Genomic DNA, 72089 nt, shown 5'->3' with positions numbered 1-72089 from the left:
GTCATATTTTAATTCACTAAAATTTATAAGAATTATGATATACAGAGAAAGTAAATCATATATAGTTAATTCTAGTTTTTGTAGGAATAATCTCAATTTTACAGTAAAGTGAGAAATGGTTTTTATGCCAAAATATTTATTGAATATCTCGTATGAAGAAACAGGAAGAGTTATCTCTCTTTGTGTATGTTATATGTGTGTGTGTTATTTCGTATGAAGTAATGTCTATGTTTATTTCAGACTGTTAAATATTGGTTATGTAAAGGATTGAAACATCAACTCTTGTTACTTTGTGAACCCAGTAACAATTAGATGGCAGCGAGAATGATATTTGTGGATTACAATGTTAGAAAATTGGCAAAAATTCCATAATGTGTCCGACCAAGAAGCCTTACCTGCAATAACATGCAATTTCGAGGGACAAGAAGCCACATTGCTCTGCTCCTATTTTGTATTGTATAATGGACTTTTGAGCTTGAATACTGTTCGTTATCTCCATATATTTCACATGAAAACAAACATTAACGGCAACTCAGAAAAACAACCTGAACCCTTCAAGAGTGTTTAGTAGACAGATTTTCAAACAAAGAAACAAACACTCTCCTTGGTTTAAGACAAAGCACCACGGAAACAACCAGTAAATATTTGGCAAGAGCCAAAGAAAAACATCTCTTGGTCATGATTTACCTGAACCTTATAAAGTTCAATTTGCTATGAACTTATTAAGAAACAATGTCAAGAAATGTGTTATTTCTAAAGAACCCAAATCTTTCCACGAGCTGAGACACTCAGTGGACCTAGCGAAACAAGAAATAGATTGTGATTCCAAACAAGATCTTAATATTCACGCTCTCACTTTACCGATTAGACAGACACTGAAAAATGAAATTAACGCTCTGTCTACGAATCCAAAGAGACAAGTTCAAAACTAGTTGCATAAATAAGTTGTATCTTGACATTAATAATTTGCATGTTAAGATAATTATCCTCCATGTTAACATAATTATCTTGCATGTTGACATGAATGAGTCGCATGTTAACATAAATATCTTGCATGTTACACGTTAGCATAAATAAGTCGCATGTCAACATGGTTATGTTGCATCTTACATGTATGATGTCAGATACCGGCGTTAGTAAGTAAATTTACCCATACTAAAATTTTTCTCTAATAAAATTGGTAACTTGCAGGTTTACATAATTATTTTGCACGTTTACATAAATATGTCGCATGTCTAAATAATTTCATTATACATCATATAGATAATGACTAGTAAAATAGAATCTGATTGGCCAAGACAGTCACGTGACCGTTGTGTTTTCCCTGCAACAAAACTTCGTGTTTCACGACTGTGACGTCACCATGATTATTACAGAGTTAGATCTATCGTTTATATCGTTGATTGATTGTGTCAATTTAATTAAACGTGTAAAATATAAATATTTAGAAAAGTGTTCTCATGGGTTGGGTTTGAATGTTACTAGTGTGTAAATCAAACTGACTTGTCACGAATGTTTTTTTTAATGAAGCGCGGCTAAGGGTGTACCTTACACCTATTTCATATTGTTCTTATCAAATGTTTATTTTATTCTTGGATCTTCAATATATTCTTACCGTTCACGGTAGCTCAGTCGGTAGAGCGCTCGCTTCGTGATCGGGAGGTCGTGAGTTCGAATCTCGGCCGCGACTGACCTAAGTCGATAAAAAATGGGTAGCAACTATTCCTTCGCCATGCGCTCGGCACTTTGAAGTGAAAGTTGCGGGTCCTTCGGATGAGACCTTAAAAACCGAGGCCCCATGTCACGGTAGGCGTTGGCACGATAAAGATCCCTCACTGCTCAATGGCCCTGAGTGCCGAGTAAAGGTCAAAATTTGAAGCCCTTCACCGGTATATGGTGACGTCTCTATATGAGTGAAAAATTCTCGAATGGGGCGTAAAACAACATACAATCAATCAATCATTATATTCTGCATTGTGCTTGATTCTGTATAATAAACAATTTATTGCATGTATGTTCGGGAGACGAAGATTTCTTCGCCCATGAAAAATCATATTCCCCTCGGGCGTTGCCCTCGAGGAATATGATTTTTCATGGGCGAAGAAATCTTCATGTCTCCCGAACATCCATGCAATAAATGTATAATGTTGCATGTTAACATAGTTTATCTTGCATGTAGTGGGCAAAAATATGCCACCATTAGACAATCGACAAAAGTCACAAAGATGTTCTAATCTTCTTGTTACTTATTTTTTGTTTTGCTTCTGTAAAGGAATACATTATGAATTTTTTAAAGTTTTGAATTCACATTACAGAACAAGACTCAGCTTAAAAAATTATTTTTATTTATTTGACAATCTTCTAACATATGCTGCTTATGTTTTAAGTTGTCTTATGATACTGTTACATTAAGTTATATCATAAGCATGCTACTTTACCGGAACACAACATGATCCAGAGTGTTTATGCACTAAGGGATAAGCTGAAAGAATGTCAATTTCACTTTTTGGAACCTGTGTAGAGAGCATTTCAAATTCATGCTGTCTCGAAGACCTTGCTCAGCTTGGAGCAATTGATGCTTTGGGTTTCAAACTTCACATGTGCATTCCTTATGACAAGATTTTCCTCAGAAAATCAACCTCTTTGACCTTGACCTAGGAGTTTGACCTACTTTTGAAAAACTTTAACGTTGGCCATAACTTTTGAACGGTTGGGGCTAGGGCTTTCATACTTCACATGTGTCATCCTTGTGTCAAGACCTTCCTTTGTGTACCAATCACTTTGACCTTGACCTAGGAGTTTGACCTTCTTTTGCAAAACTTAAACCTTGGCCATAACTTTTGAATGGTTGATGCTAGGACTTTTATACTTCACATATGTAATTCTTGTGACATCACCTTCCTTAGAACCACTTTGACCCTTTGACCTTGGAGTTTGACCTACTTTTGAAAAACGTTAACATTGGCCATAACTTTGGAGTGGTTGCTGCAATCTTTGTGACAAGACCTTCCTTTGGATACCTCAACCTTGACCTTGACGTTTTACTTACTTTTCAAAAACTTTAACCTTCACCATAACTTTTGATCAGTTGCAGCTAGGGCTTTCAAATTTCACAGGTATTTTCCTCGAGACAAGACCTTTCTTTAGGTACCATCATTTTTCATCTTTTGGCTTGGATTTTGACTTTTTGGATTTTGAGAAACTTTACTTTAACCTTCGCCATAAGCTGCCATACGGGGGCATCAGTGTTTCACAAACACATCTTGTTTCTTACTTTATTCGGTTTTAAGGTGTAAAATCATATCAAGAAAACCAGCTAAAATTTTAGCAAAGTATTCTAAAAGATATACTGCTTGTTAATATTTTTCCCACAAATTGACCTGTATATTGAACAAATTTATCAGTACGAGGAACGTAAATGGTATTTATTGGGAATGTCACTTTGAATTGAAATCAGTTTTGGAATTATCGCTCTTTCAGTTCAAACGTTACTCACTGAAAGAAACCAAAACACTAAATCCATGAATAAATGTGTTCGTTCAAGAAACTTTTCATCGGATTCATCCTCAAGAAAAACTTAATTTGGTGCCTTATTTAGAAGCAGAAAAGATACTCTTCAAGATCCAGTAGTCCAGAACCAACAAAGAAGAGTTCAGAAAACAGGTCCTGAGCAAAGCAATCTAAAAAACAGAAATGACAACGAACAATTCCAAGATATAGGAGCAGATCAGGGAATAGTTTCTCATAATGGTTTGCACGGGAAAGTTCTTCCAGATCTCCTAGCCCTAGTTCCATATCAAAAGAGAAGAGGAGAATAGAAAGGCCACCGTAAAGGACGAAGGAATCCACAAGATATAGAAGTAGATCAAAATCTCCCACTTAATCCAACTTCAACTTGAACTGTGCAAAATGGACAAATAACCCCCCCCCCCCCCCGGTTTTTCAGAAAAGGTGTTGTTACTTAACACGTAACCATCAACGACCATACGATAAGCACAGGTGAATCAACAAACAAAGAAGACAAGCAAAAGTTGCCAGGGCCTAGTCCTGAGAGAAAAACGGATAATGGAAAGATACCCTGGATGGGATAAAAGGATAGCGAGACTTGCTGAAGTATGCTGACATGCAATAGTACCCTTCATTCTGTTACTATGTACCGACGTTTCAACAAGCTCTCTCTCAAGAAAACTTCTACCAAATGTCAAATTGCGAATATATGGATATTTCGAAGGACCAGGTCCCCTCAAACCAGGAAGCCATCATAAATGATCTGGACATGTCTATTAATCTGCCTGAGTCCGACAAAGCATTGACTGCTACTAACTCTAAAATTTTGGACTCAATTAAAGGAATCTTATCCAGCCGCTTATTAAACGCCAAGCGTAAGGAAAGCATCTCCCATGGTTTAAAATCGGGCAAGTTTCCATCTTGGTTCGGAGCTAAACTCCATTGTGAACTGAACCTCCCTAAAGTGGAAAACACGAATTTTAACAAATTCTTTAAAGAACTGCAGCAGGAAACCACCAAAGCTTTCGGCAATTCTGTGATATCATTTCTTGAACGCTCCATCCAAGAAAAGGAGACAGAAAGCAACAAACTGAGAGCAGACTTTCTAAGACAGAAACAAGAAGAAACGGACAGCTACACCTTCACGTTTGAAAAAAAAAACAAGCTGGATGATGCTATCAAAGCCATCACCAAACAACACACCTCTGAACTACAAGACCATCGAGTCAAACTTCAGACTCTGCCAAGCTACCCGTCTAGACCTAGCCACTCAGCCAACAAATCGGCTAACAACAAAAACTATGAACGATCGAGGAATGAAGGTCACTACCATTACCGCGGTCACCGCTACATGCAGAGGAAAAGGCCTTATTAACTTACCTGTTGCTTTCTCTATATTACTTATATAGTGACGGAATCTAAAACGACATCATGCCTGTATATAACATTATTATTCAGCAGAAGTGCAACTATGTTTCTGTATTTGGTTTATTTGAATTACTAAATTGATTCATGTTAACATCATTACTATGTTTCGTATCTTATACACCAGTTCATGTTTGGTTTGCAATCTTTTATTATTTGTGTTCTCTTGACGAAAAATAATCTTTTAACAAATTAATCCTCTTATTATCATCATATGATATTACGACGGATGCTTATTATTGCCTCTAATATTATGTCACTACATATATCAGACGGATTTAACATTCTCAAGAAATAATTACCATAAAATCGTTATATATTGGCCATCCATTGGCTATGCTCTTAAACAAACACAGCCCCTCCTACGTGACCATAACCAATCACCAAAATCTGGCTATCAGTTTCCTACAGCCACACACTCTCGCTATCCTCTAATCTATCAACACACATTGATAATTAGACGGATTTGCTATTTCATCAAAATACTCATCGGTGATCTATAGCGCTTCGCTATACACAATATTTACCACCTGTTGCTCCTCTATCTAAATGGCTCGACGAATAAATAGACGGAGTAAACAATGCAAAAATGCTAAACGCACTTGTAATTATCTACGGGGAGTTAAAGCTCACTGCAAACAAACTACGGCCACAGAGGGAAAGTTTGTTCTAAATCTGTCAAGATACAACCTATCCAAACATGAACTCTCCTTACTGAGCAAAGGCTTAAAATTCATTCCAACGCCTAAAAGCGACAATGCTAAAAACCTGCTTCTGAAGAATTTGCCAGAAAACTCAGATGCAAATTCCACTTCGATACCGGAAACAACATTGCAGTTCACCCCTTTAAAACAAAATCTGGCGTCAACCCGCCATTTACATGCAGCGAACTCGAGGAATATATAGATAAAACGAAACTGGAACTTTCCTCAATGGAAATTGTAAAAAAAAAAAGAGATCCAACATCTCAAATTCTGAAAGAGCAGCTATTTTATCTCTTAAAAATAACAACGACATTGTTATCAAAAAGCAGATAAAAGCAACACAATTGACATTACGAACAAGGATCAGTATGTCTTAGAAGCACAACGCCAATTGCAATCTAAACACTATATGCAAGTATCTGAGCCCAACATGCTCAAACTGCATGAAAACATTCAAAATAAACTTGGCGAAATGCATTCAAATGGGTCATTGGACAAAGACACTTACAGGTTTCTTAATGACAAAAAACCTTCACTCAAATGTGGGCATTTATACCTTTTACCAAAAACCCACAAAATACCTGAAAGCATTTACAACGCTCTAATTAATGGTCAGTGCAGCCTTAGAAATTTACCACCTGGTAGACCAATTATCTCGCAATGCGATACGCCAACAAGGAAAATAGGACAATATTGTGATTACTTTCTTGTCCCTATTGTACAAAAACAATCAACTTATATCAAAGACACTACGGACTTTATCAACAAAATTGAAGGCCTTACACTACCAACAAACGCATTATTAATAACTTATGATGTGACGAGCATGTACACAAACATGGAATTCTACGAACTTCTCTCTTCGGTGAACAAGGCTTACACACAGGCTAATAAAACGGAATTACACATTCCATATCCTAACCCTAAGGATCTAACGTTCTTACTGAAATGCGTCTTGGAAAACAATTACTTTGACTTTGACGGAAAATATTACAAACAAATTATAGGAGCAAGCATGGGTGCGACCCCAAGTCCAGAGATCTGTGACATCAGAATATATCAAATCACAGGGCATATAATGGCACAATTCCATCATGCCAGCAAAATTATCTTCCACGGCAGATACCGTGATGATGGTTTTATGATATTCAACGGAACCCAACCAGAAATAGAAGAATTCTTCAACATTGGCAATCACTGTCACAAGCATCTAAGATTTACATTTGAAATTTCTCCATCTACTGTAAACTTCCTTGATACTACAGTTTACAAAGGACTCAAATTTCAACAAAATTTGAACAAACTTGATATCAAGTCGTTAATCAAACCAACAAATAACTTTCAGTACCTACACAGACAGAGCGCTCATAGCCCAGCTGTGTTTAAAGGATTCATTCAAGGAGAATGCATTAGGCATGCAAGAAATACTACTGACCCTACAATATTACATGCAACACTTAATGACTTCAAGACGCACCTATCAAAGCGAGGTTACTCTACTTCAGAAATTGATCCTACTATCAAAGAAACCATCAACACAAACCGATCAAAACTCATCCTCAAAAACACTAAATACAACCATTACGTAACCCTACAGTACTGGTTACTAAATTTAACCCTTGTATTAAAGGACTGAAAAAAACGAATTCTGAAATATTGGAATACCATTCTTAGAAATCCAGAATGCAAAACTTTATTTAATTTTCAACCAGTCATAGCTTATAGCAAACACAAGAACATAGGTGACGAGATAATCAGGTCTCACCTAAAATGAACATCATATTATGTGTCTGTGACCCCTGATGAGGCTACTTAATTGCCGAAACACTCTACAACTACTTGCATAATTCAAATTAATCTGCTCTATGCAAAAAACATATCTACTATAAGTGTGGTTTGGAGTGTCGGGTCCTAATAAGGCCATTCCAAGTTTTTTCTATGTTTAGCGTCCGCGTGCGCCTTGGTGTTTGACACCCCATATCATAAAAAACAAACAAAATCAGACAGTATTTGTCTACAATATGTCATATTTGGAATATTGTAAGCATTTAGTACCTTGATTTTGCTGAAGAATAGATATTTCAACGAGAAAAAAAGATTAATGGAATCGAAATCCTTTGAATGATACCACTTTTAAGACAATAAAGACTTGTGTTTTACTTTTTGGTTTTTGTGTTTTTTGCGAATAGGTAGGTAGGTATTTGAAAGATGGGTGGTCGCTAAACATAGAAAAAACTTGGAATGGCCTAAATCTCTTACAAGTCTGGTTGATTGATGTCCCTAATTTTCACAACAAGCAAAATAAATGAACTCTAACGGTCAACCATTTAATAGGAAGGTGAAAAACGTTATTGGTATTTTTTTTTTTTAAAGCCATATATCAATTCCACGCTCTGTAATTGTTAATTTTTATTAAAATACTTTACTTTTTTCTTTCTGTTTTTGGCAGGAACTTTCAATGTTAAAATTGACATTTTACAAGAAGCAGCCGAAGAATTCAGGTACTTTTTAAAGAAAATTGAGTTATATCATTTCTGAAATGGCAATCAAGGGATCTCTTAATTGTATGAAAATAAAACTTAGAGATAGTGAAGCGTTTGACTTACTTGTGTTTTATTCCAATATGAAAGAAAAAAATTAAAAAAAATTAATTCACACACATACCGGAGAAAAAGGAAATAAAATGGTAACTCGTGACAAGAGTAAAATTTGTAAAAGATCGGCAGACTGAGAAAGCTTATCATCATTTGGCTTTAGAAGATAACATTCATTATTTAAATCTTGCATGTTACTTTAAGCTGATTGCAGCAATTCAAGATTATGTTTTAAAATAGTCTTGTCCTCATAACACACTTGACGATCTATGTGTCCAGAGATTTGATGATGCCTCCATTGCTGGATGGGTCAATTTTAAAACAGCATAAACAGTCACACGTTTTCTCACAAACATCACAACTTTTGTGATTCTTTCCAAAAAATGTAACGATGTACATTGTATGCCTTACACAGAATGCTTCTGTACTGATTATATATGTCATGATCATTGAGGGTCAATTTTTAACTAACAGTATTATGAAAGTCCTTACCCGATTGGCTAGATTGTGAAGTTAAAATACAGAACATCTGCTAGGTTTCGCCACTAAGAGCCACGGTTTTAGTGGCGTAATCTGCCAAGGTCTTGTGGTGAGCGAAGTGGGCTTTCAAAGATAGATAATTTCCAAATAACTAAAATACATTGTCTTTTTTATACTAGTTTTATTTTATTTTTTCTAACAAGATACACCCTAGACCTGTATAATCTTCTAGTCTTTTTCACTGGAATTTTTCTGGTGTTTCTGCAAGCCGTCAACTACGCAGTAAAGCTGTTCATTTATTATTACTTTGTTTCTCATCCCTCATTTATATTGATTGTGTGCAATCCCGACAAATCCATGAGCTGCTTAGCGTTTTACTGTAAAACACCAACCGCTTAATTGTCAAGCATGTCTGATGAAACCATTAGCTACAAATGCAGCATTCAATCATTCACTCCTCCCTGTTGTCAGGCAATAGGCAAATGAGTAAAGTGTAACTGTTATTGACTGCTTTATATTGTTTGTTTCTGTGGATTGAAGATGAGCATAGGGAATGGTGATATTCCTTTTCTTCATTGCATCTATGTAGATGTTTTCTCATGTTCTTCTGGTCATATTGATGTTGCTGCTGCTTTTGCAAACAGTCCACAGTCCATTGCACCATTCTGTTTTTGAAATATTTTGTTCTCTGGCTTGTTTAAGGTACTTTTGACCAGCTTTACAAAAATAATTTTGCAAATGACCAATGACAAGGTAAGTATATTTACGAGTTCCATTTTTATTGAAAAAGCAGCTGTCAATGATATCAAAAAGCCTGGACTTTAATTAATCGTGGGGAATGGTTGTGTATAAAGTTGAAAAGTCGTAAGTTTTTAAGCTGTTGATTTTGGTAAAATCTTGTAATTTCAAATTTTCCAAAAGTTCCTTGGAATTTTTAAGTATCCACATCTGATTTACACCACTTCTCGAATATATTGTTGCACAGTACTCTTGAAGTTTCTCCTTCACCACTGTTAATATCTTAGTGAGGAGTAAAGATAGAGGCTTGGTTGAACATTTACTGGAACCCGCTATGTATCTTTGTAAGGATTTTTATGAAGTTTTGGAATCCAATATAAATATGGTAATTCGAATTCATTTTGGTTGTTTGGAATATTAAAAATATTCAAAACTGACATATGATTTTGAAGAATTTCTTCCTTAGAAAGGGAACTATGAGTATAAGTTGGATTACCACTTGTAGAATTAAATCCAAGTTCCTCTAAAATACATTTAATATAATGAGCCTTACAAACAAAGACAATGTTGTTACCTGCTTTGTCAGCAGGAACCAGTACGTACTGATCATGTAATCTATCTATTTCTATTTTCACTTCTAGATTATTGAATAGAGAAGGATAGATGGTTTTCATATTGCCTCTCAATCTTTTAATGCGTGATTTTAACATACATCTGATACATTTAATCCATTCTGACAAAGTGTCAAGGTCTTCTTTTTCATGTCTGGCCCATCGCCTGGCGTAGTCCTCTACAGAATCCATAATATTCATGAAATCTTACGCCAGTTGAAGGATCTGGGCTCCCTAAATTTAGGACCTTTTAAAATTAGTTATCTAAGATCCTCATTATTAACTATATTTACGTCACCAGTAATAACGTGCCCAGCAGGACTATAGTTATAGGGCGAAGAAGACCATGAACACGATGGAGGATTATGTTTCAGATATTCGATATCCAGGCCCTGTAAAGTTTTCTTGTAATTAAAAAGTTTGAAAGCAATAGTCGATGTATATTTGTAGGAAATACAAGGTGTAGTCTTTAACTTGAAATATGGTGGAATACAAGACTGGACCCTTTTGTGATTAAGGATATTACTTATATTAACCGCGTCAATTCCTTTGTTGGCATATTGAAGTTTAAGGAAAAACGGATTGTTTTAGCTGCATTTTCTTCAGTAAAACGCGGGGGTTTAAAAAGCCTATGATTGGCAATATCCATAACTACAGATCCGAGCCTATATTCTGGTGTCGAGGAATCAAAAAATGGACTTTCCTTGACCTTTTGAAGAAGACTTATTTAAAAGTTTCAAAGGGACAGAGTAAAGTTTGGTAAATTTTCTGGATGTTCACATGAGGATGCTGTAAAGGTTCTGGCGGAGTTCGACAATTACATGTCACTGCAGTGTACGGACATGCAACATGAGCTTCCTCTTGCTCGTTTTCGTTTGTTTGTGCGTTGTTTAACCTCCTTCCTGAGATTTTTTCACTCATATGGAGACGCCATCAGTTGCCGATGGAGAGCTGCAAATTTTTAATTATACTCGGCACCCAGGGCCTTTGAGCTACTGCAATAGACCTCGCTTTATCAATCTCATTACCGTTCACGGTAGCTCAGTCGGTAGAGCGCTCGCTTCGTGATCGGGAGGTCGTGAGTTCGAATCTCGGCCGCGACTGACCTAAGTCGATAAAAAATGGGTAGCAACTGTTCCTTCGCCATGCGCTCGGCACTTTAAAGTGAAAGTTGCGGGTCCTTCGGATGAGACCTTAAAAACGGAGGCCCTGTGTCACGGCAGGCGTTGGCACGATAAAGATCCCTCACTGTTCAATGGCCCTGAGTGCCGAGTAAAGGTCAAAATTTGAAGCCCTTCACCGGTATATGGTGACGTCTCTATATGAAGTGAAAAATTCTCGAATGGGACGTAAAACAACATACAATCGATCAATCACATCCGAAGGACCGGTCTCAACGTCCCACAATGGGATTGAAACCCGCGACCTAAGGATCAACTCCTTAATTCGCGACTCTAGAGCAAACGCTATAACCACTGCACCACGTCGGCTACACAGAATGACATAGACAGGTTTGTGCTAGTGATAACACTGATTGTGTAAATTCTAATCCTTCCTTATAATTCCAACTTTATGTATCTCTGTGTCTATTTTAAAGATATAGCAATAGCTGCATAGATAGATTCTGAGTGTGCAATTAATGTTTTGTCAGATTCATTGTACAATAGTCTGAAATTTAATTTTCATGCGCATTCATGTAGTTATGATCAGCTTGCTGATTCAAGACAAGTTTCTGTTGTTCACTCCTATTTAGTACATGGTTAATATGATCTATTTATACATGTTTTGCGGGATACTTCTCACCCAATTACTATTGGTAAGGTATTCATGTACAAACACAATGTTTTACTTATGTTTGTTAAACATTATGGTACTAGAACCCTGAAAGTAAGTTTTTTTTGTGTTTACTTGGGACCCTGACTTCCAAAAGCACATGAGAGACGGTGACAGTTCGAGGTAGACCCCATATTTTAGCTACATTTACAATAGGAAAAGTCATGTCCACCTTAGCATATCAAACAAAACCAAAGAAAAATGACAAACCTGTAGGAGTTAAATGCGATACATATCTGGCTTGGAAGTTGTTGATGTCAGGTATAAAATACTTATAAGGTTTAGAAAATAAAATTAAAAAAAAAATACTGTACATTTAGGTGAAGTGTATAGATGACATTCAATAATTATGAACAAGAGATGTTTGTGAAACACTTACCCTCCCCCCCCCCCAATAACTGCAATTTTTCTAAATCCAAAGTGCATAACTCTGTCTAAAATTGCTCGATTTTACTCAAAACAGAACTTGGCCTAGATATTCTTATGATAAATCTGTAAACCAAATTGCAAATTTCATTTCAGTATGTGCAACCTCTGCGAAGAAAATGACAGAAACAAGTTTGTTGTTCTTGTTTTCGGTTTTATTTTGAGAATAAATCGCAGTTTTTACTACACATATATCTTACAATGGCAAATGATTGAAAAACTGCTGCTTGGTATCGAAATACAAGAGGTTGTTGAGTGGCAAAAGAAGATGCTATAGTTTGGCTGAAGAACTACTAATTTGTCCATGCTGACAGAATGCCAGAAAATGGCCACATGATGCTACCATTCAAAACTAAAAAAAGAGATATTTACAACATGTATGTCAATGAAAAAATTGAATGCTTGGAAAGATCTATATTCGATGCACTCATAGTCAGTCAGTCTGCATTTTATGACATTTGGAAAAATGACTTTCCCCATTTAAAGATAAAACAGGTAAGTTTTTTTTTTTAAAACATACCTTGAAAAATGAAGAGGAAAATTAAAGTAATTTGTAATTAAATACATATATATATTAACCTTTCAACAACATTATTTTTATTGGGATATTCTTTTTTCATTTTAGACCATCTTATTTTCCAAGTGTTCTACCTGTGTACACATCGAAAGGGAGCTGGAAAAAACACGTGATCTTTCTAAGAGAGCAAAATTAAAACAAATGATGCGTGTCCATAATCAGAGGCAAATATGAGTGTTTTATATTAATTAAGGGTGCTTGCAAATTAATATTTTAACGATATGGATTCTTTCAATTGTGAATTTTTTCTTCCATTTTGCAATATTTAAATTATAAAATTACACCTTTGCAAAATTGCACAAACACACCCACAAACATATGACATCTTCTTGATCCATTCTAATTATCTAATTATTTGATTATTGTTTATGGTATTTTCAATTGATCTGATGAAACTTAAAGAATAATAATACCTACATTTTCTTTTACCTAAAGGACAGAAAGAAGATATTACTACAGAAAAAGAGATACTGCAAAAAAATATCCTCAGAAGCACATGAGAATCATTATTGATGGCATGGATCAGAGTGAGTTGAATTAGTTTTCCATATTCCAAATTGAACTTCTTTATTTGTATGCTTAAAAATGAAAATTGATCAATTGACACTTTTGTTCCGTATATTTTTCAGGTGAGACGAATTTGCCACATTTCACTGGAAGACTTGTGAAGGTAATAGCAAAAACATTTTGAAAAGAGGGGAAGGAAAAAAAAATTCAGCAAACTGACAAGTAACATTAACTTTGGATATAAGATACTACTTCTCTAGAAAAAGCTTTTCATTTATTTGCCTCCATATATTATTAAGTTTTAGAACAAAATGCTTCATTATTAATTGGTTAGAATAATCTCTGTTATTTATGCAAAACGTATGCCATTGACTTGCCAAGATTCTTGGCAAAACTTACCCTGACCTATTGCATAACAAATTATAAATTTTAAAGTTATATATTTTAGCTTTAACATTTAACGAAAAGTTTATGTATGAAAATTAGAAAGATATATCTGTATCACCATATCTTACAAGGGATTAATTCTTGGCGGGTAATTGCATCACTCATGTAGACAGATATGAAGAACGTGGAAAATTTAAAACGCATTGCTGACAAATATCAACATGGTTTAGTTTATAAAGACAAACAACTTGCAGCATTGACACATATACAGAAAAGTTAAGGTAATACGCTTATTAATCTTTCTGTGATAAAGGCCACGCGTCTCCGCCTTCCGTACTACTTTTTAGACGTTGACGGGGGTATAAGTGGAGTGTAGCGGGAACGATAAACTCTGGATAGAGATTGTTGAATAACCTCATGTTTCCATAGTTAGATTGATTTAAAAAAAAATTAAACTGTGTCTGTAAATTAAATGCGAAATCGGTAAATAAATCGGTAATTGTTTTAAATTTCTAATACATGTATCTTTGAAACGTGATTGATTTAAATTGTGCAATTTACAGGAAAGTCCTATTTTTATATAAAGTAATTTAAAACAAATAGACAGATCTTTTTAATTTAGGTACTCTGAACTTATAAAAAAAAAAATACGCCATATATGACTTTAAATAATTCTTACAAATACTTCTCAGTGTTTAGAATTTTTTTACAGACATACAAAATATATTTAAAATGAATAAAGCAGGGGTTGAAATTTTCCTTGAAAACTCACTTGCCCATGGGCTAGTGATCAGTAAAAAGTCACTAGCCCAAACATCAAACTTACTAGCCCAACTATTTTCTAAACAAAATGAAAACATAACACAAGTAAAAGTTTGACACATTTATTTCATTATTACAGTGATTTCATATTACTTTACTACTTTCATAATACATTTCTGAATCAGGATCTCTGTTTGTATCTTTCAGTTTGTGCCCCTGAATATGTCTTCCTTTGGTGCTTGACAGCAACCACTTAGAAATACTCTCATCTGCAATAAATTCATTTACAGGGGGGCCTTCCGTCATCAGAAGCAGCTGATTTCTAAGATTACTTTGAGTTAATCTAGTTCTTTTGTTTGTTTTTAAAATGTTTTGAATAGAAAACCCCCTCTCACAGCTAGCAGTACTGGGAGAGAGAGTCATCATAACTTCAACAACTTTACAGATAGCACCCAGCTGATTGTTTTCACTTTGTTTTCAGCAATCAATGAAGAAAATACATCAACTAATGGTACATGTCTGAGGTGTCTTACTTTAGCTTTTAAAAGACACCATTGTGATACAATCACTAACTTTTCTTCTTCTGTAAACAAAAATGAAAAGCTTTTGTGATTGACAATTAACATCAACTCACTAACTCCAAATTGGCCAAGTTCAGGTATGAGGACTGGCCAGTTTTTCCACATCGAAAATGCTAAAGAAAGAGAAAGGTGGTTGGTACAATGTTTCAAACCTTTTTGTCACATAGGTGATAACATCAGACAAAAACTTGGTGACTTCATGATCATCAGTGTAATTGAGAGTTTGGGTTTTGTTTGTTTACTTTACACTACTATATGTGCATGTCTCACTATCAAACCTATCTAGGAATTCTTGCATATGAGTTCCTGGATTTGTTTTTAGTGATTCAAAAGCCAATATAACCCCTTGAATAAGTATTGGTACTTCAAACAACAACACAGTCTCAGATTGGAAAGCTTTTGACATATCTGCCACAATAGGTAAAAAATCAAGCATGAAATGAAAAACCTTCACAAATTTGACAGATTTAATTTTTTTCACATAGCCTAGAGCTTTGCTTGAACTTTCTAAACATTTACTGGACAAATTTTTGTCCTTAGATGAGTAACAACCTGCTCAATTTTTTTTTTACAGTAGCAAGCGCTCTAGACTTGCTGGCAAGCCATCTGACTTGCTTTACATTTGAAAAATGCACTAGATCCTTGTCAAGTACCTCTGCAATAGCTTTCAGTTCTCTCCTTCTTTTTGGAGAATAGTGATAAAACTTGAATATTCCTTTAGCAGCCTCATCAAAAACATCACTGAGGTATTTCCAACATTTTACAGCATCTAAAATTGACAATTCTAATTTATGTGCAACACATTGTAAAGATAACAGATCTGGAAAATCTTGCTTCAGTTTCACAACTCCTGACTTTGCCCCAAAGTTAACAGATGCTCCATCAAAATTGTCCATTATAAGAGATGGTGTTCCCTCATGATTTGGATGGAGATCATTCATGTGGATATTCACACCCTTTTCTACAGCCTGGTGCAATGCAGCAAGGATTCCAGAGGCATCTGAAGATTGAACAGCAATTATGTCTATTTGTCTACATACAGGAACTCCAGAATATGGCTGAACATGCCTAATAAATAATTATAGAATAAAAGAATAATGAATTGATGCAGACTTTTTATATTACCATTTTTTTATTCCATGCAATTTTTTTTCAATTATTTTGCCATACAATTCCTTAATCCCACTGACAAGAACAGTTTATCATCTGAAAATACTCATACTGAAACACTTACCGCAAGTACACAATTTCCTGTTCCATTACAGCAGCATCAGTTGAACCATCTGCCAGAATACTAACACAGTTTGTCTTCAGAATTTCAGCCTGAATTTTCTCTCGATATGTTTGACTTATGGCTTCAACAAAACTTTCACAAGCATGAATGTTAATATACTGGCCACCCAAATACAAACCATTCAACATATTCAGTTCATACAAATAGAGATAATCAGTAAAGGGTTTTCCATTCTTTGCAACTGCATAAGCTGTGTTAAAAAGTATGGTCATCTTTTTCTTTTCTTCCTCTGATAATCTGTACATTGCTTTGCCAATTTCTGTGCTTGAAACAGTAGGTAACAGTTTTTCTTTGTATTTATCAACAGCACCACTACTACAGGATTCACTTGAATTTCTAAGTTCGAGTCGATTGTTATTTTGGTCACCAGTTTTAATTTTTGTAAAATAGCGTCTGCTTGCAACAAAATGTTCACTATTTTTATCATGAGAAATCAATGAATCAATTCTAAAATTATTGGTTCCCTTGAATAAAGCACTTGCTTTGTTTGCACATTCAGGAAAGGTCCTACAGTAACTACAATACAAGTAGTAAGGGGGACAGAGTACAGTCAGTATACAGTCACGATGACGTCATGGGGTTTTCCAGACCCCGCCCACATAGGTCATAATATGGGTCACAGTCAAGGGGTGAGTCTACAGTCAATGACGTCATAGGTATCTAAGTGCAAAGAGTGAGTCTACAGTCAATGACCTCACGAGGTAGTTCACAGTCAAGGGGTGAGTACACAGTCACTGACGTCACAAAATTTATGTGACTTATCTTATGGGTGTTAACGGTTACACCCACAATGTATATGACGTTCCATATTTTAGCTGATAACAATCACTATGACTTTCTATATTATGGGCGTTAACGGTTACACCCACAATATATATCACGTCCCATATTTTAACTGATAACAACCAGTAAACCGTTCTATATTATGGGCGTTAACGGTTACACCCCTGAGTGCGATACAGTATAAAATATGACAAGTCCTTGGATTTACATCATTTACAGTCACAGAACCACTGAACCATTCACGGTAAGCACCTGAATAATATCGGAAAATGAAACACAAAACACATGACGCCATTGATATAGGTTTTAATAAGAGATAAACCTTATGATATTATACGATATAAACATTTTTGTTAAAAAATCATTTATTGGTAAAAATCAGTGGACAACATAGCTAGGTTCCTCCGATTAAAATTAATTGCGTTTCAAAGATACTTGTATCAGACATTTGAAACAATAGCTGGTTCACAATGGTACACTATGATACATAATGGTAGTCTTTTTCAATAAAATACAACAAAACATAAAGGTATAATCAATTGAAATTAAAATTTATAACTTTAAAAAATCACAATGGTACACTATTTAAGACAATGGTAGTCTTTTTAATAAAAATACAAACAAATCATAGAGGTATAATCAATTGAAATTAAAATTTATAACTCTTTAAAAATGTTTAGCATAATCAATCAACATGGATGTCTGCAACAGGTCGACTCTTATGCTGTCAACCAACTCATTCATTTTCATAAATATTAAACAAAATATCTATAGGGATAATCAGTTTAACTTAGAATTTACTACAAGAGGACTCTCAAAAAGTCGAGCAACTCACTCGGTAATCCAATCCCTTTGAATTATAGAAAGAAAAGCAACTCTAACATGTATATGTTTCATACAATGTTTGCCAGAGTTAACTTTCTTGGCATTGTTCACAATGGTACACTATGATACACAATAATAGTCTTTTTCAATAAGAAAAAGAGGTATAATCAATTGAAATTAAAATTTATAACTCTTTAAAAAATCTTTAACATAATTAAGCAGCATGGATGTCTGCAACAGGTCGACTCTCATGCTGTCGACCAACTCATTCAGGGCATCCAATTCCCTATGAAGGGGGAAGGCACCGCCAACTACACGTTTTAAGAAATCCAAACTGGTCACAGGTGTAGTGTTAGACTGCCCGGGTGATTGGGTCAAGTAACCACCCTTTGCCGCGGCGGTGTTGAATTCGGGCGACTGGGGCGAGTACCCGGTAATTGTCGCGTTGGTGCTGCAATCCGGCGACTGGGGTGAGTACCCGGTAATTGTCGCGTTGGTGTTGAATTCGGGCGACTGGGGCGAGTACCCGGTAATTGTCGCGTTGGTGCTGCAATCCAGTGACTGGGACGGCGACTGGGGCGAGAACCCAGTACTAGTCGCGGCGGCGCTGCATTCCGGCGACTTGGGTAAGTACCGGGTAATTGTCGCTACTGCCTTGAGTCCCTCCGAGGTTAATGCGGTGCATTCCGGCGACTGGGGTGAGTACCGGGTAATTGTCGCTACTGCCTTGAGTCCCTCCGAGGTTAATGCGGTGCATTCCGGCGACTGGGGCGAGTACCCGGTAATTGTCGCGTTGGTGCTGCAATCCAGTGACTGGGGCGGCGACTGGGGCAAGAACCCAGTACTAGTCGCAGCGGCGCTGCATTCCGGAGACTGGGGCGAGTACCGGGTAATTGTCGCTACTGCCTTTAGTCCCTCTGAGGACCAACACCCGGGAGTTCCGTCTTCTCCTATCCTCTCCTCCAGTTTTTTAAATCTTAAAGGGTCCCTTTTTCTGAATACCAAAAAAAAAAAAACCGGAAAGATAACTACTAATTTTTTTTTCCAAAATTTAATAAAGTAATAACAGCTATTATTATATGCCACATTCAAAAGTTGGAAATTTATTTCGCTTGTATTATATGTATACTATGTACCATAGTATATCAATAAAAATTTAAAGAAAAATAATTGTAAAAATGAAAACACACACACACACACACCCTCACACACACACACACACACACGCACACACCCTCACACACACACACACACACACACACACACACACACAAATAGCCATATGTTACCTTAAGTTGGTGATTATGCTATCGTCATCCCTTCTCTTTTGTTGATCGTCATCTGTTCTCTTTTGTTGCTTTAGTCTTCTGCAGATAAATCAAATATTTACAAACTCACAATGCTACGTCAAGTCCTAGTTGAAATTTGAGGTAATGCATGTATAGTAAGTCTCAAAACGAAATGTTTGAATATGGTATAACATATAAACAATTATGTGTTAACATAATATTAAATAATTGTTAAAGAAATTCATAAAAATAAAACATACCTTTGATTTAAAATGTAGGAATCCTCCGTTTCGGATAAATGTCTTTTTCGAGAGATGGGTTGGCTCTGGGTGTTTTCTTCTTTAGGAGAATTTCTATATCAATATCAATGTTAGGTTTTATATTAAAAAAGTGGGGTTTTCTTATGTAATTATAGAAAATACATTTAACTTATTTCAAATAGTAATATATCTCTTATTTAAAAATATTGTAATTTTATTTTTGTATTATTTTTGTAGAATTTATACTCAATTTTCTTAGCATTCAACTTACCCTGGTTGAAATGCATTAAGGCAGAGTTCCTCTCCTAATGCCACCCATTCGTCCTCAAAATCCTTAAATGTTCTTGCCTTTTCCTGATCCCTTTTTTTTAAAAAAATAATATAACATTAACATTTTTAAAACCTAAATTAATGTTTAAAAAATATAACAAAATATATAAGGGGGTATTTATATAATATATTATCAAAGATGATCACAAAAGATTGGATTTTTTTAAAATTAAATTTGATTTAATGCTTTATTATTTTAACATTTAAGATACATATATTATTAGTTTTACAAAATTTTAAAATTGAAATAGGAAAAATACACTTACATCATGTCTAGATATTTCTGCGCCATTATGTTGGAGGAGGAGGAGGAGGAGGAGGATTGTCTTAAGTTTATAATGGTAATTATTCGACTGATGGTAGAGTGACGGAAACATCACGTATTTATAGGTGTTCGCTTTTGGGTGGGAATCTAAATCATGATTTTACAAAGGTCGATATGGGGGCTAAATGTCCCTTTTTGAGGGGTCAACATTGAGAAAGTCCTAAAAAGGTATTAACGTTCATGTCAAGTCAGCATGGTTGAAAATTGCGCCAAAACTGACATGCGTCTGTTGCGTAGCATTTATCCTTCTACGGATTGGCTTATTTTCTAAAACTTCTCAATGCAAAAATTTAACTAAAGACAACATAATTTTAATAAACTCTTGATCAATAACAATTAAAATTTATTTTAAAAAGACCCGAATAAATTCATTTATTTCCCAAATCACAATCCATCAATCGACAATTTCATATTATGATCGAGCGATGTTGTATTTAACTGGGGTTATTAAACCAGACAATATCTCAGATATATGTTGAAGCTCAGAAAAGGCATAAAAAGTCATTTAACATATAAATAAAGATTATTAATTTCAAAACGGAGAAATTGTAAGGAAATGTGATGTTGGTCTTGTAATGTCTATTATTACATTTTTTTGAAATGAATTTGAATTAATCTATTCTGCAATTAAATTAATCGTTGTTTCTCTATTTTTGTCTTTATGTTGTAAAATTTCATTTTAATATCCAGCAAGAAAATGCGCCAAAACTATCACGCGTCTCTTGTGTAACTCCCAAGGATACAAGTTTATCTATACCTGCATGAGTGTGTTAAAGAAAAAAAGTATGTCAATTTAGCCTTGGAAATTGCGCCCAAACTATCACGCGTCTCCACTGTAACTCTCAAGTTCATCAATACCCGAGTGTTCAGAAAAAAAAAGTTTGTCTAGTTTAGCCTTGAAAATTGCGCCAAACATAAATTAGTATTTATCCTTCTTCGAGTTGACTTATCTTCTAAAACCTTATTAATCTAATAATCAATTATTATTAACATACACACCATAACAATTTTGATCAACTCCCGATCAATCAAAATTAGAATTTATGTAAAAAAAGAGCTGAAAAAAGTACAGCCACTTTCAATATCACAATTCATCAATCGACGATTCCATATCACGATCGAGCGATGTTGTATGTATAACTGGAGTTCTTAAATTGGATTAAGTTTCAGATAAAATATTAGTTATAGTTATTCATCTTAAAGTTAAGAAATATAAAAAAGTTATTATTTATTTTAAAAGCTCACAATTTAATTCATTTCAATTTATTCACTCAAATCCATGTAAATGGTACATGACATATATAAACATATATAACATACATGTATACGTACGAAGGAGAAGGTAAGAGTATTGACCACGGAAAACAGCTCATACTTTTATTTTTATTAATAAATACACAGAATCTACATCATTTTGACACATGACTTCAAAATAAAACTTTATGGATTAGAAAAAAATTTTTTAGTTAAGAATTCTGAATTAGGTTGTAAAACATGACTTAGATAAGCTGATCCCTGACCTGTACCAAAAAAAAGGTTATCTATAAGGTTATAAACTGTGTCATTACCTTATCCCCCATCCCTCCCCTCCAAATAAACAAAACATTTTCTGTTGACAATTGTTTACCATACATCATTTATGTGATAGTTTCTAAACAGACACTCTTAAACAAAAAAATCATTAAAGTGATAAATGGTGTTATTCTATACGTCGGGGGGATGTTGACCGGGGTACTTCGCGCGCTTTTTTATCACGTGCACATATGACCAGTTCAAAGTGTGTAATTGCAAGATGGACGACAGAACGCTCGTAATCATTATGACATGTATTGTATCGGTGCAAAATGCACCTGTAGACAGGAGGGTGTTGACATGTTACTGGCCGGACTGTCGAGAAGTCCGGGTGAACGTGACGGAAGTTCGTGAAGTGTTTGTGACATCCTGTGGACTTAACCGGGTGATTGTCTTCGGGGACCCTGCCATGATAAAGATTCGAGATCTTCGTGGTCGTATTTGTGGTAAGTGCAAATTATGCATTTTTACAAAATTTAAAACGCATGTAAATTAGATTTCGACTCCAACACCCCCCCCCCTTTTTTTTGGGAACAGTAAATCCTGAATCCGCCACATAAAGAAGTATCATTTCAAAACCAGTCCCCCGTCAACACTTTACAAGTGGCTTATGCTACGTCACGTGGTATTATTGATTTTTCTGCTAAAGATGTGTGCACATGTGTAAATCGACCCCTTTCTTATTACGGTAGTTCCTGAATATAACATATGAAGGCCACAGTGTGTTGCTGAATGATCCTTTTTTATTTTTTTAAATAATATATAGTAATCGGTTGTAGGTATTATATAAAAAAAAGTTGTAATCAAGTAACCTCCACACTGAATAGTCGCATAACACAAACGTGTGGCTCAATTGCTAAGCCACGCGATATTATTGATTTCTTTTTTTTTTTTTTTTTGCTTAAAAGGGGTGTGCGTGTAAACCCTGTAATTCCCGAATCCACCACATGAAGATGAGACTTTGCAATGAAATTATGAACTATATTTTTTATTTCAAATAAATGAAACGGTAGCAAGCTACCCCGACACGTGACACCGTGAAGTGTGTGTGTCTTGTGTTACGTCATATTTCTGTTCAAAGACACACATTAACACCCCTCTTCTTTTAAACATAAAGTAAACTGTAGTATGTGTCATTATAATAATCTGTTGTTTTTTCAAGGATAATGTTTTTAGTTCATAATTTTTTTATAGAGGCAACATTCAGTCCTTCACCACCTAAGCATAGTGATACCACGATCGGACAATCAGGTATACATACCCTCCAAATTTATTATTAAAAAGTATCGATCATGGTTGCTACATATGTGACATTGTTATATATGTAGTGTGTAGTAGTAGTAATAGTAGTACCCTAGTACTATTGTAAAAGAATCCTTTTATTTATTTTTAAAATGTAAATTAATTGAAAGACATGTAGTATATGTGTGTGATTAAGAAAAACTGTAGTTTAAAATAATATCTCACACGTTTAATAATATTATAATTGTTTTTTCATAGAGACATCAGAGACTACGCCATTGATCACTAAACCCACACTTCTGTCTACAGCTCAAGCAGGTATGAATGAAAAGCCACGTGATCTAGGAGGTCAGCTTTTTCCCAGAGGCGTGACTTATGCTACATCACGTGACATTATTGATAAATTCCCTCCTCAGTAGTAATGTACTGTAAACATTCCTTTGATTTCGGTTTTTAAAGAAATGCAAAAATAAGCAAATAAATAAAATAATTGTATATGTCCAATAACATGTTGTTTTACAATGGTAAGATTTAATGAGTAATAGTTTTTTTTATAGAGACAACTATGCTGACCAAGTCCGGACAAACAGGTATATACGTTTGAATTAATATCGTTAATTACTTGACTTTTGTTCTATCTGTAGAAGTGGTAATGTAAACAATCTTTTTATTTATTTTTTAAATAAATTAATTGAAAGACATGTAGTATATGTGTGTGATTAAGATAAACTGTAGTTTAAAATAATACTCGCATGTTTAATAATATTATAATTGTTTTTTTTTTCAGAGACACCAGAGACTACGCCATTGATCACTAAACCCACACTTCTGTCTACAACTAGTCAAGCAGGTATGAATGAAAAGCCACGTGATATAGGAGGTCAGCTTTTTCCCAGAGGCGTGACTTATGCTACATCACGTGACATTATTGATAAATTCCCTCCTCAGTAGTAATGTACTGTAAACATTCCTTTGATTTCGGTTTTTTAAAGAAATGCAAAAATAAACAAATAAATAAATAAAATAATTGTATATGTCCAATAACATGTTGTTTTACAATGGTAAGATTTAATGAGTAATAGTTTTTTTTATAGAGACAACTATGCTGACCAAGTCCGGACAAACAGGTATATACGTTTGAATTATTATCATTAATTACTTGACTTTTGTCCTATCTGTAGAAGTGGAAATGTAAACAATCTTTTTATTTATTTTTTAAAATGTAAATTAATTGAAAGACATGTAGACTGTAGTTTGAAAATAATATCTCTCTGATATTTAATAATATTATAATTGTTTTTTTACATAGAGACATCATCATCAGCCACGTCAATAATCACTCAACCTGTGTCGACAGCTAATGAAGCAGGTATGAATGAAAAGCCTCATGATCTAGGAGGTCAGCTTGACTTATGCTACGTCGCGTGACATTTTGTAGTAAAAGTTGTAGTAAAAGTGTAATTATAATAAACTGTTCATGATCCTTAATTTTTTTAGAAACAACATCAACCGTAACAACAGCAGGAATCACTGTTAAAACAGGTAAATACTTTTAAATGAATTACTAGTAACTGATTTTAGTTACTGATTATCCACAAAATGAGATGGTATGTGAATCGCTAAGTGTTGAAAGTAACCATTGAAAGTAATTATGGATTATAAATACTTTAGATTTAACTTTGAAGAACGATAATAATTATAGAGCAACGTTGACATATTGAAATCTTACATTTTAATTTTTTTTAGAATCAGGACAGGAAATTCTGAATAAACTGTTGGCGAAGTTAAATAAACCGTTGGAAGATGGGGAGACACTCTCAGATAAAGCTCTTGGTAATAATGTGGTCAATTGTATTACATTGGGTGTCTGTATTTTGATATTAATTTGTATTTTGTTATTCAGTAGAAAACAATGTCATTTTAAGCGTAAGAAGTCTAATAAAAAAGTGAATCATATTTATAAGCCAAATAATTACAGGCAATCTTTCCAGTTTGATTTGGAAAACGAAGAAGAAGAAGATATAATATAAAGACTACCTAAAAATTTATAAGAATATTAATAATTATACTTCAGTTGATTTTTTATAGGGCTCTTAGCATGGGCGGTTGCAACCACCTTTGCGGTTGCAATTCTGCTGTTAAAAAAGTGGCTTAAGAAAAAGTGTGAGAACTGTGTGAGAGAGGATGATGATGTGCCTACACCACCCCCCCAATCCATTGATGATGAACACTCTTCCTCCTCCTCCACATCCCCTGATCCTGACCTATCTACCATTCACCCCTCCACCCCAACCACCATTCACAATGATGATGATGATGATGATCAGACCACTTTTAATGATGATGATGGCATCAACCCGCCTCCAAGAACCAGTACCCCTCCATCCCCCAATGAAAGCCGAAGACCCCTGATCACTCCCCTATCCTCTGTCACCACCTCCCCAGATGTTGAGGAAGAAGATGAATGCGTAGCTCGAAACACTAGGTCCAAGCGACAACTGAAATTTTAGGTCTTGTTAACGAAAGCAAAACTTTACATGTAAATGATAGTGGTTTTTATGTTTGATTTTTACATTGAGATTCGGTTTTTAATAAACTTTTTACAAAATTGAAAGTCAGTTTTTTAAATAACTCTTTGATTCATTAAAATTTCAGTTGTTTTTAATATTTGACTTTTTACAATATTGAGATTAGAAATCCAGTTGTTTTATTCTAGAGTGGGTAGAGATCAAGTGAGTTGTCTTTCTTGATTTGAAAGTATTTTATTGTATATTTTTTACCGAACTGTTTAGAGGTAATTTGCTGTTGTTTTCAACGCAAAAAAAGGTCACAACATAATTTTGTTGCTCTCTTTGTCATAAGAATGTCTGCAAACATTTTAATTGATTTTTTTTTACCAAAAAATGTTCTCAGATATTTTTGAGGAGTTTTGGTTTTTTTTGACAAAAAATGTCTTTAGGTATTTTTGTAGTTTTGACTAATTTTTTTTGTTGAAAGAAAATGTCTTAGTTAGATTGTGAGGTTTTATTGTCATTTGCTTACATGCTGTTAAATTTTTTTCATAAAAAATGTCTTAAGGTGTTTTTATACATTTTTGACTGTAAATTTTTTTTGTTGATTTTGTTGAAAGAAAATGTCTTAGTTAGATTGTGAGTTTTTCATAGTCATTTGCTTAAATGCTGTTAAATTTTTTTTATAAAAAATGTCTTAAGGTGTTTTTATACATTTTTAACTGTAATTTTTTTTTTGATTTTGTTGAAAAAAATGTCTTAGTTAGATTGTGAGTTTTTCATTGTCATTTGCTTAAATGCTGTTAATTTTTTTTTTAAATAAAAAATGTCTTAAGGTGTTTTTATATATTTTTGACTGTAAATTTTTTTGTTGAAAGAAAATGTCTCAGAGTGTGAGTTTTTCATTGTCATTTGTTTACATGCTGTTAAATACTATAATTAAAAACAAGTGTTCTTATGATTGTTGTTGTTGTTATTTATGAATATATATATTTTAATGTGACAAAAAGATGGGTTTCTACAACATGAAATTGATGTTTTTTAAAAATGTAATTTGAAGGTATGGCACAAGACAGTTTACTAAAAGAAATCCTTGACACCTTGGAGGATCCGGACACCGTGCAGTTATTTGCAACAGCTAATGGTTTAGTCGGTGATGCCGAGGTCGAGAACCGATTAAGGGAACTCCAATGGGATAAGCACATTGACAATTTATGGCAGGAGGTTCTCTCTGATATGGAGTCTCCTCCTAAAAAAAAGTGTCATTCTCTCAATGATGGCAATCAACCTTCTACAAGTAGGCAGGTGGGGGGCGGTGGGGAAAGTTCCGATTCTAAGGACACATTAGCAAAACCTTACTATATATGGAAGAGAGATACCAGGACCTTCAAGAAAAATCTAGCTCGCGACACCACGTTCAAGGTCAAATTCAATGAACAGTGGAGGGGGGATAAATTAATAGATATCCAAAACAAATTACACGAGATGTTCGACGACCTGTTGTCCCAGGCCAGGGGTCACGATGCGGATTTGGGAAGGGTGGTCCTAAGTCATCCGAGTTTAAACAATCCTATCGTCGTGCCGCTGCAGTCCTGGGAAATTCTGAATGCAGATGTCGTCATGTCTGAGATCACCAAGGTACTCAATTCGAACGAAAGCTTACCCGTAGACGAAAACCTGCTAGTTACCATTGGGTCTATTGATTTGCCTAAAGGGGGAGGTAACCCTAGAAAATTACCCATTACAGCTCTTTTCGGTCCTAAAAATAGTATAGAAAGGAAAAAATCACTTTTTCACGTACAAAATAATGACAATTTATGTATGGCCATTTCCATCGGTCTGTGTTTTCTAAAAACGTGTGAGAAAGTAGATACGGAAACATGGAACAATTTAGTGGGGAATGATCCTGGAACGATGCTAGATCACGCCCTCAAACACCGCACTGTTTCTCAAACATATTATGACAATATCTTGAAAACGTCGAGACAAAAAATGCAAAGCGAGTTGGCGATGTGGCTGTGTGAAAAGGCCGGTGTGCCCAATGACAGGTATTTAGGTCTGAATGATATCGAACCTTTCGAAAATTTACTTGATGTCTCAATCAACGTCGTGTCCTCTGCCGTTGGAAACAAATTTGTCAGGGTCACAGAGGATCAGGGTAAGCCGCGTCTCTATTTGTATCACGTGGATTCGGAACAGGAAAAACACTGGCATGGAATTGCTAGGATACAAGGATTTTTTAAGGCGTCGTATTTTTGCCATTCTTGTTTAAAACCGTATAAAAATAAATCAAAACACTCTTGTGCCACCTCTTGTGAAGTATGTTTACATGACAACTGCCCAGAAACAGACGTCCAAATGGGTTGTCGTTCCTGTGGTCGGATCTGTCGGTCAAGGACGTGTTTTGAAAGACACAAACAACAAAGAGTTGTCAAGAAAGAGAGTTATCCCCCCGCCTGTGACGTGTTTTACCAATGTAAAAAATGTAGAGTCACTCTGGAACGTGCTAAGCGCTCTCCCCATTTACACATTTGTCAAGAATGGCAGTGCCCCAACTGTCGGGAATATCAAACCGGGGAACACAATTGTTATCAAAAATCGTTTGGATCTGAAATTGAAAAGAGAAACAAGAAATTTATTTTCTATGATTTTGAAACCCGTCAAGATGACATTTTTCGTTGCGAGAAAGGATATAGACCGTCTTGCATCAGTTGTCGCCATTGTGTTAAAGAAGAACGCCAGTGCTCAAACTGTAGACTCTGTCATCACTGTCGTGACCCATCCTGTGGTCTGCAACAGCACAAAGTAAATTTTGCTGTACTACAGACCACTTGTCACCAATGCGAAAAAGAGGAACTAGTGGAGGGTGCTACCTGTCATTATTGTGGAACACGTTGTGGAAAATGTTCCCGCACCCGAAAAGGAGAATATTTGTATTCCCCTTGTACCGACACTTGTTGGAAAAGGGAACTCGTATTTTCTGGTGACAGCGCTGCCGATCAATTTTGTGCTTACATCACCAGTAAACACTGTAGAGACTCGATTTTAGTTGCACACAATGCCAAAAGTTTCGACTTGTACCCCGTTTTAGAAGTTCTCATCGACCGTCACTCCATTCGACCGAACAAGATCATATATAACGGTTCGAAAATCATGTACATGCACATTGCCCAAAAACTGAATTTAACTTTTGTGGATTCTCTGAATTTCCTTCCCATGAAACTTGCTAAAATACCAGAAGCCTTTGGACTGAAGGAACTCTGTAAAGGATACTTTCCTCATTTTTTTAATACTAAAACCCATCAAAATTACGTGGGGCCGTATCCAGGATTAAAGTATTATGGGTACGATTTCATGTCGACTGGGGAGCGGAAAAAGCTTGCAGAATGGCACGCAACGAAACAGAGCGAAACCTTTAACTTTCGAGAAGAAATGTTGCAATATTGTCGCTCAGATGTTGACATACTGAGACGGGGCTGTCTGGAATTTAGAAATTTAATGATTAAGGTGACGACTATCACAGAAAACATTGTCCAAGCAGACGGAACCGTTAAGAAAAGAACCACGTTTGGAATCGACCCATTTGATTACGTCACCATTGCAAGCGTGTGCATGGGGATATTCAAGTCTCTATTTTTGAAGGGAAAATACAAGATAGAAATCACCAAAGACGGGGAGTCTGATTGGTATGACATCGAATATTTGGAGGGACTAGAAGTGGTCAATATCGATGATTCCTGGACGTCCTTAGTCGACTTAAAAAATGACGAAAATGTGCAGATAGGAGGACGACATTTCAAGAGTCCTATAGCAGTAGTACCTTCTCAAGGTTATACGAAACGCGACAATCACAGTAAGATTTCCATCCAGTGGTTAGAATGGTTAATAGAAAAAAGTCGTCAGCGGGGAACCCCTCTACATATTTCTCACGCTCTCAATGGAGGTGAATACCAAGTTCCTGGCACCAATTATAGATGTGACGGATTTGTTCAGAACCCCAAAGAAAAAGGAACTATTTACGAATTTTATGGTAAGACTTGACCATAGAGTTCACTTTTTAGATCTAACATTTGCCCCCTTTCCCCCAAAACTGGAGGGGGGCGGGGGGCGGCGTATCTTGACTTAACTACGAATACATGAGGGTTTAAATGTTTTTTTTGTATCTATATAGGTTGTGTGTTCCACGGTTGTCCCTCCTGTTACCCAGAAGACCGGAATAACATCAAACATCCTTCCACCAATCAGACAATCAACGAATTATACAATATGACTATAAACAGAGAAAAAGAACTTAAAAATTTGGGATACAAGTTGGTTACCATATGGGAGCATCAATTTAAATATCAGCTGGACAAGAATGTGGCATTACAACAATTCGTGTCGACATTAGATCTTCAAGACAGACTTGACCCACGTGACAGTTTTTTTGGTGGTAGAACCAATGCCATCAAACTACATTACAAAGCTGCAGAAGACGAAACCATACAGTATTACGACTTTACTAGTCTCTATCCATGGACCAACAAGTATTGTCGCTACCCTGTTGGCCATCCTACCATCGTCACAGACAATTTTCAGGACTTGTCACAATACTTTGGACTTGCCAAAATTAAAATTCTCCCTCCCAGAAAACTTTATCATCCTGTGCTTCCTTATAATTCGAACGGAAAATTGAAATTTCCACTATGTAGAACTTGTGCGGACAAGGAAAATCAAAATGAATGTACATGTTCTGTAGAAGAGAGAGCCATTACGGGCACATGGTGTACTCCCGAAATTCAAATGGCAACGTCAAAAGGGTACAAAATATTAAACATTTATGAAGTCTATCATTTTACAGAGTCGTCAAAATACGACGTCGAGTCGTGTGAGGGAGGATTGTTCGCTCAGTATGTGAACATGTTCTTAAAAATTAAACAGGAGGCTTCGGGATTTCCGACCGAATGCGTTACGGAAGAAGCCAAATGGAAATACATAAGGGAATACCAAGAAAGAGAGGGTATACAATTAGACTATGATAAAATTAAAAAAAATCCGGGTTTGCGATGTTTAGCAAAACTATGTTTAAATAGCTTTTGGGGTAAATTTGGTCAGAGGTTAGGCATGCAACAGTCTATGTTCATTCACGGGTCAGAAGCTGAAAAATTTTTTCAGATGCTTTCAGATCCAACGAAAATACCACACAATTTTCACATTGTTTCAAGAGACATACTTCATTTAGAATGGAGTAACAACCCTTTGTTTACTCAATTCGATAACAAAACCAATATATTCTTAGCCTCTTTTACCACCATGTGGGCTAGACTGAAATTATACAGTGTTCTCGACGAATTAAACGAAAATGTGTTGTATTTTGATACAGACAGTGTCATCTTCAAGACTAAAAAGTCGGATGATTTGAGTTATCTACCCATCGGTAATTATTTGGGAGAGTTAACAAACGAGATTTCCCCACAAGATGGTTACATTGTTGAATTTGTGTCAGGGGGTCCTAAGAATTATGCTTACCGTACGCTGTCGGGAAAAGAAGAATGTAAAGTCAGGGGATTTACACTGAACTGGGCTAACTCGAAACTGATTAATTTCGATGCTATTAAATCGATTATCTGTACCTCACACGGCCGACAAATCGAAATAGTCAACCCTTGTAAAATATCGAGGGACAGTAGAAAGAGAAAATTGTTAAACAGAGTAGAAACTAAAAATTACAAAATGGTTTACACCAAAAGGAGAATTCTTCCTAATTTAGACACGTTGCCATTTGGATTTTAATCATTAATGTAAAAAAAACTCAGTTTGTTATGTTATTTTTTTTATTAATTATAATCACAAATAAATGATTAACAAGACATTTTTGTTCATTGTTATTTGTCAATATGTTAGCCAAGGTGTAGTTTTTTTCTTCCGTCGAACATTAGAAATTCCAGGAGGTCTTCCGGCTTTTTTCTTCTTACTCACATAGCCAGTACCATTTTGTATCAAATTGGTTTTATCCATAAGGTCATTGACATTTTGTCCTTGATCTTCAGGGATGATTTCTTGTGCCGAAATAGCTTGAGTCGACTGATCTTTGGCTTGGTCCAATTTTTGAAGTAGATGTTCATATTTAAGTTTCGGTACAACTATCATTTCCCTCGCCATTTGCCTTTGAAATGTTGCACAATAGGTCTTAGTAGGAGTGACACTAAAGAAATATGTTTCAATAAAATCCGACGTTTCTCTCGGTTGCTGACTTCTCTGGATCCAAGGGATCGAATGTACGATTCGTAAGGTTTCAGTTGGTTTATATACTTTTTGGGCAAAGGGCAAGTTCCAGTATAAATGTTAAGTGCTATTTCACTAAGCACATCATACTGTTCACTGGTCAAGGTTTTGACGATTACTTTTTGTTGTGTATTGTCCGCATACACGAGAAATTTTAAAAGAGCCTCGTGTTTCTTTATTGTTTGCTTCATAATTGAATACTGAGACGAGAATATGTAATCGTACTTATTTATATAGGTTGGTAAATGATCATCTCTTCGCCTGGGAAAATACGAGACCTTAGCTGATACTCTCGGTTTTGTGTTGGTTCAAGACAAACATGCAAGTAACCAAAATTGGGTCGAGTTGCGGATTCGTATGCCGCTTTAAAAAAGGGAACCTGTCCTGGTAATATTTGTGATCCAAAAGTGATGGCCTGTTTAGAATCACGGTAATTCTTAAACAAAATTACATTAAGGCAATTCAATGAAATGGTCCTTGCATATTTCCCCGGAGGATATAAGTTCTGGGACAGCATCACTGTAGTCACGTTTCTATGATGAGATGTCACTGTGAACAGATGTACACAATCTTGAGATTGTGCGACTTGTAACATGAGATCATCCAGCACCACTATGGTGTGATTGACCCCCTCTGTATACTGCTCAATGTCTTCTTTAGAAGGCAAACCTTTGTGTAATGAAAAGTTTGGTATTGTCTGCACCATTTCCTCAAACATAGGTTGATGTTCAGAATAAGCATAAATTATTCTATCTACAGGCGTGGTAAACATTCCATTTGCATTTTGTAAAAGTGTTTTAGTAAAATGTGTTTTCCCACTTTGTGTACTGCCACATATTAAAATGATGGTGGGTGTTGAAAACGGTAGCAAGGAACGAGTGTTCCACCATTCATTCATACTGTCTGTGTCCATGTTTCTCAGTCACCAGACTTCCTCAAAATGAAGTTTTGAGTAATGTCATATATATATATATATAAAATAAATTACTCCCGTATATACTTTTCATGAATTTTTAATGATACATAAAATATTCATGCATAAAACTTTTTACAAAACCATCATTGAATTGAATGTCACTAGAAAATAAATTATACACACGATTTAATGACTTTTTGAAACACAATCTTGCAATTAAGAATACCAATACATAAAGTCCGCACAAATCAGAATAACGTGGTTGTAGTTGTACGGATTTGAAATGACAGTATACACTGTTTTTAATAAGAAAGTTTTGAATATCTTGATTGTAATCAGCTGGTGATTTTCCAAGGCTGTCGAAAAACTCTGCTTGCAATGGACTGTACATTAATATTGCCACCCAGTGTTCTCCGGGAAATGGTAAAGGTTGTGTATTGACGATGAAGGCGCTTGGAAATTCTGTAATCATTTGAGGCAGTGTATTACTAGCAAATACACCTTTTACAAATTTTCTTAAGCAAGGATCTGTTTTCACCATATTTAACAGTTGTGATGAATTCATGGTTGAATGTAGTTGATGTCACGTGATTTGTCGACCTCAAGTAAAGATGAAAATGTTGCAAATACTACAACATTGGCGGCTTTGGTTGTTGCTTGTTTGAATTTCAACTCCAGTCTGGTGTTTCCCCTACGAATTAGGTTTAAATACTCTTCTCCAAACCCACACGGATCTACCGTGAATACAAAAAGCGAGTATCCACTTCCAAAATTATCACGAGTGATAATCAGTCCAGCGTCGTTGTTCCATTTCCCAGAGGCTTCAAATAAGCGAGCATAGGCAGCTGAATAATGTCCTGCCGTGAAGTCTGTTTTCAGTGGTCTTCCGGGAACGCTTTCTCCGTTGACGTATACCCCGACATCTGATAATCCCATATGCTCAAAGTTAAATGGGTTACTTGTGTAATCCCCATTCACAGCTTTCTGGTCGACCAGAGCCACCACGATGCGATCGGGTACTGCCTGTGGAAATATATTGTCCCAGTAAAACTCGGTAGATCCTTTGGGTATGGTATTCATTTTCAGCTCATTTCTTGATATGGTATACTTCACAGGGGTGGATTCAATCTGTTTACTGTGGTTGAGTAAAACACCTGGATCTACCCGCACTTTGGCCACTTTATACACAACGTCTTGTAATTCTAATTTGTATGCCGGAGTACTATTGGCAGACATGATGACAAAAGGGGCACTGGACCTAAACAGTTTGATGTAGATGTCTACTCCGTTTATTAGATATTTATCTATATCAAAGATATCTTCCATTAGGTTTCCTTCCAGCTCAAAAACTTTACTTTGCTGAGTATAACTATACCGCAGGACCAGACCGGCATTGCCTCCATTGTATGCGTTCGCATCTTCAAGATTTCCCTCTTCTTTAAAAAACAGCTCAGATTGTTTTTGTGAATTGAGTTCATCTTTCCCGCTAAACAAAATTGTTTTGAGGTAAGCCTTCCACGGGTAGTTATTGGTATTGAAAGAGACTAACTTGTTGTTCAAGTAGACATCCATCTGGGAGAACATACTTTGCAGGGGTAAGTTTACGATACCAGTTTTTTCGTTTGCTGCCATTGTCGATCCATCTGCTTTCAAAATTCGGGCTTTTACATACAATTTACTTCGTTTTAAATCAATGTATTCTGCTCCTGAGCCTGATACTACGATTTCGATGGGTGTGTCAGATACACCTATGCTAGAAATTGGTCTTGCTTCTGTAAAATATACTTTCTCGACTGCTACTTGGTTTGTGGGGGATGCAAAAAGAGAGAGTTCCATTGGTTGAGCTATGTCTTTATTATCACTGCTTAAAAATGCCATTTTTACTGTTTAAAGACACTTCTGTAACTGTCAATGTTAAATTCTTTCTTTTTTCTCGACTGTGTTTTCTTGCGTGGCGCTCGTCGTTGTTTCTTAACAGTCTTCTTTTTCTTCACTGCTGAGGCCTTTCTTTGTTTTGCAGATTTAGTTGACTGTTTTTTCCTCGGATTTCGAGATGTTGTTGGCTTCAATTTCTTTGAAGGAATGACAGAAGATTGTGAATGTGGCCTTTTTATACTCCCCTGTACTTTGACAAATGGAACCCCCTCTTTAACGTCCTTGGCATGTTCCACTTTAGCTCTTTCCTCCACAGCAGCTACTGGAGTCACTTGAGTGCTGTTTTCTACAGGTTCTAACTGCGAGTGAGGCCTCAGCGGGATGACGTAAGACTTGTAACTTCTCACACCTCTCCCAATTTGTTTTGGCTTGTATTTGTAAGGGTTGAATTTTTTCTCTGCCATGTTCTTGTAGAAAGCTTCCCATATTCTGGGATCACTCACGTACGTTTGGCTATTCATCATAAAACGTATGGAAACTTCTTGAAATGAAGTGTTACAGTCACCGGTCCGTTTAAGAATGAAACTAAGTTTCCTTCTCTGTCTGTTATATATATAGCGATCTGCTGTAATTGGCTAATTTTAACTGGAATGTAATAAGGTAGTGTGTAAGTGATACTTTCTGGTTTCTCACCTAGGTATACGCGTCTTAGAAGGGGTGCCTCTTTTCCCCCAATTATCGTTTCCTCACAAATATCACAACACACAAACAACTCTGATTTCTTCTTAGATGACAACCAACTCTCTGTAGAAAATTCTGTCAGGGCAACAGTCCAATATCCGTCAAATTGAATCTGTTTATTTAATTGAACTCGAAAGCAATTGGGTTTATTTTCAAAATATTCAGAGCTGTCCGTAGACGTCAACACCATTCGAACACTCATTTTGAATGAGAGAAATTGCTAAAAAATGATGGCTTTTATTGTTTTTCCAGAGAGCTCTCCGGAATCCATGAATTAAATTTTTTTGGCCATCCTTCCCATTTTACATACACCTCTTTGGCTTTACCACGACGTCTTCTTTTAAGAATTTTCTCCACTCTATAAGAAACGTCTTCTGACTTTATGACTTTTTGAAGCTCAGGCTCATAGAATGTACCTTCTATAGGGTCGTCTGCTAAATCTTTTACCTTGTACACAGGTAATTGACCGCGTTTGTATCTTTCACTCACTTTAAAAAACTCTTCTGTCCATTTCTGTTGGTAGTCTCTTTGAAAAGGGTATTTTAGTTGTGATATTCTGACATTATCTCCAATTTTTAATTTGAAAAAGGGTTTCACTCTTTTTTTCACTTTTGTTTTGCTTGATTCATTAGACTGGTTCAGATCGTTTTTGGTCAGATCTAGTTTTGTTTTCCCCGAAAGATAAGACTCGAGTCTTATTTCATCGACATTTTCTTGGTTCACATTGGTTGGAGCATTCCCACCTAATGATCTGTGAGGTCTATTGTTGTAACTGTTTACCAAGTCTTGCAAAACATTCACAAAACGGTAGGTTCGATTCTTCATGAAATAACGATACATTAGGTTCTTCATGGTTCGAATTACCCTCTCGGCATAATTTGCTTTTGTTTCATTTTGAGTGTATATGACGTTTATTCCCTCTTTTTTCAGAAATGTCTTTACCCAACGATTTTTAAATTCGCTACCCTTATCTGTTCTAAGGGTGTTAGGTTTTCGTCCTTTTTGGAAAACTGATTTTAAACCATCAACAATGTTCTGATGATGTTTATTTTGTAAGGGGACTATAAATAAATATCGACTAAATATATCAATAAGCACTAATAAGAATTTAAATCCATCATTATGGGATGCAATGTTTGAAACGTCTGCCAAGTCACCATCCCACATAGAGTCAATGGTGTTCACTATCACCTTTGAACGCGGAAATGTTTTACGAATAGGTTTATACAGACTATAAGAATCTTCATTGTTTAAAAACTGTCTTATTCTCCGTCTACCAATCTTGTATTTGCCTTCCTGTTTAACAGCTTGATATAATTTTTCAGGCCCTGCATAGGCCCCCGATTTACCGGGGGTGTAGTAGAGCTCTCTTAAGTAATCCGTATAGTCTGGCATACTGAAACATAATAATGATCTCTCTCTTCGGTTGTAACATTTTATATCATTGTAAAAAAATACAAGGTATATTTTGAACTATTTTATTTTGATATTGTTAGAATGAAATAGTAACATAAAAGATAGATACACAATAAATAATAAATAAATGTTACACCCATATCATTAATTATGTTGGATTAGTGTTCATTGTCATTCAAGATCATTTTCAATGGTTTCCCTGTCTTGTAAATCACCGGCGTTACATTCCATTGATATATTGTCTTGTGGATCGTAGCCAAAGGGGGTACATTCCGGGCAGCTTAACATTCCAAGCTGATTTTGATGAGACTCGCTGAGCATGCAAAGTTCAATGTCTTTTAGTTCTGGAACACATTCATGCATCTCCCCGATGACATCGATAAGTCTGGCAAATTTGTTTCTGTTTAGAGTTACACCTTTCCTTGTAGGTATAGGTTCTTGAACATTGTCTGGCTTCCAAAAGTGTCTTATGTCCACTGTCGGATAGCCTGGTGATAACGAAACGAACACACCTCCACCAACATGCCACTGTGCTTCTTCATCCTCTTTTCCAGTATTGTCAATGTAGTCTTGAATATCTGGTAAGAGAGATTCAAACTTTAACCAACGGGCTAAAGGAAAGGTAACTCCCTTCTTGGTGGCAATGAAACGACCATGCGATTCTGTGAAATGACGGATGTGGACGTAAATCTCCCCCTTAAAAGGCATGACGGTGAGGAATAGGTCATTAAAGTCATCCAAACTTATCCTACATCTTGGCTCCTGAGACTGTTGATGATCGACTTTCTTTGATTGATTTCTGGAACCTCCTCTTTCTTTAGTATTAACGACTAATGATCTTGCCATGTCCAGCTTCTTTTCGTACTCAGACTTTGTGTCATCATCCTTATTCATTAGGAGTCGGGATAAGTCAGCTTGATTGGCTTTCATTAATGCCATTCTAAGTCCCATAAAAGCTCTCGAACCTCGACGTAAAATGAAGCTGATCAATTTTCTGTTTTTGTCATAGCTGGTTTTCTCAGCGTCTATCTGTTGTCTCATTTCATCGGTAATTATGTTTGAGGCGTAAAGATGTCCCGCAACAGGAACAGCCATCATCTTCTTCACCAATGTCGAGTAGTTTGCCTTAATCAAGTCTTGATGTTTTTGCTCCATTTCTGCTGCTGACAAGGATCTCACAAGGAACAAAAAAAGCAGAGTTGTATCCTGTCTGAGATTTGCTCAGAACTGATGAAACTTTTTGAAATTTTCAAAGTTTATATATGATTCAAGTCACGTGGCTATTGACTGTAGAATCATGTCTGTAAAATGAACCAATTGTAGAATTTTTGACTGTAGAACGCACCGACTGTAGAATGCACTTCCTGTGGAAATCTGTTGACTGTAGAACGCACTGACTGTAGAACAATTGACTGTGACCTCTTGATTGTACAAATGTCTGTTTACATACTTTGTAAAATTAACTTGTTTTTTTTCTTAATCAATAGGCACATTTGACAGTTATTTTTGCACAACAAAGTTCTTTCGGTTGGTTTTTATGAATTTACGAGTTTTTTGAAGCGTCTCAAGTAATTCCTTTGTAGTCTTGTACAGTGTTTTTCCAAAATAATAAGCACATGCGTGGCGTGTTTCTTTTTTCCTCATTGTTGCAGAGAGCTGCACGTCCATTCCCTCTGTTTTCCTTTTAAGATCATTCACTAACTTCGTTAGTTTTTTCCACTTTGATAATGGTATGTTTAGATTCTCTTTTTTAAAAGTCTTAAGTTTCCCTTTAATGGTAAGTGCCAGTTTCTGGCATTGCATCAGGTACATTAAGATCCACACTAGATCTTCTTCTTCTCTTCTTGTTAAAACGAGAAAACAGTCGTTCAAGCGTCGAATCCATTGGAAAGATATTCTCCTCAGCATTCTCTCTACTACAAGACCATCCATTTTCACAGTATAAAACACTGTATGCTGACTTAACACACTGGCACTTATTTATACATATTAGGCGAAAATGGGAGACACTCCCTTTTTCCTATTTTTCGTTCTTTTGACTGTAAAGTGTACATTGTTTGAACTTCTGAAGAAGCACAGGTAATAAAATATTTTCCGTTTGTTGAACTCTCCTCTTAAAATGAGCTCTATCTATGGCAAATTCCATCCAAATCCCCTTTCGATCTTCATATGGAATTAAAATTACTTGTACATGATCATTAAATTTAAGTTTTTTTATGCATCCACTCCCTCGTTGAATTTTTAACATAGCTATATTTTATCAGGAATGTGGGAAGTATTTCTTTGGCATAATTCGACGTTTTAGTAGGTATTCTTCAGATCCCCAGCAGTCTGCAATGTCATAACCATTTTTCATTTTTTCCTTAAAATCAGCAATGCAATCCTCTTTTTTGTCAAACCATTGACTTTCTTGCAATGTCCATTTGTTCTCATTTCTTCTTATAGCACTCCAGGCTAAAATTTTCCACTTGTACTGCTTTTCCTGAGTATTCATCGTCATAACAAAAACAAATTAAATGTTTGTGGTATTTATTGCTTTTTTTCTGTATTTGACTGTGAAAAAACCTTGTGAACACACTTTGACACACTAAACTGTGAAATGCTTGATCTTGACTGTAATGACCTCAATGACTGTAGACGCACTTGGTGCACTTAAATATCCTCAGCGACTGTAGACTCACTCTTGACTGTGAACTACCTCGTGAGGTCATTGACTGTAGACTCACTCTTTGCACTTAGATACCTATGACGTCATTGACTGTAGACTCACCCCTTGACTGTGACCCATATTATGACCTATGTGGGCGGGGTCTGGAAAACCCCATGACGTCATCGTGACTGTATACTGACTGTACTCTGTCCCCCTTACTACTAATACATCAAGTCACCGTTATCAGTATCACTTGTAGATTGAGACTGGACTTCCAGTTCCACCCACGGGAATCTTTCTCTCCAACTCTCTTGAAACTTTCTTTTTCTTTTGGTATGATCATTCTTTTCACCTTTATTAATACTTCCGTTATCTGACACACTACTGACCTTTTTCCTCTTATTCCCGTCAGAACTTTTGATAATGCGAACAACGTTGTTTGCTTACTCAATTTTGATCAATGTGATTAAAATGCTTTATCGCGTTTATTTATTTGCTTGCTTTCAAACGCTTTGGTGATAAAAACAAATTAAACTAGTTCTCAGTCAAAAGAAACCAGTCTCCAAATTAAGAAAACGAAAGTAAACTGACGAGATTTTTTTCCCGGTCTGCTAGTCCGACGGATTATCGTTACTTATAAATTAGCTAGCCCGAGTCTTAAAATGACTAGCCCCGGGCGTCGGGCTACCGTACATTTCAACCCCTGATAAAGCATATTTACATCAGGTAAAATAATACAGGCACGTAGCATCAGGAGGGCCGCCCCTTCCACATTTTTCCCAAACATTGAAAAGGCGCACCCTTGCCCCCTCTTCCATCTTTTTTTGCAGTATGGTACGTCAAATCATCCCACGGGAATGTATTATAATATAAAATATGTTTGTCGGAAGTTGTAATCCCTCCTTCAAAGAAATGAAAATGTTGAGTTTGGACAGCCCCTTTTTCCTTTTCTTTTCTTTCTTTATTTATTTATCTCCATTTTTGGCTGCCTTATTAGACTTGTTTAAGCCTCTATGTTTTAGTGCTCTCTTCTATACTTTTTGGTAATGTCACACATAGAGACTTGTAAACTCTGTAAATTCATCGACCAGACTATGGTCGATAACGGGATCATATTACAGCACTGCAGTGTGCTACTGGAGAATCGCTGATAAGTTGAAGGTGATGAATGGTTATTTGGGATTTCCTAAATGTTACATAGCTGGACAAATTTTACACACTTTTAAGTTTTGTTTGTTGTTTAACGTCCCTCGAGAGAATCTTTCACTCATATGGAGATGCCACCACTTGCCGATGGAGAGCAAATTTTTAACTATACTTGGTACTTAGGACCATTGAACATTGAAGGATATTTTAGTGCCAGCATGTTCTCGGTTGATACGGTCTCATCCGAATGACCGGTCTCCACGTCCCAAAGCGGGATTTGAACCCGTCCGTAAGGATCAACTCCTTACTCCGCAAATCTAGGGTGGACGCTCTACCATTGCGGCATGCGGGCGACAACTTCTGAACACAGAAAAAAATATCTCTAGCAATATCTGATGGATCAAAGCAATTGTCTATAAGTCACTTAAAATTAAACAAGAAAAAAAGTTTAAGAAGCATAATTAAAGAAAAAAGATGTTTTCTTCTGTTCACGTACTGGAAGTGGTAAATCTTTACCATTTGAACTGGTACCTTTTTTGTTCCAAGCATTAGGTTCAACTGATGATAATACAATTGTGAGGGTCATTTTCCCTCTGATTACCATTATTAGAAGTCATGTATTACAAAAGAAAGGATTAAGTGCACATGAACTTTGTGAATTAGGCGTAGAGTTTGTTGATCATACAATAATCTTTGCGACTTCAGAATCAATATTTCAATGTATAAGATAACCCAATCACTAGACTATAAAGACCAGTCACTGTTCAACCCAGTCACACTACTTCATAATTCCACCACACCACATAGCCCAGTTACTGTACTACAGTAAATATACATCATAACCCATGGAAGTATCTTTTTAATGAAGGGTTTTCGTCTCATTGTGCATATATAACATCTTTAAAGAATTCTTAGAGGAGTATGAGTACACATTGTTTTCTGGGTTTCGGTGTTTAAAAAGTGGAAAGTGGTGAAAAATATATTTGGCAAGTTGGAAGTGAAGATGCCTGTATACCAGGTTATTCAGAAACATGTATTTCATTTTTTTAAATATAAAGTTTAAGTTCTCGCATCGTTTCAGTGATTGTATTCCGGTTCTATGTCTCCTTTCTACAAGCAGAAGCATATAAAAAGCACTTGAAAAGAGCGGTATTGATTTTATTCACTGAATAAAATTTTTTTAATCCCAAGATTTTGTATTAATTACTTATCATATTTGAAATTCAAATTCACAAATATGCTTTTCAATGTACTGCAATATAATGTCATAACAATACAATCACCCAGCATTTTGCAGCCAATGGACAAGAGAATTTCGAAATTTATTTAGAAAGCTGTGACTAAACATGGTGTCACGAGCACTCTTAAAAATGAAGCTGCTTATTGAGGTTTTCTCAAAGCAGTCCATTAGAATATTCTACACTGCCACCTAAACACAACAAGAGATTTTTGCCTTCGTTGAAAGACAATTATTACCACATGGTTACACAGTTTCTGAAACTAGGAGAAAGAAGTTTTGGTCAGGTGTAGGAAAAGAATCAATAACATCCTCATGGTGCTTAGTGATTTATAACAAAAATTGATGAGGATACAGGATTAATCCCACAATCCGTTTTATTCTGTATCCACAAGCAGTCTATCACATATATCCGGTCACGGTAGCCTAGAGGTAGGGCTTCGTGATCGGGAGGCCCGGGTTCGATTCTCGTTCGCCGCGCCGCGTCAAACCTAAGACGTAAACGTAGGTAGTGACTGTTCCTTCGCTAAGCGCCCGGCACTAAAAGTGAAATTCGTGGGTCTTTCGGATAATACTTTACAAACCGAGGTCCCTTGTCACGGTAGACGTTGGCACGTTGGTATGTGTACTTTGATAGGTTGCAGGGATTTGCCAACCAATTGACCATAGCATCAAGGAAAAATTATCTAGTTTGATCGACGATAGAGTATCAAAAATTTCTGAGATGAGGTGTCGCATTAAGTCATTCAGCAATAGGGAGGTATCAAAGACAGACTGAAGAAGAAAATCGACGCTTGTTTCATTTGAAAAAATAGCAGAAACTTTATGAATTCTTCTAAGGAATAGACGTGGTATCTTTGACTGTATTATAGATTCCTTACTTCATGAGCCTTTAGCTCAAATGAGCTAAAAAGGAACTGCTGGTTGAGTTTTGCATTTGTTAGGGAATATTTCTTAACATTATATATATATAAAGTATAAGTATATATGTTTTGACTTGTTGACTTGTTGACAACCAATATTTTAACTTTCCAGGTTTTCAAAAGACGACAAAGAGAGCAGCAAATGAGGACAGCGTTTATCTTGATATATCAGGGTATAGATTTTTGTTTCATTTGTACTTGTATCAAAAAGAATGTTGCAAAAAATTACTTGGGGTAAACTGTAAATTCTTGTGTTTATATAACGATTCGTTCAGATTGATTGTATGTTGTTTTAGGTCCCCATCGAGAATTTTTTTACTCATATAGAGACGTCCATTATGCAGGTGTCATAACAGTATTTCACTTGAGGTTCACGTCAAATCATGGCTGACGCAAAATAATTCCTGAATCTTCCCTTCCGATTCGGGCATTTTAACACGAGACTGGAGCTGAATTTTTTTATGAGATGAAAAACAATATGTAAACTTCCTATATTGACTAGATTCATTAAAATTTAGGGCGTGCTGAATTTTCTATATACTGTATTTGAGTGGAGAGTGATTAGGTCCTAGACTTGATTTTCAAGCACCTGCTCGACTTCGAGCGAGACAAACTTGCGTGACTTGCTGGATGGCTATGTATTTTTTGGTACTAAAATCTTTATAAAGAATTGTTTTACAAGATCTGAAAAGGAAACTTCTCAAAAGTTTGTTTTCAATTAATACCACCTACTCAGAGTTGCGCATTTTTGGTAAGAATATATAGCAAAATTTAATACTGTTGTGCAACCATTAGTTCAGGGTTTCAAAGAAGTCCGTCTGTGTTTGGGTTAACATAAGAATAAAATCCCGTCAATTAAAACCTCAATAGAGTAAAAATTGGAAAAGTATTCCCTTCAATGACATACTTAGTACCTGACATATTTCAGATTATTTCAGAAATGGTTGTATCTATCATAATGTGTATTTTTTTTCCAATTTGTTTTAATTCATTCAAAATAAGATACTGCACAACACTTTGCAGAACCGAAGAAATAAGCCTTGGGGGTAGACGGAGTCTCAGAAAAGGATATTGAAAATGTATGGCCAAGAAATGTCTATTAGATGCGACTTACAAAATTTCAAAGTACTACAGTTGGATGCTTTGTTACTGCTGATGAAACAAAACTTTCCATCAAAAGAGGTCTGCAGTATTTAAAACAATGGAATGAAAACTGGCATCAAAAATTCTTCATCACTGGGTGCTCTAGAGGAAACTTTCCGCGATATCCGAAGTGGTTTAGGTTTTAAGAAGTTTAAAGTCACAAGTGATTATTTAAGTACTGATCAAAATCTGTTAAAATATTTTTGAAAATATCTACAGTTCATGAGTCCACATTTTCTTTAATATTGAAGAAATGTATGCTAATTTTCTACAGAAATAAATACTGTCTATTACAGCCTCCTAAGTTTGGTAAGTTACCAACAATTAGATTGGGTTTTGTACAGATGTGGGTTTTTTTCTCTTGTGTACTCCTATCCAAACACCTTTTCTCAAACTTTCTTTCCAGAATTCTTCATTTTTTTCATCAATAAACGTGCAAATTCACATATAACTGGTATAATCATGGTATTTTCACACATGCCTATTCCAAACTTCACTTCACTTACAATTCAGAATAACCACATAAATGTAAATGTGCATTTGTGTATTAATATTCCATTCTCTTTTTTTTCTCTGTATCTCTTTGTATAGAGTTATTAAATACAGGTTAAATTGGTAAAGATTTCTTATTTTAGGAACACATATATATAAAGATATAACATATGGTTTCCCTTGAAGTTCTTATATTTTGCATCCTTCTGGCAACTCTTTCCGACATGCCCCTCCTCACCACACGTATCAGAGCCTTTACAATTGTCTTGTCCATCCCCAAATCGAAATGAACTAAAGCATGCAAATTTTCTACTGTCTATTACAGCCTCTTCAGTTTGTTAAGTTACCAACAATTAGATAGAGTTTTGTACAGATGTGGGCTCCTATTGAAACACCTTTTCTCAAACTTTCTTTTCAGAATTCTTCATTTTTCCATCAATAAACGTGCAAATTCACATATAATTGGTATAATCATGGTATTTTCAAACATGCCTATTCCAAACTTCACTTCACTTACAATTCAGAATAACCACATACATTTAAAATAATGTACATTTGTGTATTAACATAAAATTCCCTTTCCTTCTCTCTGTGTGTAGTTATTAAACATAGGATCAATTCGTAAAGGTTTCTTATTTCAGGAGCACATATATATAAAGATACAACATGGAAGTATTTAGTCACTAAAAATTTGCTTTTTTGTCCCCTGCTGTCGCGAAAGCGAAGGGACATTAAATTTCGTCTGTTTAGCTGTTTGTCACAAAAACGTAATCCTGGTAATAACTTTTGCATGAGAAGAGATAGGGCTTTCTTATTTCACAAGTACATTACCTGTGAGAAGACATTTCCAAATATATTACGATTTTTAACTCCGTGACCTTTACGTAACATTTACGAAATGCAACGCAAGACCTTCTGGATGCGAGGCCCCGAAAGCAAAGCAACGCAATTTGATCAATAAGTGTCGGTCCTTAGGATTAAGCTTTATTAAGATTGATATTTTTTATATCTTCTGGATGCGAGGCCCCGAAAGGTTAATAATTGTGTTCGTTTTTATATGTTTACATATTATAAGGTAAGAGCCTTACCTTGACCAAGTGTTTTTTGTGTCGAAGGCCAGCGCGTCACTCTTGCTGGACACATCGAAAATAAAAGACATGTTTTTACGTTCATCGACTTTGTCAAAATTTATAGGTTATTCAGAACAGACCCAAATTCCGTTATCGTAAGTTGGTGGATGAAACCTAAAGATTCGAATGAAGACTAGGCTAATACATATTTTATAGACCAAGCAATTTCAAACGGAAGTCTCTGATGAGGCTGTAGCTCTACTGGTTGTACTTATACAGGAAGATAAAAGTAGCACTTGGACTTGAAACTTTGCAACAGCAATAAATAGAATAATGATCCTTGGTTAAGTCTGTTTTTTTGTGGCAAGATTTAGTGCAATTAGAATAAAACTGTTGGAGGAGTACTCTTTCAAAATAATTTAACAGAAATTTCGATTTAAGTAACCATGGCAACATCATTCAACAAAATTAAAAAGTTATTTAAAAAATGTTAAAATGACAATTATGTATCTCAGTGTAGTCTACTTGTTTGTCAAGTTATATACTGAAATCAGATAGGAGCAGTAGTGTTTTGAAAGTTTTTCATAAAAATGTCTATTTTAGTAACCATGGCAACACCGCTCATCAAAATCCAAAACTGGGAAAGAGAATCATGTATCTTGGTGTAGTCTACTTGTGTCAAGTTATACTAAAATCAGACCAAAAATGTAGGAGGAGTAGCATTTCGAATGTATTTCAAGGAAATTTCTATTTTTAGTAACCATGGCAACACCGTTTATCAAATTCAAATACCGATAAACAGAATTATGTATCTTGGTATAGTCTACTTGTGTGCCAAGTTATATTGAACAAGAAGTCTGTGAGCCAATGCTCACTAATAATGGCCCCGCTCTGATGTGAATACACAAGTTCGGTTATGGACAAACACAGTGATAATCAGGAAATTGACATCGGATTTGTAAAAACTGAATCCCAACATATGGCATGCCTAAACAAAGAAAAAATTTCAAGCATCTGCGATGAGTAGTTGCTGAGAAAACTACGACCAAAATTTATTATGTATGGTACGGACAGACGCACGGATAAACAGGAAGTTGACATCGGATTTGTTCCAAAAATGAATCCTATTATATGGCATGCCTAAACAAAGATTGTGCTAAAATTTCAAGCATCTGCAATGAGTAGTTGCTGAGAAAACTACGACCAAAATTTGTTACGTATGGTACGGACAGACGCACGGATAAACAGGAAGTTGACATCAGATTCGTACAAAAATGAATCCCACCATATGGCATGCCTAAACAAAGAGTGTGTTAAAATTTCAAGCACCTATGATGAGTAGTTGCTGAGAAAACTGCGACCAAAGTTTGTTATGTGTGGTACGGACAGACGCACGGATAAACAGGAAGTTGACATCGGATTAGTACAAAAATGAATCCCACCATATGGCATGCCTAAACAAAGAGTGTGTTAAAATTTCAAGCACCTGTGATGAGTAGTTGCTGAGAAAACTGCGACCAAAGTTTGTTATGTGTGATACGGACAGACGCACGGATAAACAGGAAGTTGACATCGGATTAATACAAAAATGAATCCCACTATATGGCATGCCTAAACAAAGAGTGTGTTAAAATTTCAAGCACCTGTGATGAGTAGTTGCTGAGAAAACTGCGACCAAAGTTTGTTATGTGTGATACGAACAGACGCATGGATAAACAGGAAGTTGACATCAGATTCGTACAAAAATGAATCCCACCATATGGCATGCCTAAACAAAGAGTGTGCTAAAATTTCAAGCACCTCTGATGAGTAGTTGCTGAGAAAACTGCGACCAAAGTTTGTTACGGACAGACAGACGGACAGACAGACAGACACACAAGGGTAAAACAGTATACCCCCCTCTCCTTCGGAGCGGGGGTATAAAAAGAGATCAGAAGTGTAGGAGGAGTAGAGTTTTGAATGTATTTTTAAGAAATTCCCAATTTTAGTAACCATGGCAACGCCAATCATTGAAATCAGAAACCGATTCAAATAATTATGTAGGCGAAGCGTTTTGAAAAATTGTTTACAGACGGATGGACAGACAGACAGACGGACACCTTACTATCGCATAAGCTCTTTGGTCTCTGATCCACAAGAACCCGGCGCAAGTCACGAAATTTCCCATCAAATGAGCAGTTCTGAATCACTGAAGAGTCACCAAATAAGGCCATTCCAAGTTTTTTCTATGTTTAGCGTCCACCCATCTTTCAAATACCTACCTACCTATTCGCAAAAAACACAAAAACCAAAAAGTAAAACACAAGTCTTTATTGTCATAAAAGTGGTGTCATTCAAAGGATTTCGATTCCATTAATCTTTTTTTCTAGTTGAAATATCTATTCTTCAGCAAAATCAAGGTACTAAATGCTTACAATATTCCAAATATGACATATTATAAACAAATACTGTCTGATTTTGTTTTTTTTTTTTCTGATATGGGGTGTCAAACACCAAGGCGTACGCGGACGCTAAACATAGAAAAAACTTGGAATGGCCTAAATATAGATTCTGACAAAATAGACACTAGTGAACAAATCGTTACAGAATTAGAGCAACCAGAAGCATTTGAAGATAAAAACGACATCGTTAATTCTGACAACAAAAGAAAACCCAACATTGAAAACATTAATGAGAACATTAAACAAAACACGTTTAAACAGAACGGCTAAGAAAAATGAATGAAACTGTGTTTCAATCTGTGGCTGACTCTAGGTCAGATTGACTTTGCTGTTGACTCTTTTCCCGACACTAAAAGTACCATTGCTATTGTTGCCTCAGCATTAACAGCTTTACTGTGTATTTAATTTTTCAAAAAAAAAAGAAAACTTACAACCATTCTTGCAACCGCCACGGTACATATACCTCAGTCTCTAGGTAGTGTGTTTAGATCACGGCCGCGACTGACCTATGTCAATAAAATATAGGTAGCACCTCTTCCTTCGCCATGCGCTCGGCACTTTGAAGTGAAAGTTGCGGGTCCTTCGGATGAGACCTTAAATATTTAGGCCCCGTGTCACGGTAGGCGTTGGTATGGTGACTTCTCTGTATGAGCGATATAATCTCAAATGGGACGTAAAACAACATACAATCTCTTTTCTTTTTCTGCACTCCAATGCACCTGATCCCACCTGATGTCTCAGAGGTCCGTGTGTGCTCTGTTCCTATTTTGTAATGTTTAATGGATTTTTGAGCTCGAATACTGTTCGTTATCTCCACATATTTCATTTTTTTTCCTGCAATGTTTGTTAAATTTAACGGACATTTAAGCTGCCTTAAATGTTTACATCTAAGAGAAACATACAAAACTCAAAAGGGAGTAAGACTTCATACATCTTTATGCAATGCCTCTTTACCAGAATATGAAAAGAGAATATCTGAAAACTGTCTTAGGGATGCCATTCTAGCACAGAAAACAATAAATGGAACAGTAGGTCCATCATTTCTGGTGACTTATGTCATATGACTTTGAAAAGTCAACAACTATAGACGTTATGCATGATGTAAAGTCAACATCTATAGACAATATGCATGGTGTACATGTAGTGTTTGGAATTGTCAAACGGCTGTCAAAAGTATGAATTAGAAGCACTCACAGTAGAGAGATCCTTTCCATTTCCAGCTATGTTGAAGTTATTGATCAAAGACTTCTGATGATTAAACCACCTTCAATTATAGCAAATGTTTCTAGAACCTTCTTTGATCACGGTTAATTCTTGAATGTTTCTTTAATGAAAGTTATAAAACTACAAAGATACACTATAAGTAAAGAAATTTTTAATTCTTGTATTGTTTGTGCAGAGGTTGCAATAGCTTATAAAAGGATGTTTTCTATATTCAATCACAAGTTAACATATGAACATTTTATTTCTTTATTAAAATGTAATTTGTAATTAAAATTTATGACTTTTGGAAAGTAATTGTAATTAAATCAATTAAACATCTAATAAAACCTGTGTATTTTAATCGTAGCTTAATTGAAGAAAGTCAAAGTAATTGTAATGTACTTACATTTAAAAGTAATTGACCCGACCACTGGTACAGACATTTTATAACAGTACGATTCTGTTTTCGGAAAAAAAATTGAGTATGTGTATTGTAAATTACAGCAATATCTATATGAAATTAAAAGATTTTTCTGGTAGATATAGTAATCTGCTAAATTCTGAAATTACAACAAAACGCTCTAAAACGATATTTAGATTTAAGGGAGTGTTGGTAAAATGGGTAGGCAAACCCGGGCCGGGGCAAATTAAAAACCGGGGCTGTTCAGGATTTTTCAATTTTCCGTCTTAATACTTTATCAATCAAGCTGAAATTTTCAGATTATGTTTGTTATAGGTTTGTTTGTATTCGCTGTAAAAATTACCTTGAAATACTGGGTATTTTAGATTTTATCGGCAATTAATGATTTTCAAGTTGGTAAAATGGGTAGGCAGCACTAAGCCGACATTTTACGATTTTTGTGGCATATCTGACAAAAGCTAATATACTTATCAATTATTCTAATGTTTAACAGTATATTTAAACTATTTTTAATTATTTCTTCCTTGAAATGTGTTTCTGTTGAGTAAAATAACACTTTTTTGAAAAACTGGGTCATTAAAACCGGATCCGATCATCCGGAACGAACATGAAAAATCCGAAATACTTGTTTATTACTTTTTACTATTGTCACCTGAAGAAAAAAAACCCTCTTTTCAAGTTACTTTTTGGATATTTGAATTTAAATTTTATTGATATTGAAAATAATTTTAGAATCTTAACATATAATTTTATTAATACAAAGTCTTCACTCTTGTGCCAAACTTTAATCATGTTAATCACACATAATTTAAGCTGCTTGGGGTAACAAAAGTGGCTTGTTATGCTAATTGGGGAGATGAAGTTAGGAAGATGTTCATGTATTTTTATATCAATACTTCCATGACGTAAGAGCTAGACAAAACCTCAGAGCCCCCTTTGAAACAAAGAACGGCGATATCATTATTTCGGAATTTTCGGGTTTGTCCTGGTTGATCGGATCCGGTTTTAATGACCCAGTTTTTATGAACATGTGTATTTAAAAGCATTTTCCAGTAAAGAAATAACTATTGCTAGTTAATACACATTGTTAAACATCGGAATAATTCAGAAGACTACTTGTTCGTTGTCACATTTGTCAAAAGACACGTAAAATAGCGACTTGATACTGCCTACCCATTTTACCAACTTGGAAATCAATAATCGCCGATAAAATCTAAAATACCGAGTATTTCAAGGTAATTTTTACAGTGAATACAAATAAACCTATAACAAACATAATCCTAAATTTTCAGCTCGATTAATAAGGTATTAAGCCAAAAAACTGAAAAATATCGAACAGCCCCGGTTTTTAATTTGCCCCGGCCCGGGTTTGCCTACCCATTTTACCAACACTCGATCTAAGGTATGTTTAAAGAATAAAAATTAATTAGTTGTATCCATTTGTTGTACATGTATCACTTTTGCTCAGGTTTATGTTTCGAGTCGTGTTTCAGTTATGAGTAGAAAATTTTATTTCAACATTTATCATTAGCGATTTTATATATTATTTAGTTTTGATAACCTTAATTACCTTAATAATTTAAAGGAGGAAGATGTAAATGTTCCAGATGCAGCCGAAGTGAGACAGCTTTTGAAACAAGAGGCCCAAGGGCCTTAACGGTCACCTGAGTATAATACAACAATTTAGAGGATCCATAGAGTATAAAATGAACTGAAAGGTGAAGCTTTGTTGCCCAAAAGCAAGAAAAATAGGGTGATCAGGATCAACAAAATAATTAGTCTAGTGTTCATTAACAGTACATAAATTAGGTTCTAATCTGTTCCCCATTTATCACTCTCACCAGGCAGACTTATAATCAGTGCTTCTGTACTCTTTTAATTCCTTGTTGAAATCTCTTACATTGGCCTCTCTTGGTCTTTGATGAACATTTAATAAGACAAGTTATTTTTGTCTCATTTTTATATCTGTTACTTACAAGTCTACCTGATCATTAAAACTATGAAAGTACTTTTTGTATTATACAATATAAATTCTTGCATAATTCTCTTATTCTATTAACCTTTCAAGTACATTATTTACAGTGATTAATTATCACAAGTAAATGGCAAAGGGGAATAACTCCTCTCAGTAGAATACAAATTAATAGAGCCCTGGCCCAGAACACTTGACCAAATGGTTCTGATGTTCAAAAATCTGGTAAAAATACCCTCCCTTATTAAAACTTTTACTCTTTTTGCCTCTGATATGCCCAGCTGCAGAGAAGATTTTTAAAGCATTAATGCATTTTCACTATATAATAAATAGAGCCCCGCCCTAATATCAGAACCTCTGATCCAGGGGTCATGAAATTCACAATTTTGGAAGAGGCATCCTTGCTTATCGTAACCATGTATTTGTTTAAATAATACCCAGGAGAAGAGAAGATTTTCAAAGAAATAATGCACTTTCACTATATGATCTATATAGCCCCGCCCTAGCACCAGACCCCTGACCCTGGGGCTATGAATTTCACAATTTCGGTAGAGTCACCCTTGCTTATCATAACTATGTATTTAAGAGCCCTCTATACACTGCACACTAGAAAGTTCTGATTTTGTAGTATGTTTATGCACATAGAGTGATCTGCTTCTTGATCAAGAATAAAATAAATTGAAATTGACAGTTTATTACTTAATTTGTGATCAAATCAAGCATTCATAACAGTTTAATAGGCCAAGATGAATAGATAGAACACTTCATTTGCAGGTATTTTTCCCACTTAAGTAAACAACAGTGATTTATGTTCATCAGTACTTCATCGTCTTTGAACATTTTTCCTGGGGGTAAAAGCAAGGCACCCTTTATTGAAAATGTGATAGATAAGCTCAATATTTACACCTTTACACATTATAATTTTCTCAATGTCCAAAAAATATTTTCCTCTAGTGTATAGAGAGTCCTTAATTTGTTTAAATAATACCCAGGAGCAGAGAAGAAGATTTTCAAAGAAATAATACACTTTCACTATATGATCTATATAGTCCTGCTCTAGCATCAGAACCCCTGACCCTGGGGTCATGAATTTCACAATTTTGGTAGAGTCACCCTTGCTTATCACAACTATGTATTCAATTTGTTTCAATAATACCCAGGAGTACAGAAGAAGATTTTAAAAAAAAAAATGCACTTTCACTAAATGATCTATATAGCCCCGCCCTAGCACCAGAACCCCTGACCCTGGGGTCATGAATTTCACAATTTTGGTAGAGTCACTCTTGCTTATCACAACTATGTATTCAATTTGTTTCAATAGTACCCAGGAGTAGAGAAGAAGATTTTTCAAGAAATAATGCACTTTCACTATATGATCTATATAGCCCCACCCTAGCACCAGAACCCCTGACCCTGGGGTCATGAATTTCACAATTTTGGTAGAGTCACCCTTGCTTATCATAACTATGTATTCAATTTGTTTCAATAATACCCAGGAGTACAGAAGATTTTCAAAGAAATAATGCACTTTCACTATATGATCTACATAGCCCCGCCCTAGCACCAGAACCCCTGACCCTGGGGCCATGAATTTCACAATTTTGGTAGAGGGCTCAATGCTTATTACAATCATGCCAATAGTTTGACTGCTTGATGTCCAGGAGTAAAGAAGAAGATGTTTAAAGATTGCATTAATTTTGATGGTTTTGGCCCCATCCCTCAGGCCCCAGGGGGGCAGGGGCTACGAATTTCACAATTTTTGTTCCCCTTCACCCATAGATGCTATATGCCAAAATTGGTTGAAATTGGTTTGCTGGTTCCAGAGAAGAAGCTGAAAATGTTCAAAAGTTTACGAACGACGACCGACGCACGACGACGGACGAAAAGAGATAGCAATAGGTCACCTGAGTGACTCAGGTGACCTAAAAATTGGGACAGAAAATCTTATTCTTTCACAAAGGGAAGTCTGAAATGAATCCTCTTATGAAGATCATTAACAAAAAATGCCTGACAAGCAAAAAAAAAAGTCATCATCAGTTTTTATTGAGGGGGTAAATGAATACAGTAGGTATGTTTTCTATATAGACTATATATCGGCAAAATTATTGGGGTACGCTCCCCCCCCCCCCCCCCCGTTTCCTACGCCTTTGCTTTACCAACACAAAGAACGAGAGCATTAGAATGTTGAATACACACACTAAAGGCCCATAAGTAGCAATTTCGGGGAGGGAAGGGGCACGGAACAGCCACACATTTTCATTGTGAAGTACTATAACCTACCTAGACTGGTTGCTAAATGTATGTAATCGAAATTTTACTGTACGATAAATTTTTATGCATTATATAAATTAAACATTCAGTCGTTCCATGAAATATTCCTGTGTGTGATAAGTGTATAGGTGTCACAAGCTTATCTTTTAAAAAGATTGGTGAGCTAGCGCTGTAGCATAATAAAATACAGAAGAAGATATCTGAACCATTTGTTAAATTTTCTGAATCGATTAATTATTTATAGGAAGGCAGATTGGTGCACTGGGAGCTAGTTGAGTTGGGGGGGGAGGGAGGGTGTCACAATTCAGAATGGTGAATCTATAGTCTGTCCCACAACCGGAACGTCACCACTTTTTGCAAGATATCTCAAAATAAATAAATACCTTGGCCTTCAACCTAGGTCCGATCGGTAGATTGATTTTTTTCCAAACTTTCTGCTTTTATACGAACCATCGAGGTCAACCAGTGTATACACACGGCGGCAAATTCAAAGTCTACGGGGATTTAACATGGTAAACTCGTCCATTATCGTCTAGATTACGGGGCGGAGAACCAGTTTATCAAGGGAGTAGTTGTTCTTTCCAAATGAAAAATGAAAAAAATGTATAAATGAAAGAAATTAGTTCAACGTGTTTTTAGTAAAAATATGAGAAACACATAATATTCAAAAATATTTTAGCGAGTTTTATCGTGAAAAATGAGTCAATAGTCCGAATATAGTGCAGCACAGCTTATGGACGCACTCACTCATCATTCACATTAGGCCGGAGGTAGATGCAAATCACATCATCCCTTGTTCAGAAAGGTAAGTTTTTTTTAAATGTTGTTTTTTTTGTTGTTTACTGCAGTACAAATGTTCAATGAAGAAGTGTTTCAAGTTTTATGATAAATATGCCAAAACGCATGGTACACGCACGTCCCTGTAGATGACAAAATACCCGTGACCTACTATAGACAACATGTATTCGTCCAGTTTTAATATGTTAACAGGTTAACATTGTTTAATGAACTGATATGACCGTATAGAGCTACTCAGGAAAAAAAGATAAAATTAAAAACACAATGCTGACTTTCTTTTTATGTTGGAAATTAATTTCTTAAATTTTCTTTATTCTGTTGATTATGCAGAATGTCTACTTTCGCTTTTAACAGTTTAACACTACATGTAAAGATGTATAATATAGTTGTATTTATGCATAAATTTGATAAATTGACAGTAACAGTGCAGGAAATAGTCAAAATAATATACCCTAACTAAGCATTCAATATGCTATTTTCTATATATTAATAATACCAATATTTTGGCACTCAAATTTCTTTCCTGATTTTTTTTTGTTTTTTCTTATGGAGGATTTCAGACATGGAGCACATGCCCTATACATGTATATCATGTATATGGCAATCTTACGGCACATTTCACAAACAATCTCCAAGTCAATGAAGACATGCTAAATGATGATACTATAGAAATCAACAATGATCAATGATAATTGAATTTTATAAAATGTAAATGGTTGTGACTTATTTGACATGTATATTTTTAAAAAGGTTTAATTCATTGTGCACATACTGCGACACAGGTCACATGCCACCCACATTAACAGTGTTTGCTTGCTGATGCAACCTCTATGTACAGAATGGGTTTAATTTACATTATAGTACTGTGTAAAAATTGCAAATTGCTTAAGTTGATCCAGGTTTACTGTTACAGGAAGCAAACATATTGTTTAGCCTCGTAAAATCCAAGTTAAGCTTTAATTGTCATACATGTATTTGCAGGTGAATAGACTTCTACAGGTGTTCTGATGGACCTCACTGTCAGGATAACCTTTCACTTTGTTTGAAACAGGTATCTTTTCTTACCCATATTTTTCATATCTTGTCAAACAACAAGTAGCTGTATATAACAATAAATATGACTATTCAATATCATATACACATAGTAATGCATTATGCAGCATATTGTCTAAGGATATGGGATTTCATACTTCAATTATGAAACTTCATTATATCTTTGAAAGAAAAACAAATATAGTATGGAATTCAACAAAGAATTTATTTCACAAATTTAAGAAAATCTGCATGATAATATGTACATATATTATATAAGATGAACACACATAACAGGATAAGTTGATACATGTAACTCATATTATTTTACAATTAATCCTTTTTACTATATTGCACAATATCCTTGGTATCGGGTGTGGAATAATCACAAAATGCATGTATAAAATCATTGCAGAATTTTTAGTTTTCTTAACCATGTTAACAAAATATTTTAAAGAAAATTTCAGAAATTTGTAGTGATCGAAGTTTGTATAGTGTCATCCCATAACATATTTAACAATGATTTACTGAATACAACACATATTATACTTATCAAAGAAATCAATATAAAGAGTTCAGACAAACATTTGAAATATTCCTATAGTATTTCAATCACAGACACTACTTGCTTTATGTATTAATATGAAATTAAGATATTTTGGGAATTTCTGAAATATCTTGCCCTGTATGTAAGCATTTGGTAATGTCACAAAGACGGAAGTTTACAGACATCTCTGTCGTGCCAGTGACTCCATATCATGTAAACCAACAATGAAATGTGTACTGAAAATTACCACTGTAATCATATGCCATTCATGGGTCCATGTAGAAATGGGCTCAGTATTTGTATATATAACTTTATTGTAGTCTAGTTTATAAATATATTTATCACATGCAGTAAGTTACTGCTATGCTAGACTACAAACTTGATAGCTAGTTTAATTTTTTTTTTTTTTTTTTTTTTTTGACTAGCTTTGTTGTTGTGCATATCAAACCAACACCATTGTACACATTCAATGTTTGGTTGAAAGAACCTTAAGTATTACATGATATATCCATAATGCAAACATACAGTCATAGTCAACTGTTTATGGTATAATTAGAGCACAAAATCGTTGAATAAGCAAGTTATGTCCCTGTATGAAACTATAGCATTTACAGTCAGTTAATAAGTAGCAGTAAGGCAATGGTTAATTTGAAGAAAAAAAAAAGATAATTAGAAAAAAGAGGGTGTAATTTACAGCAAATTTTTTTTTCACAGAGAATTTAAGAAGAGAAAAATACTACAGTATATATTTATGTAAATATATAAAATATAGGTGAACACAAATATGCATGTTTCAGATTAACATGATTAAGAACAATCACTGATACAGAGTATTATAGGGTTGAAGTGTGACACTTAGTTTGTTGTTGAGTATTTCGATATTAAATAAAAGCAATAATCACAGTAAAGTTTTTATCACAGTGCCAAAGTGCATAAAAAGTAGATTGAAAATATAAAATAATGAGAAAAAAAAATAAAATGTAAATAATCACTTTAGAGTAACAATACCATTTATAGTTAATTTGTTGTTATTACAGTTCATATGTTTAAATGTACATATTTAGTTAAACAATAACATTTATCACAGCAGATTTTATCACAGTAAACATGGTAAACTGATAAGTCAGAAATGGAAATACAGTATGCTTTTTATATTAAAGCTTAAATTTAATAAACAGTATTATGTATCATGATAAAAAAAAATCACAAATGAATTAAAATCACTGAAATTAATTTGGTTTTTCTTGCAAATAATTATGTACATAATATGTTTTAAAAAAAACCCAGCATATATATCACAGTAGGTTTTATCACAGTAAATTGGTCTTGTTAAGTTAAGCAAAACTTGAAATGCAGTAGGGCTTTTATAAAAATTGAATAAATTATGTATCAATATATATATCTCATGAATGAAAACCACTGAAATTTGTTTTGAAGTTTTTCTTGCAATTAATTTTACAAAGTGTATGTAAGAAATGAAAAAAAAAATATTGATCATGCAAGTCCCAATTGTAGAGGAGAAGTGAATCACAATAAGGAACTGAGACTAAATGCTGCCCTGTGAAAATTTAACATGCATGGAATACAGAGGAGGGGAAGCAGCTTCACTCATCAAAAGTCAGGTTTGTTGGTTCGGTAGGGGGCATTGTGTGTAACTAATCAGGCAGTATATTATCATGATTATGTTTACATATGCTGTACTCTATTTGAACCCTGAAATAACTGAAATAGAGCTACAGGTACAAGGAGTGTATTTTCAGTTCTAACTCATTCCAAATGCAGTGAAATTATGACTTGTTCATTAAAGTTTAATTCTGCACTTTACTAACTTGATATGGTTATTTATGATCTATAGAACAGCAGAGTAAAACAAAATTCATATCCAAGCATGTGCATATAGTCTATAGATTTAAGTTTGCATGGATCTACAATAGGAATTCAAATCTGTAATGACCTTTTTATTTTCAGTTATAGCTGATCCATACTGTTGAAATTTCACCCAAAGGACAAAAGTGTGATTACAGCAATGTATTAAGGTAAAGTCTCATGAATATAGGCAAGATACATAAAAAAGATTAGTTACACACAGGCCCACCTTTTGAAAGACAAATTAATCATTAAACATGCATGTATCATAGATTCACCAATGAATTGAAGAGTTTTATTGCCCTAAGAGACTTTAAATATTTTTCATTTTTAAGTAATTTAATTCTGGATATAACGTGATATTTGATTGGATAAAAAAATTACTTTATATTGTATAAATTGGGTTGCCTACATCACAATGACTGTGTCAAAAATGTATCGATCCGCCTGACGTTTATATATTTAAATTTTGTACAATTTGGAATTATTTTCAAGGCAATAATCTTTTTTCCTTACACTAAATGAAATGAAAATTAAATTATAAGGAATTAATTTAATAGCTACCCAATTTATACATTATAAACTGTTTATACCATATAAATTTGGGTAGCTATTAAATTAATTCCTTAATTATTTAGTATTCAATATTTAATATTAAATTGAAAAATTAAATTTTGTCAGCTGAACTATCGGATAGAAGATGTGGTGCACATTAAAACATGTCTGATGAGACTGTAGCTCTACCGGTTTGTTCTGATAACAAAGAAAGAGAAAAATAGCCCATGGATTTGAAACTTTCCAACAGCTATGAATAGAATTATGTAGTTTACTTGTGTATTAAGTTATATTGAAATCAGACCAAAACTGTAGGATGAGTACATTTTGAATGTATTTCACAGAAATTTTTATTTTTAGTAACCATGGCAACACCTTTCATTGAAATCAAAAACCGATATTTAGAATTATGTATCTTAGTGTAGTCTATTTGTGTGCCAAGTTATATTGAAATCAATGGATTTCATCTGTTTATGAAATTATCAATTGCATTCCAACAGTGTCAAAATTTTAGAGTAAAATTTTCTGAATCCTAGTTTATTGCAATGGCTTATTTTTCTCAAATAGGAGTACTTAAAACTATAATTAAACACTAGGTGATACATGCATCAATGAATGATTAATAATCTTTCTTTTACCTTTAAAGAGGAACAGTTCACCAATCATCAAAGCAAGGCTCATGAAGAAAGAGGATTCAGTCCATACAAACTGTTCCAGCATCGAAGGCACTTACCTGACTTTAGAGAGGGCTTGGTACATATGCGGTGACTCCACCTTTCACACAACTCACATTCCACCCACGCAATCTTTCGAGACCTTCCAGGAGCATTATAGTCACCACATATGCAACAAGTGACTTCATCATCAGATTCCTCGACGGAGTTCATGGATACGTCAGAGTCGACGTCATTTTCGTCATCACCAGAATCTGTGTCTAAGTCACTGTCACTGTCTTCCGAGTCCGTCAAGTCAATGATCACCGGAGCGACCTCATCATCCTGAACTCCGTCAAGTTTCCACAGTTTTGTCTCTACCTCATTTATCACGTGGCTCTCTACCCTCCTCCACTTCTCCACATCGTATGCTGATCTTGCTTGATTGAATAGCTCCATCACTTTATCTTTCTTAAATGTGGTATTGCTCCTGGCGACGAAGCTTTTCAATTCAGCCCAAACCAGCTCGATGGGATTCAGCTCACAATGATAAGGAGGTAGACGCAAAACTGTGTGACCTGCCTGTGAAGCCAAATCGTCAATCACATACTTTGGTCGAGGCTTATGCTGCTTCACCAATGTGAGTAACTCAGCCTTAATCATTGCCGGAGTGTAATGAATACCCTTTCTATCAAGCCAAGACTGGATCTCGGCCTTTCGCGCCGACGATGTCGGACACTTAGACTCGGGATCCAGATGACTGTGATAGGAAGCATTATCCATCACGATGACTGAATTACCCGGTAGGTTAGGGAGCAACTGCTCAGTGAACCACCTCGTGAAGTTTCCTGAGTTCATCTCATCATGATAATCATGAGTGCCAGTTTTCGACTCAAACATTAGACATGACCCCGGGATCATGCCCACAGCCGAAGAACCAGCATCCACAATTATCAGACGAGAGCCTTTCCCAGGTGGGACGAAGCGCCCATGACCTCCACGATGCGACTCAAAGGCAGAGGTAGATGTCCTAGGACAGTCCACCCAATCTCCCCTTGCTACATGATTGGTGTTCAACCAAGTCTCATCCAAGTACACGATAGGACGACCCGCCTCTCTAAAGTTTCGGATGGACCTCAGGTAAGTATGGCGCATACTGACAATGTCATTACGCTCTCCAATGTACCTCCGATCTGAACCAGACTTGTAGAATCTGAAAGAGAATGAAACATTTTTTTAAAAAAAAGATAAAGTTCAGTTCTATTTTTATGCATGCAAACAATGTTTATTTATATACCTTTAAAAATTTGTTCCTACATAAATCTATACTAAAATAAGTCTAGCATTTCCTATGTTTACTGAGTGGTCATAAAACAAGAGACCCATGGGCCACAACACTCACCTGAGTAAGTTTGGCCCTGCTGTTCTTCACACCTGACTTTCTCCCATGTAATACCTATTGTGGCCCAGTCCTACCACAGGCACTTGTTTCGTATATGGGGCATCCCTACTTATTTTTACCACAAGGTACCTCGAAAATTCCCTCAATAGATATTAAGACTTTAGATGGGATACAACTTCCGGTTGGGGGTAGGATAAAACCAGAGACTTCCAAGTATTCCATTCCAAGGTCTCTGGTTTTATCCTTTGTTTATAACCCCAACCGGAAATTTGTGTCCCATCTAAAGTCTTGAAATGTATCGAGGTAATTAATGAGTGGTTTACAATAAAGAGGCTCGACCAGAGATGTCTGAAAGGATTTATTTGACAAGGAAAAAGTCTCTCGAAGTGAACAATATAATTTTAAAGTAGGTTAATGATTGATATATGAACAAAATACGAGCTTGAAGAGGGGGTGCCTGAAACTGAGTTAGGTACCTTGTAGTAAAAATAAGTAGGTGCCCTGTATACGAAACAAGTGCCTGTGCGTCCCACCCCCAGGGGTCATGATTTTAACAATGTGTAATCTACACTATCCCAGGATACTTCCACATAAGTTTCAGCTTTTCTGGCCCAGTGGTACTTGAGAAAAAGATTTTTAAAGATTTTTCTTTATATATTTCATTGTAAAACTTGGATTCCCTATTGTGGCCCTGCCCTACCTCTTGGGGTCATGATTTTAACGAATAAGAATCTACACTACCCTAGGATGCTTCCTCATTAGTTATAGCTTTTCTGGCCCAGTGGTTCTTGAGAAGAAGATTTTTTAATGACCCCACCCTATTTTTGCCTTTTCTTGATAATCTCCCCTTCTGAGGGGGCTTGGCCCTTCATTTTAACAAGTTAACTTCCCCTTCATCCAAAAATGCTCTGTACCAACTTTGGTTAAAATTGGTCTAGTGGTTCTTGAGAGGAAGTTGAAAATGTGAAAAGTTTACAGACGGATGGACGGACGATGGACACGAGTGATCAGAAAAGCTCATTTGAGCTTTCAGCGCAGGTGAGGTAAAAAATCGATGTTTGACTGCGGAGCAAGATATTGGACAATAATAATAAAATAAAAGGTATAACAACATTTCTTGACTGGTTCAAGGGCAAAATGCATTTTGTCGACCCTGTGGGTCTGACAAAATGCTTGTCGCACTCGAACCCAGTCAATAAATGTATATTATTAAACAATTTTAATAATTATATGCTTTATTTGTAGGTTATATTTTTTAATTGATTCTTACCTGAACCCAAGTTTCTTCACAAGTCTTGCCAGAGATGACTTGGTGAGCCTGATTCCCCTTTCCACCAACACACCTGACAGTCGACGAAGAGATACATACTCGCCCCTCAACTGCATTTCATGGATGGTCCTTTTCACCAGGTCCTCATCGAAGTCATCAAGCCCCTTATTGGAGTGGACCTTCTGCTGTACAGGAGGGACTTGCAGATCCTCAATCACAGTTGTTACAGGATCAACCAGGATGTTTGCTTTCAGGGTTCTTTCAGATATTCCTAAAATATATTAAAATATTTATGTACTTCACGTACCAGAGGATACAATGCACAGACTATGTTTTCAATTTTTTTTATATATATTTTTATATATTCTTTTTATATAATTTTATTAAAATGACTTATTGTGTAAGTAGAGAACTATATCTAAAATATGATAACTATGTCATTTCTTTATATAATAATAATCTTTTTTTCTAAACAATTACTCACAATTCATTTTAATGCAATAGAAGCAAGACAGTTTTAGCTCACCTTAGCCAAAGGCTTAAGAAAGCTTTTCTGATCAAAATGTGTCTGTTGTCTGTCGTTTTCATTATTGTCGGCAACATAAACATTTCACTAATTTATCTCCTTCTCCAGAGCACTAAGCCAATTTCAACCAAACTTGCCACAAAGCATCCTTGGGTAAAGGAATTTCAAATATGTTCACATGAAAGGCCACCCTCTTTAAAGGGGAGATAATTTTCAAATGTTGGAAATAAAGTGGCATCTTTTATAATTCTTCTTAAGAACCTCTGGGACAGAAGAGATGAAACTTATGTGAAAGTTTCATTGCAAAACTTGTGTGAAAGCTTCATTGCATAGTGTAGATTCAGGGTCTAATCAAATGGTGCCTTTGGGAGTAGGGCAGGGCCAAAACAGGGGATTAAAGTTATACATAGGAAGATGTAGGAAATATCTTTCAACAGTCTTTTTATCAAGAACAACTGAGATATTATTAGGGACATTAATTCTAAAGTATCCTCAGTTAGTGTAGATTTAAATTTATTATAATCATTACCCCTGGGGGGTATGGCATGGCTACATTAGACAATAAAAGTTTTACAAGGGAATATATATGGAAGAAGTCTTCTATCAGGAACAGCTAAGTTATGATGAAATAGAAGCAAGTTTGTTTCAAATCATTACTCCCTGGGATAGGGTGAGACTATATATATATTTTTTAGACTTCTCAATTCTGAACTAAATCTTGCTTTTCCTAAACAGAGTGCTCAGATGAGCAATATGACCCATGGGCCTCTTGTTTTATCTAAATAACTTAGATTTTCTTTTTTCAGAATTGGATTTTTTTTGGTGTTAGTTGCAGGATATCTTGTGAAAAGGTCCATTATTACAGATATCTGTCGGTAACAAAATATTTCTATGATAATTAATACCTGTTGCTGTAGAAAGTCTCTTCAGAGGGTTAGAGATGTTCTTTACCCTTCCCTGTTTGCTCTCATGCTCAAAAGTCTGATAGACCTTATTAAGAATGTCAAGAACCTATGTATTATAAAAAAAAATGTTAAAGTAATAGTTTTAGACCACCTTAATATGTATTTTATTAAGTTCATTCTATGGCTACTATTTTTGTTTATATGAACTCTTTTGAGCTATAAGATATTCAGAACACCTATGAAATCAATTTCAAATCTTTTCATACGATACAGGTGAGCTAAAATGAATTTAGGTTTATTTTCTCCCCTTCCCCTTTTCCAATGAAGAACAGTTTTTTTCCCCATAAAAAAAATTTGCCTAATTGGCAACATCAGCTTTACCAACTCATTAAGTATTGGAATCCTAAAAGCCTCAGGAGACACAATGTTCATTCTAAACACAGCAGATTTATCATTTATTTCAACAGCTGAATAATGATAACAATGATCCTTGAAAATATGCAATATTTTCTGTGTTATTAATATAGATGTATTATCTAACTTAGAATAAAAGAGAATCATAAATCTCTAAACTCAGCTGTGCATTAAATGAACACTATAACCTACATGGTCGGGGGGGGGGGGGGGGAGTATAATTTTGCCGATATATAGAAAACATATTAACTACTATATGCTTGTGCCCCCTCAATAAAAACATCTGAAAATGTATGGCTTTGCCCCCCCCCCCTTCCAACTGAAATTGCTTCCTACGGGCCTGACCCATAAGCCTTTTCATATGAATTTCAAGACAATGTGCAAGGTTTTATAATGCACTCTTACTGTGTTTTAAATTTAACAATGCTGTCCAATCACAACTTCTTGCATGCATTAAAAGAAAAATATTCCTGATTTCAATTTTAAACAAGTACATATATGTACATTACTTAGAAGAATGAAAATTTCATCTTGAAGTTGTGAAAGGCTCATATTTGACATATACATATAACTTTTACTTGAACCTCATTTATAACATACATATTATAACAATAAAAATAGATAGCTTATGCATATAGATTTGCAACTCATGGCATCACTATATTCAGTTTTTAAATTCATCTTTGATATTTAAGATTTTTGCTTCTGTACAAAATATAAGTTTTGATTTGTTGTCCTTACTGTGAAAAATGAAACATTATGGTAAGTTTGTCTCGGTTTATTTTGCTTGAGTAGTTAACTTGTGTGGGAAGTAACTCTTGCCAGCAATTGAGATGCTAGTTTTTATTAGCTCTACTGGTCAGAGACCAGAAGAGCTTATGCGATAGTAAGGTGTCCGTCGTCCGTCCGTCTGTCTGTCTGTCTGTCTGTCCGTCTGTCTGTAAACAATTTTTCAAAACGCTACTCCTCCTACAGTTTTGGTCCGATTTCAATATAACTTGGCACGCAAGTAGACTACACTAAGATACATAATTTAGTGCATCGGTTTTTGATTTCGATGGACGGTGTTGTCATGGTTACTAAAAATAGAAATTTCTGTGAAATTCCTTTAAAACGCTACTCCTCCTACAGTTTTGGTCCGATTTCAGTATAACTTGGCACACAAGTAGACTACACTAAGATACATAATTTAGTGCATCGGTTTTTGATTTCGATGGACGGTGTTGCCATGATTACTAAAAATAGAAATTTCTGTGAAATTCCTTTAAAACGCTACTCCTCCTACAGTTTTGGTCTGATTTTAATATAACTTAGCACACAAGTAGACTACACTAAGATACATAATTTAGTGCATCGGTTTTTGATTTCGATGGACGGTGTTGCCATGATTACTAAAATTAGAAATATCTGTGAAATTCCTTTAAAACACTACTCCTGCTACAGTTTTAGTCCGATTTCAATGTAACTTGGCACACAAGTAGACTACACTAAGATACATAATTTAGTGCATCGGTTTTTGATTTCGATGGACGGTGTTGCCATGGTTACTAAAAATAGAAATTTCTGTGAAATTCCTTTAAAACACTACTCCTGCTACAGTTTTAGTCTGCTTCTAATATAATTAGGCATACAAGAAGACTATACTAAGATACATAATTTATTGCATTGGTTTTTGAATTCGATGAACAGTGTTGCCATGGTTACTTAAAATAGAAATTTCTGTGAAATTCCTTTAAAACGTTACTCCTCCTACAATTTTGGTCTGATTTCAATCTAATTTGGCACACAGTTAGAATACACTACGATACATAATATGTATTTCTGTTTTTTTTTATTTGGGTGAGTGGTGTTGTCATGGTTACCGGTACTAAAAATAGAAATTTCCGTGAAATACTTTCAAAACGCTACTACTCCTAGTTTTCATTTGTCATAATGATTTCAATATAACTTGTCACAAAAGTAGACTACATTAAGATACATAATTCTATTTATTGTTGCATGTTGCAATGTTTCAAATCCAAGTGCTACTTTTCTTTTGTTATACAAACAGACCAGTAGAGCTACAGTCTCATCAGAGACTTCTGGTTCAGTATCTAAGAGTTGTCTTTCTTGTTTATAAAAAAAATAATAAAGACGTGCTTTTTGGTTTTTGATTTTTTTTTAATTTATTGAAATGTGAAAGAAAAGGCATGGCCAGGTATGAAACCATATACAGTGTATGCTAAATTTAGACTTCTCTCTCACTAATTATGTGCCTATATTAATAACACGGGTAAAATTTACATGGGTGTGAATAGACCTTACACCACACTTTTTAGAGGGCAAGGTCGTTTCTTGACGTCATTTTTGAGCAGACAACAGTCAACACAACAGCTAGAACTTTCAAAACTGTTGCCTGTTATATTTTACCAACTATGGATTTGTGTGTGTGTAGAGTGTTCTGAATATGGAATGCAATTATAGTGTTTAAGTTATGGCTGAGGTGAAATATAGCACTGGATATAATTTAACAAGGGTGAACGTTATAGGCCTATGTGTGTGCAACTGTTTGGTGATACCGAGATTCTGAAGTATACAGGCTTAATGCCCTGTCCTCTGAGTTGGATTAACTATACCAAGGTATGCTCACATAAGGTAAAGTCAATTTTTTCTACACAAATGCTTGTTCTAGGAATTTATATGGACATTCCAGAATATAGCCTAGCACCGTAGGTCCATGGTTGCAAAAATAGCTGCATAGCTCAAAGTTGTCAACATATAACGTTATACCTCAGTTATCATGCTTATACATGTACCTGTAGTGATTTTACAACTTGTCTGTTCTTTTTCTGCCGTGGCATTTTGCAAATTCTGCTGTGATAGTTGGTTATTTTCTTTAAAAATTAAATGCTTAAAGCCTATGTGAATTGCAAAAACACGTTATTTTTGTAACGCATGCGTAAATAGAGCCAACGTGCGCAGCGTTGAAACGTCAATGACGTCACTAACGGAAGGCTACGGAAAATTCCGAAGAATAAAAATTAATGACGGATCCCCTTCCGAAGTGGCAGCCATTTTGGCAATGTTAAATCCCCGTAGACTTTGAATTTGCCGCCGTGTGTATACACTGGTTGACCTCGATGGTTCGTATAAAAGCAGAAAGTTTGGAAAAAAATCAATCTACCGATCGGACCTAGGTTGAAGGCCAAGGTATTTATTTATTTTGAGATATCTTGCAAAAAGTGGTGACGTTCCGGTTGTGGGACAGACTATAAGAGTGTGCTTCACGTACGTCGGCAATGGCATAACTCCTAACTGTGCTTTAAGCATTCTGTATTTTACTGTAATTTCAATTTCGAGGTGAAAAATAAAAGGTCAGTAGAACCAATGAGCACCTTCGGGCCTTTCCGGCAAGCTCGGAAAACATATCCGAGGTTGCCCAAGTTTTCCGAATTTGCCGGAAAGATCCATGAAGGTAGATTAGAAAAGCTATGTATTCATTACAACTTTAGAAATAACAGCCTTGGTTTTATAAGACCCGAGTTACTGTTACTTTTTGTTCATTTACGTGCAGGTCAGACAACAAAACACGAAACACTAAATTGACATGTCTTTCCGACATACTCTGAAAAAGATTTTTGTTGTTGTTGTTGTTGTTTTTTCCGAGCTTGCTGGAATTATCCACTAAGGTGGTAAAACTGTAAGGAAAGCTAGATGTCTAGAATCTTGGCATTATATGGCCAATTTTTTTCTTGTACTTTTATGTGTAGGTTAGACAATAAATTAAAAAAAAAATCAGAGTCCGGATCTAGACTGGTATTGACCGTCTCTAACCCACGAAATGTATATCGCGCATATCAGACAGGAAAGGCCTGAAATTCGGATCATTTCTATTTTTGTATGACAAAACGAAATTGTTATCGTACAGTCTATCTACAGTAGTTTTCCCAGAATCCCCGACCGTGAAGTCGAGCATGCGTATTTCAGAAATATAGACTAACGTAGTTGCTAGCGCTCGAGAGCGCTAGCAATAACAGTATTTCACTTGAGGTTCACGTCCGAGCAATGAAACACGAGACTGGAGCTGATTTTTTTTTGAGATGAAAAACAATATGTAAACTTCCTGTATTGACTAGATTCATTATAATTTAGGGCGTGCTGATTTTTCTATATACTGTATTTGAGTGGGGAGTGATTAGGTCCTGCACTTGATTTTCAAGCACCTGCTCGACTTCGACCGAAACAAACTTGCGTGCCTTGCTGGATGGCTATGTATTTTTTTGGTACTAAAACCTTTACAAGTATTAGCTTTCCTAAAAAGCTTGTCTGACTTGAGCAAATTCATTTTTACATGATGAATCAAGAAATGTTAAATACAGTGTAATCAATATGAGTCTGAGTCTTAAAATGAATTCTTTTGCTAAAAAACAAGAAAAGTTCAATTCAGTGGCATCAACATAAAATAAAACTTGACATGAATTTATTCTCTATACATTATATTAGTTGTAAATTCTTTTTTCTTAGATGTAGGAACTGGAGGGGGGGGGGGGTGCCCCCCTCCCTTCAATAATTTTGCCGATTTATATATATAGCTATTTTATGTGTGCATTGGAGATTTAAGTTTTGAAAAAATAAAAGTTGTTGAATTAATAGATTTTTGTTATTAGTTTAAAATAACTCCTCTCAGTAGAATACACAGAATCACGTAAACAATCAACATATTTTAATTATGCTACAAGGAATATAGACCTTTAATCAAATGAAAATTGCTCGAAAAATGTACGTTTCCATTGTAAGGCAAACAGAAAGTGAACATTATTCCAAAAATCTCTTTCATATTACGTTTAAATTTTTTTTTAGTTTTCTTTGATATTTGTTGTTTTTTAGAAACGAGCATATCATGAAATATCGGTGGAAGTTTTTTTTTCCACAAGGAGATGAAAGTACCAGTATTTTTTATGTTGAATTGTTCATGAAATTTATCTTAAAACATATAATGATCAAAAACTACTGGATATTCATTTGGAAAATTGAACAATAATCAGTGATTTTTCTGGAAAGGAAAGAAAATATACAGAAATATTGACCCCTTTACAACAAAAAATATTGACAGCCCTTCCAGAAATATTTAACTGGAAAGCACATGTCAAAAGTAACGTACATTTCAAAATTAGGTCCAAATCTGAAACTTGAAAAATTCTTACACAGACTGCAATGTTGATATAAAATAAAGTGTATTTTGTCGTTTCTGTTATTTTTAATGAAATTAAGAATTAGGAAATACACATTTTAAAACGTTTAGAAAATTGTAACGTACATTAACAAAGTAGAAATTAAGCAAACATTTTGATGATTTTCAGAACAATAAAAGTAATTAAAGTCCAAATGAATAACAACAAGTACTTTCAATAATTCTGAACAATGATAGGTTGTGTTCAACTAATTTATAAACCAATTAATGTACTTTTAACGTAACGTAACGTAGATTACAAACAGTATCTGTTCTCACTCATTTGAACATATCCAAGATTTTTTCCTTGTCATTGGGCAGCAGTTTCATCATTCTCTTGGATTTCCCTGTGTACATTGGTGCAGTTACTTTACAAATGACATCTTTGATTGGTATCCAAAGGATATCATCTCTTGCTGGCCACTGGAAAAATTGCTTTTTTTTCTCCATGAAAATAACTTCCACTTCGTCATTGGAATGGTCGATTTGTAGAATTTTTGCGATATACCAGCCACTATCATACTTTGCAGCGATATATTCCCCCTCAATAAGGTTAATCTGGCTTCCATTTGTATTTAATGGTTGTTCTTTTACCTTGTCTGTTTCTTCAGCTAATTGTTCATCCACTTCTGGGTTTTTCCTGCGATTGTTGACCCGATTGTTCAAGCTCTGTACTTTCCACCCATGGTCAGCGTTTGGATCCTCACCAAAGAAACATTGTTGACAGTAGCAGCTCACCTCATTCCAAGCTACTATGGAATTTCCTTTCCCGATTACAGAATGGACTTTGAAGGTACCTTGCAGAGCCTTGATATTTCTAGCAGACAGAGTATTTGCAGCTGAACTATATTCGTCAGATGATACAAAGAGAAATTTGATTCCTTTCAAATTCGATTCCACAGCCCACTTATTAAATCATCTGCATGTTGGATAACTTTTCTGCCACTCCTTACAGCTTCATCTGCCATTCTCTTGGTGGTGCCCCCAAGACCATCACAGGGGCCCTTTCCATGCCCCGCCTCAAAATAATTCTAACGCGCATTAATGCCAAATATTTCCTTGTGGTTAGTGACAGTGAAAAAAATCTGTTTGTTCCGATATTGTCTTGTTGGCCCATCTGTCCAATAATGAATCACTTCAACATCTTGGTCAATTTCTTTGAGGATGGGAATCAACTTCTCCAGAATCCCATGCACAGTTATCGCAGAATGGCTCATTTCATCTGATACAACAACGTAACTGAGATGCTCTAATTTCATATCAGTGTTCATAAAATAAACCACAATCGGATGAAGCGTAACAGACGTCATATTCCAATATGCAGATTGGATTTCTTCATTGGATTTGCAAGCGTAATTTTCAGCAAAATCCATTTGTATAATGAAATGATGCTTCGGGAGTTAAACAATATCAATCAATCATGCAAGACTAGCATTCCTCCTTTCCTAAGGAAATTCCTTATGTGGAGTGATTTTCCTTCTTTACAGTGTCAATATGTAACTAAGTTTAACCAAAACAGCACCGCTGTTGTCAGCCTCGCTAATCAGTATGGATCTCTCTGGACAATTTGATTGTGAAGTTGGCTGTATGGCCATCTTTCACCACCTTATCTTACCAGACTTGTGGGATATGGTTGTGGTTTTTCACCATCTGAAGGAGATCCTTCAAACTCATTAAAAATAATTTCAAATATATGTTGATTTTCAGGTTTACAAGTAGTTATCTATGTTCGCACCTGAAATAATGTTGTAAATACAGTCCCTGAAACGTTCTACTTTCCCACTTGAACGGTGAGCGAGCGCAGAGCAACCGGTGACTGAACGATGTGTGAACGCTGAACGCAACTTGGTGAACGGTGAGCGAACGCAGAACGCGAACGGAGCGCGAACGCGAGCGCAAAGTGAACGGTGAACAAACGATGAACGCAAGATGAACGATTTATTTGGAATGCCTCTGATCTTTTCCATGCTTTGTATCTATTCTATTGTATTCTAATGTCAGGTGCAAAAATAAGTACATAAATAAATAAATATTCATAAATTGTCCTACGAAAGATGAAACATGCACATTAAGTAAAACTATTAATTTTCTTACAATATTTTTCTGCATATATGTACGATGTTTAAATTCAGCTGTTTAATCACACGATTTTTATCGCTCTAAAACATTGAAATTGTTACCGAACGCTGTAGCTTAAAAAACAAAATTATTCTAGTTGTAAAATAAATATGTTTATTCTTATTTGATACATAAATCCATTACAAATGATTTTTGATGAGGATTGAATTACAACGGTTGTAACAACCATGCATGTATTTCCGTGTCAAGGCGATTCCGTGTAAAATAATGGAAAAAAAATTAAATATATTTTGCAAAGGTCTGTGGACGTATTGCATAATTACACTCGTATTTCAAAAAAATTAATGAAATAATATATTTATGTGTCATTTCATTTTTTATGATGACTTCTGCACGTGTCTGTAGACAATTCCCCGTGATTATACTCGGACAAGATGATACAAAGAAACGTTCATATTATTTGTTAAAGATTAAATTTCAGAACTTGATATTTAAGTAATATGCTGTCATAGTTTTTATTAAACGGACAAATGAGAGAGAGAGAATGAGAGATTCCGTTTTAGCCCCTTTCCACAAAAGCATGTACATGTACCTGAATACACAAAAATTCTTAATTTTTATCTAAGTATATCAAGCAGTAAAAGTAACCTTTTTTTATCAACAAATTCATTTTGTTTGACAGTCATAATCGTTTTTTTTTTAATTTTCTTGCTTCAAGTTCACACGAAGTCCACGTGCTTGTCCTGTCAATGAAAATCATTCGACACTGTGCAGGTGTGAGAGTCTCGTCACTCAAAAGGCGAGGTGCTACACTGAAATATTTTATTATGCCCCGGGATCGAAAGATCCTGGGGGTATATTGTTTTTGTCCTGTCTGTCTGTTTGTCGTCTGTCTGTTGTCAACGTTAACCTTGCCCATAACTTTTGATTGGTTGGAGCTATGACTTTCATATTTCACATGTGTATTTCTTGTGACAAGGCCTTTCTTTGGGTACCATCATATTTGACCTTTTGACCTTGACCTTGGAGTTTGACCCACTTTTGCAAAATTTTATGAGACTTTAACCTTGGCCATAACTTCAAACTTCAC

At 35.3% G+C, this 72089-nt stretch overlaps 6 protein-coding genes across 6 annotated transcripts; 2 read left to right on the top strand and 4 right to left on the bottom strand.

The window, feature by feature from the left end:
* The first annotated feature begins 22057 nt into the window (after positions 1-22057).
* Positions 22058-25651, top strand: LOC133199994 (mucin-2-like). Its single transcript, XM_061335769.1, has 10 exons — positions 22058-22256; positions 23005-23061; positions 23311-23370; positions 23610-23642; positions 23840-23902; positions 24147-24179; positions 24362-24451; positions 24550-24594; positions 24799-24885; positions 25141-25651. The coding sequence occupies exons 1-10, from the start codon at positions 22058-22060 to the stop codon at positions 25560-25562; spliced, it is 1089 nt and encodes a 362-aa protein (XP_061191753.1). The 3' UTR covers positions 25563-25651.
* Positions 25652-26624: 973 nt separating this feature from the next.
* Positions 26625-31351, top strand: LOC133199993 (uncharacterized). Its single transcript, XM_061335768.1, has 2 exons — positions 26625-29592; positions 29734-31351. The coding sequence occupies exons 1-2, from the start codon at positions 26625-26627 to the stop codon at positions 31332-31334; spliced, it is 4569 nt and encodes a 1522-aa protein (XP_061191752.1). The 3' UTR covers positions 31335-31351.
* A 1952-nt stretch (positions 31352-33303) lies between these two features.
* LOC133199992 (uncharacterized protein F54H12.2-like) lies at positions 33304-34620 on the bottom strand. Its single transcript, XM_061335767.1, has one exon. The coding sequence runs from the start codon at positions 34618-34620 to the stop codon at positions 33304-33306; it is 1317 nt and encodes a 438-aa protein (XP_061191751.1).
* Positions 34621-35595: 975 nt separating this feature from the next.
* Positions 35596-36210, bottom strand: LOC133199990 (uncharacterized). Its single transcript, XM_061335766.1, has one exon. The coding sequence runs from the start codon at positions 36208-36210 to the stop codon at positions 35596-35598; it is 615 nt and encodes a 204-aa protein (XP_061191750.1).
* A 735-nt stretch (positions 36211-36945) lies between these two features.
* LOC133199754 (uncharacterized) lies at positions 36946-38312 on the bottom strand. The gene has a single exon (XM_061335609.1). It carries the CDS (start codon positions 37927-37929, stop codon positions 36946-36948), a length of 984 nt encoding a protein of 327 aa, XP_061191593.1. The 5' UTR covers positions 37930-38312.
* Positions 38313-58195: 19883 nt separating this feature from the next.
* On the bottom strand, positions 58196-61994 carry LOC133199989 (uncharacterized). The gene is made up of 3 exons (XM_061335765.1): positions 61867-61994; positions 59275-60407; positions 58196-58215 (listed from the first exon to the last, which is right to left on the bottom strand). The coding sequence occupies exons 1-3, from the start codon at positions 61980-61982 to the stop codon at positions 58196-58198; spliced, it is 1269 nt and encodes a 422-aa protein (XP_061191749.1). The 5' UTR covers positions 61983-61994.
* Positions 61995-72089: the final 10095 nt, after the last annotated feature.

Source organism: Saccostrea echinata, unplaced genomic scaffold (assembly GCF_033153115.1).
Source record: "Saccostrea echinata isolate AGI-Se365-2 ecotype Australia unplaced genomic scaffold, CSIRO_AGI_Sech_v1 ptg000036l, whole genome shotgun sequence".
NCBI classification, from domain to species: Eukaryota; Metazoa; Mollusca; class Bivalvia; order Ostreida; family Ostreidae; genus Saccostrea; species Saccostrea echinata.
This window is presented reverse-complemented; position numbering and strand designations above follow the sequence as displayed.

Excerpts from the sequence above, each read along its gene's own strand:
- LOC133199992 (XM_061335767.1), bottom strand. The coding sequence starts at position 34,620 with ATGGCATTTTTAAGCAGTGATAATAAAGACATAGCTCAACCAATGGAA.
- LOC133199989 (XM_061335765.1), bottom strand. The coding sequence starts at position 61,982 with ATGCAGTTGAGGGGCGAGTATGTATCTCTTCGTCGACTGTCAGGTGTG. Across the intron at positions 60,408-61,866 it reads GTGAAGAAACTTGGGTTCAG|ATTCTACAAGTCTGGTTCAG; the intron begins GTAAGAATCAAT and ends ATTCTCTTTCAG. Across the intron at positions 58,216-59,274 it reads CAAGCCCTCTCTAAAGTCAG|GTGGGCCTGTGTGTAACTAA; the intron begins GTAAGTGCCTTC and ends GTCTTTCAAAAG.
- LOC133199990 (XM_061335766.1), bottom strand. The coding sequence starts at position 36,210 with ATGAAGAACCTAATGTATCGTTATTTCATGAAGAATCGAACCTACCGT.
- LOC133199993 (XM_061335768.1), top strand. The coding sequence starts at position 26,625 with ATGGCACAAGACAGTTTACTAAAAGAAATCCTTGACACCTTGGAGGAT. Across the intron at positions 29,593-29,733 it reads AACTATTTACGAATTTTATG|GTTGTGTGTTCCACGGTTGT; the intron begins GTAAGACTTGAC and ends GTATCTATATAG.
- LOC133199994 (XM_061335769.1), top strand. The coding sequence starts at position 22,058 with ATGACATGTATTGTATCGGTGCAAAATGCACCTGTAGACAGGAGGGTG. Across the intron at positions 22,257-23,004 it reads TCTTCGTGGTCGTATTTGTG|AGGCAACATTCAGTCCTTCA; the intron begins GTAAGTGCAAAT and ends ATTTTTTTATAG. Across the intron at positions 24,452-24,549 it reads AAAGCCTCATGATCTAGGAG|AAACAACATCAACCGTAACA; the intron begins GTCAGCTTGACT and ends TAATTTTTTTAG.
- LOC133199754 (XM_061335609.1), bottom strand. The coding sequence starts at position 37,929 with ATGGAGCAAAAACATCAAGACTTGATTAAGGCAAACTACTCGACATTG.